Below are 72089 nucleotides of genomic sequence, written 5' to 3'. Positions count from 1 at the left end.
TCTTACCCTTTACATCTTCATGGCATTATCCATTAAGGTGATGTTACGCTCACCTCACCTCAACAAACTTGAGAATATTCATTAAAAATATCCTCATCCTTGTTCTCCTGTCTCAATACTATCTTTTCCTCTGACATGGGATCTAACAATATTCCCAAGCCTCCCTGATTTCTCCATCCCAACAAGTTATCTCCTCTTTTGACAATATGTATCTTCCCCACAGTCTCCCTCATCACTGACATTTCAAAAAAATCTGATGGTTCCTCTTCTGCTCACCCCACTGGTATTTCATCAAGACTTTAATATACATTTGATCCTTTCATATATCAAATTATGCAATGCAGCATAAAAAGTATCCCTATAGTTAACATATAAAAATCAAAAAGCTTCTTCCACTGTTTAAAAGTTAACAGTTGATCACCTTTCTCAGAAAGAAACTGTGGGGGCTGCGGCATGCTGGCTATAGCCATTGCAAATGGAGACAAAATGTGGCAAAGGACAGGTTACACAATATCCTGAATTTTGCTTGGTCTAAACAAAACTGAGATACATTCCACACAAATTCCAACAACAGTTCACATATGCAATGCTCAAAAATATCACTGTGTGCCTCAGCGGTATGAAATTCACTTTTCCCACGTGAATTCAAACACTTGTACACATACGCAGTGAGAAGTGCACCGAGTTCCTCATACACCATGAGCAGTGCACATCAGCAGTGCGAAACACAATAGATCTTTCGTGCAGGATGACTTAACAGCACAATTTGCAGTTCACACAGCTGTGTAGTACTCTGCTGTAACAGTTACACTCTGCTGTGTGCGTAAACGCTATTGACATTTTCTTAATGCCTCAAACTTTAGAATAACTGCTGCACAGTGTGCACATAACTGCACTGTGGGCCCATTCAAAATGGCCGCCTTCACGTAGACACTGATGTGTCATAAACTGCTACCATTTTCTGACATCAAATGCAGACTTGCACAACAACGTAAAACAACACTGCGAGTCTGGTGATGACGCCATGAAGAACTCGGCATGAGCTGGCAACAGGTATCACGTTTCTCTTACTCATACTCACAGTTATCCCTGACAAAGTGTTTTCCCCGAAATGCACTGCTTTTTGGATATGATTAAATAAACAAGAAGAGATCTGCATAAATCAAATCTTGATCTCACAAATGTGGAGCAACATTTTGTTTGAATCATAAACATTGATTGGTCGCATTGTTAATAAAACAATTGTAGCATTGGAAATGTCTATTTTGCTAATTGTCGATGTCAAGACTCCACACCCACAATTTTGGTCAAGTGTGCTGTGGTCCTCCAGTGAGATGACAATCCTTTTCTGTGAAATGAGGAGTAAGGCAAGGCAGTGTTCTTGTCTCAACCCTCTTTTCACTTTATAGTAATGATTTGATTTCCTTTTGGAATTATTGTAATAGGGCAGCTCCCCGGTTTGCCAACACCAAGATCCCTCACTAATGTTGGAGGATGATACCCTCTTGTTATCAAAAATGCATATGTGGTTAAAAAATAAATTATGTTATTTTGAGAGTTTATGTAATCAGAGGGGACTAGAAATAAACCTAGACAGACACAATTTATGATTTTAAATCCAGGCCACCTTGCTAGACCGAATCCTAAACGTATTGGTGTCCCTTTAGACCGTGTGCATGTTTTTTATTATTTTCGACTTACCTTTACGGAAGATTTAGATTAGCGATGCCCTATAGAAAAATGTAGGTTACAATTTATGCAACACATTAGAGTGCTACTAAAAGCCCAGCAATGCTCTCAATTCCATCCAATTACTCCCACAATCCAAATTTATAAATTGCAGGCTCTAGGAGCTGCCCTTTCTGAGGCTAAGCTTTGGGGGTTTAAGGATCTGTTAAAACTGTTAGTCACTGAGAACCGCTTCTTACACCAGTTACTGGGGCTCCCTGATAGCACACTTAGGCTTGACCTGGGCCTTAAACCAATCACAGAGGGGACGGGGATAAGGCCTATTCTGACAAACGTGGGCCACACCTGAGTTACATTTACATCAAGAGGGCCTTAAAGGAGTCTTAGAAATCTCTGGTTCACGAAGTATTCACCTGGGTGAATACATTAAAGACACTCTAGTAAAGGAGGGAAGTGGTGACCTGTGGACTGAGCTGAAGGTTGCTCCTGTAACTGACAAACGTTTGCTAGAAAGGAAGTTTTGACACTAGAAGCGGGGCCAAATATTGACATTTTTCTAATATGGCACTCTAACTACTTCTTTTCTACAGATGAAGGGTGTTTATAACATTTTAGAGGAAGTCAAACCATCCCTAGCTCGAAAACTGTATTCACAATTTAGATGCAGCACATTACAGATTGCTTCCCTTACTGACAAAAAGCCTACCAACATAGGTTTAGTTGGGTGTCCCATTTGTGGAGCGGAGAAGGAGACAGATGAGCATCTCTTATTTTTTGGCTAGGCATACTTAAAGATCAGGAAAAAGTGGATAATCCCTGCTATTAGCTGTCGGGGAACACCAAGTTGCCCCATGTATTTCAAAAACTGGCACCAGACAAGTTTTAGTCTTTGCCTTATCACACTTTCTGATAGCTGTGTGGAGGACCAGACTGAGGGCGTGCCCAGAAATGGTTGCTTTGATATCTTAGCTGTTTAGGTGTTATTGAAGTGTATCCCATTTCTGTTTTGTGAAGGAGAGGATTCAGGTGTATTTATCTGATAACAGAATTTTATTCCTTTTTAGTAACTGAAATTGTAACCATATTTTAAAGGTATTTTAACTGTTGGTATTTAATATTGATGATTTTACCTCAGTTATGTGTATTTTATTTTTCTTGCTTGTATGTTTATGGCATATTGTTGAAATAAAGTATTGAAATAAATGTCAAGCCTTCGTTAAATGGTGTATAGTGCAGCCTATAAGCTGTAAAGTTCTGCACTTTGGGTATGGTTCTCCATTAGGTAACCAGCTATTCGCTAAAATATACCTTTTGCCAGGCCTAAAACACTTATAAAATACCCCTACGTTAGACCCTAAACATCCCATAGGACAGTCTGCAGTGTTTTTAAAATGTTGAACATTTGCTATTAGGTTTTACATATTCTGACAGTAAAGTACCTCCTAAAGTTGTTTTTCACTACTATGAGATCTATCTCTCACATTGGATAACATTGGGTCAACTTATTAAATTTAAGAAGTGATGACTGTTGCTTGGCAAAAGTTAGAAATGTCATGTTTGGCCTCTAAAGATCCGTAATTCAAAATCCTATTTTATTCTAAGGTTGAAATTTAAGTCACAATTCTGAAAATGATACTTTTAGGAAGTTGGCATTTTTTTGTCCTAGCCATTTAGTACCCGCACCCTGTGTCCTGGGTCACATGATTGGGAATAGCTGGCAGTTGGACTTTGTGTATTCCTCCCAGACAGCGAGACAAAGGGGGAATAGCAGTAGCATATTGTCAGGATGGGGTAGTAGGAGCGCTCAGAAGGCCTCCCCTGTAGTTCAGCGGACTGCCCTGCCCTAATCAGAGGACTGCCTTACTGCTTGAACCCTACCTTTAGCCATTAAAGGACTGCCCTTCTGGTTGAAATCTGCCTTGCTGCTTGAACCTAGGTCTACTCCAGTGAATCCTAAGGCTAGTGGCTGACCTCCTATTCTGAGCTACAAGGACACAAAAAACTCCAACAACAAGATACCTGGGCCCTATCCTCCAAGTGGTGCCACCCAGCCCAGGACCTTTTAAAGTGGTTCTAAAGGTGCATCAACAGCCTAAAACAAAAACCTATCACTTTGAAAATGTTCAGCCAAAATGTGTCCTGAGAACCAAGAGAAAAGTGGGACCTACCTGCTCACCGATCCTCCTAAGGTGCATTGCTAGTCGCCCTGACTTCATGGTAGCTCCTGCTACATTCCTCTCTACAGCAGCAAATCCTGTTCAGCGGCTTCTCTTCAGAAGGGTATCTAGCCTTGTTGAACCCTTGTTATTCATTGCCTGCAGCATCATCCCACTGGAGATTTTTGACTTCCCAAAAAGGAACAAAGCAAGAAAGTACAAATGTAGAAACCTTCACCATGGTTTCATTCAGGGGTTCCCCAATGACGACGCCTCCTCCTTGTACACCACCAGCTGCAGCCTGGTCTCACTGAACTTTATCTTCTAAAAAAAACTTTCTCCAAATTTCCTCTAAATCGGAAGGTAAGCAGAGATTGGGCCCAATCCACCTCATGTATCCAAATCATTCTTTATCACATTTGGCCACAACTTTCAACTTTGTCTTGGTCTCGCACTGCTCTATGCCTGCGGATAACGCTTTGATCTTTTAGGTGCTCTATTCCACAAAAACTTAAAAAAATCATAACTTTGGTTTACTGATTGAATCTTTGTCATTTTGGTATCAAATGATTTATTAAATCATACTCTAGTAAGCTACCAGAGTGGTGCGCACAGGTTAATTTAGTGCTTTTGTGATTCACCCTGATAGGGATTGCATTTGTTGCTTGAGAAGGGTTTTTGCCCCCTTCAACTAAAAACCTAATTTCTAACAGAATTTTTTTTCCTTGCAAATAGACTTTGGTTGAACCTTGCTGGTTGACACTCCTGAAGTGAGTCTTGGCCCCTAACTGTCCCCAAGGCCCTAATAGTTTTATAGGAGTCCCAGAGGAACTTCACCAAAAATTCAACTTCTCTGGAACGTCGGTGGGAGCTACCTGCAAAGGTGTCTGATTTTAGGATTAAGATTAAGTCAGAAGGTGAAAATCTAGACTGGGACGGGGCAAAAAAGAGTCTAACTGATGAAAGAGCAGGCATAACATGTGAATTTTCTTGCTCAAAGTTTTTCCCATTAAAATCAATACCTTCAGAAGGGCTTAATCCAATGACTTTCAAAATACAGGAGGGCCTGATAAAGCCAGCAATCTTGCCCCGATGCAGGATTTAGACACACAAGTGTATTACAATGTTCCTGCTGGGCTGATCGGCGGGATCATTGTTAACAGTGCTACCATATTGGTCTTGATTCCTTTGAGGGAACCAAAGCCAATATCGTAGCACACCAGCACCATCAGAATGTGCACTGTATGCAAAGCATTCTGATGGTGCTGGGCTGAGGACCCCAGCAGTAGATTTCTGACAGCCTTTCCATGGTGGGGTCCCCTTCATAGAAATGCTGGCGGAAAGCTGAGTTGTAATCAGCGAGGTGGTGCTAAGATCAACACTGCTTTGTCTGTGTACAGCTCAGTCTGCTGTCTGCCCATTGGAAACCATGTTCCTGGTGGGGACAGAGGTCCCCTTTGACGTGGAGGATGCATTGCCTAGAGTGCCGCGGTCTAACAATCAACACAAGTGTGGGGGTCCTCAGACTGCCACAATCGTAATGAGGCCCTAAATCAGAATATAAAGTCTTTAAATTGGATGACCTTCTTGGATTAGCCAACCTTCACTTCCTCATGGTCAGCCTGAAATCACAGTTATGTCCTAGGTGTTAGGGTTTGTGCACAGCAAAGAGCAGGTCCCCTCTCACTGCACTAGTGGGTTCTGTAATAGCTCCCTTTTAAACTTACTATTGAAAGCCTTTCTTGTTATCTCACCTTCCCCCCTAGGCTTCTGTGTATGTTGTTTAATGTGCTGTTTTGTTTACACATTGGGCCTTGCTTTTACCAAGGCTTCTTTAAAACACTCCTCTCTAGGCCATGTGTTAATTTAACTCATTTGCATAATAACTGAAACTCTGCACACCTTTCAAGAACATGTGCAGCATGTGAGGACCACACCCAGCTCTTCAAACCACACCCAGCTCTGCACACCTTTAAAGAACATGTGCAGCATGTGAGGACCACACCCAGCCCTGTCTATAAAAGGCAGCCCCCGAGCCTCACCCGGTGCTTGTGCTCGTCTACCTCCCGCTTACCTGAGGACAGATCCCTCGGCGCTGGCACTCCTGCTCTCTACAGACTTTCATTGGCTTCAATGGGCGCAGCTGCTGGCTCTTCCTTCTTCCGGTTTCCGGTTCCTCCTTGCCTCAGCCTCTCTCCTACAAGCAACCTGCAAAAGAGAAAGAACACAAGGTTAGACTGATCAGTATCTCTTGCCAGCAACAAGTAAGTGCAAAACTTTTATTACCTGAAAGAACTTTGACCACAATTTCTGGATTCGTGTATAGACAATTTGAAACAAGATACCTTCCACGAACATTGTGATTCAAACTCTTTGTTACAAGAATACTTTGCGGAACTTTGCGAAGCAAACATACTTTTTTTTATGGAACTTTTAAGAATCGAACCGTGGAAACCATTAACAGCAAGGCAAACAGTAAATCAAGGACTTGCACAAATTACATGCTGTATTTTGACGTAAAAGTACAGTATTTGTTTTATAAAAGATTCTGGAAATATGGGAAAAGTGAGTCTGCTATTGGGAATTTAGGCTTTAGTTATATTAAGATGAATGTTTGATATTGGTAATTCTGATAACGGTATTTGTTTAATGTTTTAGAAGCTTTAGAGTAATAGAAAGCACATCCCAGAGCAGTAACACATTCCAAACCTGGAAACTAGAGACCAGGATCCAAGAGGTACTTTTAGAAGAACATTTTTAATAAATAAAGGGATAGTCAGGAACCCAGTTAGGAATAGGTTGTACGTATCTGTTCTTTGTTTATGTTTCATTAGGCACTAGTTTCTACAGAAGTCAGAGAGGGCCGCAGATTTGTGCAGCACTTCAACAGTGGAAACGCAAGAACGGTGTTGTCTCTTTATTTTATTTTATCCACTTCCCCCCTTCCCTTGAGCTTCTGTTCTTAGTGCACTGTTTTTAAAACTAGTGTGCTGGAACAAGCAGTTTCAGGGTGGGGTCGGATTATCTTCAACCTCCATCAGAACTGAACAAGGACTCAGGTGAGCTGGGCTTTGACAGAAGCACAAGCCTTAAAAAAATAAAAAATAAAAATTTCAGTTCTGGTGGACGATGAATATCGGGAAAGAAATAGAGGGCATTGACGTCACGGATATGGCGCAGGCCCTAAATGAGGACTTGGCTCCTAATGAATCAGTGTCTGGCATCTTGCAACATATGCAAGAGAAAATAGAGAGATTAAAGATGGAGAATACCTCTTTAAAACAGGATTTAAGCAGGTATAAATTTAGGGTATCTCAGTGGAACACAGCTTTTACGCCTTTGTTTAAAACCTCCTCAGAGACAGGGGCGCCATCAAAACATACAACTTTGCCTCCCCCAGTTGAGGTCACTGTTAATGTTCCTAATGCTGTGCCCTTAGCAGCACCTGAACGTTTTCATGGAGATAGTAACAAATTCCATGTTTTTATCAATCAATGTCAATTACACTTCGTTTGTAAGCCACAACAGTTCCCTACTGATGCTATGAAAGTGGCATTCGTCTTGTCTTATTTGGGTGGCACAGCAGCCAATTGGTCAATTCCTTTCGTGGAGAGAGATGATCCCATCCTCCATAATTGGAATCAATTTAAACGTACCATGACCAGCCTTTTTGCAAAACACACTTTCATGCAGGCAAGTGATAATGAGCTTTTAAATCTTAAACAAGGTAACAAGGATTTATTGACCTATCTCACTAGTTTTAATCGTTTACTCACCGAGACACAGTGGCCAGAAGAAAAGCGTGTCTCCCTTTTCTATAAAGGTTTGAGAGATGAGTTAAAAGACGCGCTGGCTCATATCGTTGATTTGCCAGAAGACTATTCGGACTTTGTAGATTTAGTTGTGAAATTAGAACATAGACTAGGAGAAAGAAAGGGAGATAAATACAAACTGGAATCACGGTTAACTTTTATTAGACACGAGAAGAAAGACCCAGATAATAAACTCCCTGAACCTGAGCCTATGCAAATAGGGACACTCAGAGGTCCACTCACATCCGAGGAAAAAGAAAGAAGGAGAAAACTTCAATTATGTTTATATTGTGGAAGGGCAGGTCACTTTGCCAGAGAATGTCCAGTAAAGCCTAAAAATCCACGAAAGGGTGCTGTTTCCTCCACCTCCTTAACTGAATCGGGAAACGATTAAGCTCGACAAGGAGAGAGGTTACTTGTTCGAGAAAACATCTTAATCAAACCTCTAATGCTGCAGCCTTCATGGTACCGCACATACCTAGACATTTCATAATTCAGGTTGTTTTAATTGTTACTACCCAAGTGAGGCATTCTCTCCCTGTCCTACTGGACTCAGGCGCGACAGGAAATTTTGTGGATAATAAGTTAGCTGAAAACTTAGGACTTCCTATGTGCCTAAAGCCTTGTCCAGAAGCAGTATGTGCAGTGGATGGGTCAGAATTGACCTCTGGATTAATCACAAAACAAACAAGTCCACTTGTTATGGTCTGTCAGAACGGGCACACAGAGGTGATTAGCTTTGATCTGATAGATACTCCTAATTGTGGTTTGATTCTCGGGGTACCCTGGTTAACAACTCATAACCCAAAAATTGATTGGGTGAATAGAACTGTTACTTTGGATTCCTCTTTCTGTAGAACCAATTGCTTTCAAGAAACAGGTACAGAACAGAGCACAGTATTACACTGTGCTAGTGTTACACAAGATGAACTAAGTCTCCCTCCTGAATATTCTGACTTTAAAGACGTCTTTGATCCAGTAAAGGCTAGTGTGCTGCCCCCACATAGGTCTTATGACTGTCGTATAGATCTTATCCCAGGGGCCCCTTTACCTAATAACAGAGTATATGCTTTGACTGACGAAGAAACCAAATACTTAAGAACCTACCTAGATGACCTACTACAGTCTGGGTTCATCCGTCATTCCACATCTCCGGTGTCATCTCCACTCTTTTTTATCCCGAAGCCGGATAAATCCCTGCGCGCGTGTATCGATTATAGAGGACTAAATAAGGCTACAATAAAGAATAAATATCCTCTTCCTCTAATACCGGAGTTGTTGGATCAATTAAGACATTCTACTGTATATACTAAACTAGATCTGCGGGGAGCTTACCACCTGGTCCGAGTAAAAGAGGGGGATGAGTGGAAGACAGCTTTCAAGACAAAGTTTGGTTTATTTGAGTACACAGTAATGCCCTTTGGGTTATGTAATGCCCCTGCGGCCTTTCAGTTCTTTATAAATGAGGTCCTACACGAATTCCTGGACGTTTGTGTCATAGTATACATAGACGACATCCTCATTTACTCTAAGAACTCAAAGGAACATACCCAACATGTTCGTGCAGTATTATCAAAGTTAAAAGAAAATCATCTTTTTGCTAAGTTAGAAAAGTGTACTTTTAATGTCAGCAAGGTAGACTTTTTAGGATACTGCCTGTCACCTCAAGGAATAACTATGGATGTAAAGAAAATCAGTGCTATTGCTGATTGGCCAGAACCATCCTCTGTAAAAGATATTCAGAAATTTCTGGGTTTCGCCAATTTTTATAGGAGGTTTATTGCACATTTTGCAGACATTGCGGCCCCAATAACTACCTTGTTGCGAAATGGGCAACGATTTCTTTGGACTGATGAGGCGGCACACGCCTTTCAACTCCTAAAACAAAAGTTCACTTCAGCCCCAATTCTGAAACATCCTGATCCTGACTTGCCTTTTTTTGTTGAAGCGGATGCTTCACAAGTAGCTTTAGGAGGAGTTCTTTCTCAACGAGATGCAGTAGATGGCCAGTTACATCCTATAGCCTTCTATTCCTAAATGTTATTACCAGCTGAACAAAATTACACTGTGGCTGAAAGGGAACTACTAGCTATCAATGTAGCCTTTTCAGAATGGAGGCACCATTTAATGGGAGCCAAGTACCCAGTTACAATCTTTTCTGACCATAGGAACCTACAGTTTTTTGGATCACTTAAAGCACTAACACCACGTCAGATGCGCTGGTTAAATTTTTTTAGCACATTTGACTTTGTAATAACCTATAGACCAGGTGCACAACAAATTCAATCTGATGTGTTATCTAGATACGGACATACCTCAGACATGAAACAAGATAAAATAGGAGAACCCATTATTCCTCCCCAAAAGTTTTTGGCACCAGTACAACAGAAGGATTTCATCACAGATCTATATAATGCACACATGCAAATAGCACCTCAGGATTGGTTAAAGGATTCCCATAACACAATACAACGAGGTTTATTGTATCACGACAACATGCTGTTAGTGCCCACCTCTGAATTACAAACACAGGTGATAATTTGGCATCACGCCTCACCGTTGGCAGGTCATCCTGGTTGGGTAAAAACCCTGGAAAATGTGCAAAAACACTTTTGGTGGGACACTATAAGAAAGGACATTAAGCAATTTGTCACTACCTGTCCAATTTGTGCAAGACATAAATCTTCTCATAAGGCCCCTGACGGCTTGTTAATACCAATGCCAACACCCAAACAACCTTGGCACACTGTGAGCGTAGACTTTATTGTAGGTTTACCACCTGTAAAATCTTTCACAACAGTGTTGGTTATAGTGGATTTTTTATCTAAAATGGAACATTTTGTACCATTACGGAAATTACCCACGGCGGCAGAATCTGCAGATATTTTTATAAGGGAAATTTTGCGTTTACATGGTTTGCCAAGCAAAGTGGTGTCAGACCGAGGGAGCCAGTTCAACTCTAAATTTTGGAAAAAATTATGTAAAAAACTGAAAATAGATGTGGCATTATCCACTGCTTTCCACCCAGAGACAGATGGACAGACTGAACGACTGAACCAAACCTTACTTCAAACGCTACGTTGTTTATTGGCTGATTATTCTAGTGAATGGTTGGAAGCTCTCCCTGTAGCGGAGTTTGTTTATAATAATACTGAGCATTCAGCTCTACTGTGCTCACCATTCTATTTCTTGCAGGGGTATCATCCAAGAGCTATACCCATTTTGTTAGAAGATTCTCTGTTACCTACAGTAACGGATAGACTAACGAGGTTAGGTGACATACAAGACAAAGCCAGGAAAATGTATTAAAGTACAAGGAAAGCATGAAAAGACAAGCAGACAAACACAGATCTGAGGCCCCAATGTATAAAATCGGTGACAAGGTATGGCTCTCCACAAATAACCTAAACATAGAGGGATCCCGAAAGCTGCAACCACGTTTCATTGGACCCTTTAGTATAACTGCCATAGTAAACCCGGTAACAGTAAAATTAGATTTACCAAAAGAATATCCAGTACATACTACATTCCATGTGTCCTTGCTTAAGCCGTACAATCCAAAAACCCGACCTGAACCACCACCTCCACCCATACCAATTAAGGGAAATCTAGAATATGAAGTGAAAAGCATAAAAGACTCAAAAAGAATTAGTGGACGTCTGTTTTATTTAGTAGAATGGAAAGGATATGATGAATCTGAGAATTCATGGGAACCAGCATCATATGTACATGCCCCACAGCTGATTAGACGGTTTTATTTAAAAAATCCAGGAAAACCCCGTCCTGTAGGAGGGCCTTTGAGGGGGGCAACTGTTAGGGTTTGTGCACAGCAAAGAGCAGGTCCCCTCTCACTGCACTAGTGGGTTCTGTAATAGCTCCCTTTTAAACTTACTATTGAAAGCCTTTCTTGTTATCTCACCTTCCCCCCTAGGCTTCTGTGTATGTTGTTTAATGTGCTGTTTTGTTTACACATTGGGCCTTGCTTTTACCAAGGCTTCTTTAAAACACTCCTCTCTAGGCCATGTGTTAATTTAACTCATTTGCATAATAACTGAAACTCTGCACACCTTTCAAGAACATGTGCAGCATGAGAGGACCACACCCAGCTCTTCAAACCACACCCAGCTCTGCACACCTTTCAAGAACATGTGCAGCATGTGAGGACCACACCCAGCCCTGTCTATAAAAGGCAGCCCCCGAGCCTCACCCAGTGCTTGTGCTCGTCTACCTCCCGCTTACCTGAGGACAGATCCCTCGGCGCTGGCACTCCTGCTCTCTACAGACTTTCATTGGCTTCAATGGGCGCAGCTGCTGGCTCTTCCTTCTTCCGGTTTCCGGTTCCTCCTTGCCTCAGCCTCTCTCCTACAAGCAACCTGCAAAAGAGAAAGAACACAAGGTTAGACTGATCAGTATCTCATGCCAGCAACAAGTAAGTGCAAAACTTTTATTACCTGAAAGAACTTTGACCAAAATTTCTGGATTCGTGTATAGACAATTTGAAACAAGATACCTTCCACGAACATTGTGATTCAAACTCTTTGTTACAAGAATACTTTGCGGAACTTTGCGAAGCAAACATACTTTTTTTTATGGAACTTTTAAGAATCGAACCGTGGAAACCATTAACAGCAAGGCAAACAGTAAATCAAGGACTTGCACAAATTACATGCTGTATTTTGACGTAAAAGTACAGTATTTGTTTTATAAAAGATTCTGGAAATATGAGAAAAGTGAGTCTGCTATTGGGAATTTAGGCTTTAGTTATATTAAGATGAATGTTTGATATTGGTAATTCTGATAACGGTATTTGTTTAATGTTTTAGAAGCTTTAGAGTAATAGAAAGCACATCCCAGAGCAGTAACACATTCCAAACCTGGAAACTAGAGACCAGGATCCAAGAGGTACTTTTAGAAGATTTTTTTTTATAAATAAAGGGATAGTCAGGAACCCAGTTAGGAATAGGTTGTACTTATCTGTTCTTTGTTTATGTTTCATTAGGCACTAGTTTCTACAGAAGTCAGAGAGGGCCGCAGATTTGTGCAGCACTTCAACAGTGGAAACGCAAGAACGGTGTTGTCTCTTTATTTTATTTTATCCACTTCCCCCCTTCCCTTGAGCTTCTGTTCTTAGTGCACTGTTTTAAAAACTAGTGTGCTGGAACAAGCAGTTTCAGGGTGGGGTCGGATTGTCTTCAACCTCCATCAGAACTGAACAAGGACTCAGGTGAGCTGGGCTTTGACACTAGGTTAACCATGGACAGTAACTTCTGATTGATTTTCTATTTTTTCTTGTTCCTTTTTTGCCATAATTATTTTTTTAAATCCCATTTCCAATTTCCCTTAATGAATTTAAGTCATTTTGGTGTAATTTTTCTTATTAAGTTTGTTGTGGGTTTTTACTACACCTTGGACTCAAGATGTCATTCTTTTGGTACTGCTAAATTCATTTTTCCCTAAGTTAAGCCTGTCTGCTCTGTGTCTTAATTATCAGGGATTGAGCCCAGGTTTTTATTTATTAAACTTACCTGTTGAACCTGACAGGATCTTGGATCTAATACTGGAAATGACTTACATTCTACCCATCTAATAAACCATGTTCTTACACTGTTCCAAGTCCCAAGTAAGCATGAGTTTATGATCAACTCATGGTAAAAGCCAAAATGTGTTGATGACCAAAACATTTGTATAAGCTGACCAATCAAAAAAGCTGAAGAATGCAGCTAGGCAATGACAAATGTCACACTCTCTGTACTAATATCTAATTCTCTTTACCAGGCATTTCAGAATATCGAATAGACAATCTAATCTAATCAGGCAAAAGGCATATTTAACCAATTCACTGTAAAAGAACACACCCAAAATAATTTACTAGGAATTGGAACAACTGAACACTGTGACATGTTCAAAGAAAAAGGTTAGTCAATTACAAACAAAAGAGAAAAGCAATGGATATTACGTTAAACCATGTTAATATTATCCACTGAATAGAAAAAAACTATTTAATAGTCATTATACAACAATTGAAGGATTTAAAACATTAGAAAGAGAGAGAGAAAGGAAAGAAAGAAAGAAATGAAAGGGATAAAGAGATATTAAGATAGAATAACATAATAGCATTAATATCAAATACTATGGCCCTCATTGTGAGTCTGCCGGTCTGAAGACCACCAGACTCACAGTGGCGGTCCCACCGCTGACGGGCTGGAAGTGTGGACTGCCAAATTATGGGTGTGACAGTTTGGCCTGTGCCAAACCTCCACTTTACCATCCTTACCACCAGGACGGTCGGACCAGCGGGCCAGATAAGCATCTCTGACCCGGCGGTCCACCAAAGACCACCGGCGGTATTGAGTCCCCTTTACGCCAGGGATTTTGTGATGGTAGCAGCGCCACAAACTCCCTGGTGGAAAAGCTAACGGCGACAGGAATTTGCATTCCTGTCACCGGTAGACGACTAACCCAGCACCCATCAACCCAAGAGACCCCTTCCCTTACAACATTCCCACCCCGAACTCCCATTAACCCCATGCCCCCGCTCCCAGTAGTGACCCCCCACCCTCCCTATACACGCAAGCACCCACAAGCACACCCTGACACTCACTCACTCACACTCACAACACCCTTACACTCACACGCACACACACCACACACCCAAATCCATACACACATACACACACAACACCCCCTCACACACGCACTCACTACATTCATCCACATTGACTCGCATACACACTCCATCCCCACCCCCTCCTTTCCTCAACACACATACACTCACAACCCCCACCCCTGTTTACATGCATGCACACATGCACCCCAACCCAGCATTCACATTCACTCACGAATCGCCATCACCACATTTACAAATAGACACACACGCATGCACGCACAAACATTCCCCACCCGCCTTCCCTTGGAGAGGGCACCTACCTCGACTGACGAGGTGCTACTCCCTGAGGGGATAAGACTCAGCACTTCCACCGCTGGCAGCGCCCAGCCATCAGGACACCGCCAGAGCATATTACAGGTTGTTTTGGTGGGGCGGGCCTGTGGTGGCACTCCCTCTGCCTCATTGACCACCTGCGCAACTGCTGGTGACTTTCCACCTAAAGAACAGAGGAAAGCTGCCAGCAGTCATAATATGCCAGTCTGCAGACCACAAGTACTGCCGGTCTAGTGGCAGCTTTGGCTTTGGTGGTCTTGGAAAAATACAGCCAAAGTCATAATGAGGGCCTAAATCTTAAAGAAACATTTACTTATCATATATTGCACATGTTGACCATGAACAATGTAATGCACATTTAGAAATACAAAAGTTAAAGCTATATACAGGGAACATTCACTTGGGGGATGTTAACTTCTTCTATTGACAGATGATGTGTAATGGAGGATTGAGCAGACAAGCCTATAAAAATCATAACTCGTAGTCATATAGTACCTCTTTGTATGGCTAAAGTCACAAGATGAATTTAAGCTGTGTTTGCATGATGGCTATAACCATCTATCATACCACCATGTCTGAAATGAAATCACAGAAATGTCTTTCCAATTCTTGGTTATTTGTTGAAAGGCAACTGTCAGTAATAGTTCAATGATATCAACAATATAGCCAGAATACTTTCAGTCCTTGTGTGTGCTACCTAACAATACTTTCTGGAAAGAAAAAGGAACACTTGTGTGAAAGATATCATCAATTTGTTTCCATACTTTATGCCAGAATTGATTGGTAAGAGTACAGGAGAATGTCTTGTGATGTAGATCAGCTGATGGCTTTTTGCAAGACCAACAATCAGAGGTAATGGTGACATTTGTTTGATTTAATGAAAAAGGTGTGATAAGAAAAAATCAGTGCTTGGATATGGTTTCCTACTGTAGGCGACTCACATATTTTGATCCAAATGTAATTATATAATGGAAGTGACCAAGAAACCATAACATTAGTTTCCCACTGTAATTCAATTTGTGTCTTATCTCTTGAAGCACTGAAGCACGTCAATAGCTTTTTAAAGTGTGGAGGCAGTTGAAGACAATAACATAGCATATGAAATTTATACACCAGAAGCCTGTGGCCTATTCATATACAAAAATATCTGTAATGTTTGTGAAACAGTATACTGTAATAGTGTACGTTTATGATCAAAAGAGTCAGGTAATTGAAAATTTGATTGTGCCTGTTGGAATGAGATACATATGTTATTATTAATAAGGTGCTTAACTCATTACAGATCTTTATCTCTCCAGGATTTTCCCAAAAATGGTTCTACCTTTGATCTTGGTGAATTAATTGCAACATAAGGACAATCCCAAAAATGTTTCCAATTCAGTTAGATAAACATCTAAACTAGTACATACTGGTCTATGTATTTTGTATGAATAGGAAGGGAACGGGAAGAAGTATTAGTGCAGCCATGTAAAATTTTTTTTATTGATTTAAGACAAAAAGCAATCTGATATAAACAGAACTTGGGAATGTTAACCTCACCTAATTCTTTAGGAAGCTGTGACTTAGTAAGAGACATATGAGGTATTTTATTGTGCCATAGGAATTTTGATAAAATAATATATGTTGTTTTAAATGATCAACATGGAATCTGTACAGGAATATTAGCTAAAGTAAAAAGAATAATAAGGGCAAGCACCATGTTAATTGAATTTAATGTGCCTCACTATGATAGAAAAAAGGCATTAAAGATGAATGTTGTGTAAATATTGAATTGAGATTAACGGCAATGTGTCCTTTATGGTATTTATAAACAATAATCCCAGGATTTGGGTTTGTGGACGTTCCATGAAAAGTTAATGCAATCACATTTGTGATGAGTTTATTGCAAGAAAGCCACATCAGTTCTCACCGCAGCTAAGTGCTATATAACTCCCTGCTGTTTAATAACTGAAGCCAACCTCCTAAATTTCAAGAAGTTATTCACAAAGCCATAAATTCTTGTTTTCAACTTTGATATAAGTATTACAATTTAAGTACAAAAGATAAAGAAAATGCTGTAAATAAATGTCAGTAACTAATCTATATACAATAAAATGAGGAAAGAAAGAAGAAAAGAGAAAAGAAAGTAAGAAAAAAAACAACTATTAAAATTGTTTTGCGAACACCAAAAACATAAGGAAATATTCATAAAATTCCTGGAAAACAGACAAGTAATTGAGAATGGTGAAGTCACATTAGAAAGACAACACACTCGGGCCTCAGGACATAATGGACATCTAAATTGAACTACATGTACAAGCCTCTGTACAGTTCAGTAAGGTAAAGTGCCACCCCTAAATGGAGAGGAAGAAGAGAAATCAATTAATAGTTGAAATGTGAATAACATTAGAAATGAGTAATAACACCATCAAACCCTATGTACATGTAAAGAGAGCAAATAGGAGAACGTCTAGTGACATCCATTGCTTCATCTCTGTAATTGTCAATGAATTTTTGCAGAAGTGCTGGGTCTTGATACATTGTGGTTTTGTTTTTTTAGGTGACCTGTGACATGACTCTCACCTATGCCCTGAGTGTGGTAGATATTACTCGCCAGCCTCATGTCATTACCTTCCCTGTAGTGTCTTTCTGTCTTGAGTACTCCGTGGCTTCTCACTCCCCGAAGGCCTGAACTATTGGCTCTTCAGTTCTATTGCTATGCAAGTCAAGGGAAGTTAGCACCAGCAGATATTATAAGCCCTTTTAGAATAGTCATGTTTCCTCTGTAAACCATTGGCTTGTACCATCATGCAGTTAGGTTCATTGTACTTGTTCTTGCCAATTACTGTTTGCACTTGATGCCTGTTGAGCCATGTTTGTTTCTTTGTAACATGTGATTTTCCCCAGGTTCCTTTGGAAGCCTCCACATGAGACATGTGCCCTTCTGGAATACTTTTGGCTTCCTGCATAAATAGCTCCTCTGAACTTGCCTTGGGGATTGGCCTCGTACCTGTTTTTGGACCTGCACCAGCTCCTGTCAAGTCCTGTGCAAGCAGCTTCCCTGCACATACCTCTTGAGTTGTCTAGATCTTCCTGTGTTGTTGTTCATTGCAAGCTTCATCCCTGCAGTCTTCTCTCGAGTTGCCTGTATCTTCATCGCTTCAGTCCTTTGAAGCCTCGTCACTGCACCCATCTTCCTGATTCATCCGGAACCTTTCCAGCACTCTAGTCTTCCAAGTCTCTTCCAATGACACAGAGATCCTGACTTCTGCAATGCCGCTAGTGTCTCCCTCCATGAGCTATGATTCTGCCTCTTCTCGAACTTCTTGCAATGACCCGCCAGCTTCCCTCGAACTCCAGCTCAAGTACTAATCCATGCTAAGTACTTGCTCCCAGGTTAGTGCACACTAATCCTTAGTAGTATTTGCAGGCCTGTTGTTACCTCCTCGCTCACCCTGGCTTGGAGCCCTCCCTCCAAGTCCTGGCTTCTGGACTGTGTTGCCCATGGACTAGAGACTGTCTCCTGTACCAAATTCATACCTCCAACTTTTGTATTGAAAGTAATCATGTTTTCTGGCACACCTTGGGAGTGCACCCAACTCCAATCTTGAACCATGTGTAACTGTGTTTTCTAGCATATCTTGGGAGCGCACTTGACTCCAATCTTGTACTGAGTGTACTTGTGATTTCTAGTATATCTTAGGAGTGCACCCCTGTACAGAGTGTAACCGTGGTTTCTAGAATACCTTGGGAGGGTTTACAACTCCAATTTATGTTTAAAGCACAACTTTGAGAGTGTCAGCAACTCGATCCTTGTACCAAAATGTAACCTTGTTTCATCTATTGCCTAGTTTCCGAGTTTGGCCAATGTACAGAGTACAACCATGGGATTGTCCATAACTTCAACCTCGCGCCCAGAGAAATCTGATTTCATGTATATCCTCATTTCTGAGTTTAGCCCATGTATTGAATACAACCTTGAGAGTCCAGTAACTCCAAACTTGTGCCATGTATAGTCTTGTTCTGAGTTAACTTAATCCAAGTGTAATCCATTTTTTAGAGTAACCAGGTCATTAACGTACCTTGAGAGTTTGTGTAAATTCGAACCTATGTGCCTAGAGCAAACTGGTTTCCTATTTCCTTGTGAGACTGTCCAGTTTTAATCTATGTACTGGGTGCCATTGTCGGAGTGTCATGAACTCCAACCTATGTTCTGAATTTACCCGTTGAGTGCCGTAAACTCTCCCCAGTATGTTCAGTTCTTCTTCAAGAGTTGCAGAAGATTCAGTTTGAGTATTTGGTTGATCTGCTCTTATGTTACAAAATTAAGAAATCTGTAAGTGTGAAATGCTGATGTACCGTGTTGTAACCTGTGTAGATTATTTGATGCATTGATGGTATTTGGCTCTTCTTGTTATTTCCAGTCTATTGTGTTCCATAATAACCAGAAGTGCAGTCTCGTAAACATCCACCTTCTTCTAAACCAGAAGGTCCCAAAAGTGAAAATCCTGTTCAAGCAGAGTAGCACCGTCTCTGTCCAGAACAGTACATCAAGCATGCATTAATTATTTTCTCCCTTCCCCCTTTGGAAGCAGGCCTGGAAATAGGAATACTGTCCCTGGTTCCAGAGTCTTCCCGATTGGGGCTGGGTGTCCAGGGTCAGCTCCAGAGTTGTCCTTCCAGTTTAGAACTAGGTGAGTGTGTGACAGAAGGCCAAGCCTCGCACATTTTCATTCATTATCGCTTGGGCAACATGGATGTCCAGATGTATTTTTTGAATCTGGGACAAATCCCATTCACATTTATCTTGAAAGCCTTAGACCTTATTTCAGAATCTTAGTGGCTGTGCAGTTTGTAGTCCATTTTGGCAATTTGAGAAAACAAATAAATGCTCTCACAAATGGATGTGTTAATCCTGCCTCTTTCTCAGTTATCTGGTCAAAGCGATTTCCTAATTGTACTGACTTGACTTTACTGAACTTTAGAAACCTAAAAAAGATGATGCCACGTATCCTGTATGTGCATACCATAGTTCAGCCCACTGATATTGATTTGCTAATTCAGAATAGTAAGAACCTTCTTACTTATATTATTGTTGTTGATAAACGAGTTATGGAATGTTAGTGTTTTGAAGAAAAAATAAGTCTTCCTCTTGTTAGAGAATTGAGTAATGAATCAGACTTATTTGACATGCCTTACAACGCCACTGTCAGACTGTTATCATTATATTGACTCAGATGTTGGGTTAAATCAAAAGGTATTGGAAGGCAGAAAGAAAACTACACTGTGTTTTCATTTTGATGAAGTGGAGCATTCTACCTCAGAGTGTCCTGCCAAAGCAAAGAAAATTCAGATGGTTAGTGCCTTGACTTTGGACGTGGTACCTAGCAGACTTGAATGCCCAGCTGAGGAAGAGACTAGTCAGAGAGACACTAAGTTTAACCTGGAACTCTCTTATATGACTAATACCTCACATAATATCACATAACCGATATTGCTACCAGTTACCTTGATCATTTCTCCTCAACAGAAACTGACATTATCTATGCTTATGGATTCTGGGGCCATGGGGAATTTCCTAGATTTAAACCTAGCCCATTCAGTGTATGTCCTCATGGCCATTAAAAGTGAGCCAGAACAGGGTAGAACAGTTTATGACTCGGACGTCTCTTCTGAGTTGATTGTATCCCAAAGTACTCCAGTGTTGTTGATATGTGAGGAAGGGCACACAGAGCATTTGACACTTGATCTCATTAATGTACCTACCTTTGGTGCTATATTAGGGATTCCTTGGTTCCAATTGCACAATATTATTATTGACTGGTCTTTAGACCTTTTCACTTTTGAATCATATTATTGTCAAAATGTATTGCTGTGATAACACACTGAGAGGTATGTCTTTATTGGCAAATTTTACTTTTACACTTGACTCCTTGACTCTGAACCCAGAAAGTAACCCTAACATTCCAGACCACAGTGATAAGCAATCAAGTACACCTCTACCTCACCATAAGGAATCTGATCGCTGAATAGATTCTGCATCAGGCACAACACCATTCTCTAATCGACTTCTGCTTCTTTAGGGCCTCAGACAGAACCTATTTTATCCGCTGAGGGTATTACCCTGAATAAAAAAGACACTTAGAACTGGCTAAGCCTTATCTTACAGAGGCTACTGAAACGCAGATACCTGTTGGAAGGGTTCCTACATCACATAGTAATACCACTGAACATATGCCTCCATTGTGACTGGCATTAAAGAGGGTATTGCCAGCAGAACAAAGTACTTTTAATCAAGATACTCAGGATCCTTGAACACAACACACTCTGAACACAATGAAAGTCTCAGAGGCCACAGATTCTGTTTGGGTGGTGTGAGGAGGAACGAAAGTAAGTTTCCTTGGTAACTGAAAAGATTAGTTTGTACAACCACAATTCCTTTACTATGGCACCGCCCTATCTGCTCCTAAGGAAGAATTATAACTAGAAGCCTTAAGTAAGTGTACAGACATTTCAATAGTCGAACTTCAAAAGATCCAAGAGATCTTAACACATTGTCAATTGTTTTTTTAATGGTCCATGCTGTTCAGAAATGTGCATGATTGTGCTCAGACTGCCGTAGCATAGTTACAGGACAGAACTCTCTTCGTCCCGCTAAGTGAGTTAAGTGTCCTGTTCACAACTCCTTATCCTTGACATGCCATCAGTATGGAGCTTCTTAATGACCTTCCTAACTCCAATGGCAATACTATCATTTTGGTGGTGATAGACCTTTGATCCAAGATGGCACATTTTATTGTTCTTAAAGAAATACCTTTTGCTAGGTCCTTTGCTGTGTTGTTTGCTCAATATATTATGCAATTACATGGGCTGCCTTTGATCATTGTGTCTAAAAGGGGTCTGCCGTTCATTTCAAGATTCTGGTGCAGTCTTTGCGTATCTTTGGGCTTTGAGGTCTGTCCCCCATATGGTAATGGACAGACACGATGGGTAAATCAGCTTCTGGAGCATGCATCACGATGTCTTGTGAGTATTGCTCAAGATTGTTGGGAGTACTTATTGCTGTTCGCTGAGTTTGCTTATAATAACACACCACAGTCGGTGTCAGGGTTTTTTCCTTCAGTTGTGTACCTGGCAAACATCCATGTGAGATACCTGAAAACTTTGTAACACACCTTGAAAACGTACCTGCAATACAAGACAGGAGGTATCACAACATTTACAACAGGTTTAGATGAACTTTGAGAAAAAGTCTAATTAAACCCTTCAGCAACCCCCAGAGTACAAAAAGAGGAGACCAGGTTTGGCTTGTTTCAAGAAACCTAAACTTGCATGGTCCTTGCAAAATGCAAACTTGTTTCTTGGGACCCTCTCAGATTGAAAAGGTAATTAATTCTCGGACAGTTCAGCTTCGACTACTCGGTGAATTGCCTGTTCACCCTAAATTCCATGTTCCCCTTCTCAAACCATATAATTTCCAACATCAACCCATTTCTCCTCAGCTACCTGTAGTCCTGAAGGAACACTCAGAATTTAAGATCTGTAGTATTTTAGATTCACCACGTATTAGGGGTAGCTTATTTTAATTAATTGTATTGAAAACTATATGTTCAAGGAGAGATTCTTGAGAACCAGCTTGTGCCATTCATGCCACTGGCCTGGCTCGCTCATTTCATGCATGCTACCCTGACAAACAATGCCTAGTGGGTAGTTTTTTGTGGGGGAGCTGTCAAGACACAATCTTGTGCTCTTTGTGTGGTGGGTATTACTCACCAGCCTCATGTCATTCCTTTCCCTGTGGCACCTTGCTGTCTCAAGTACTCCATGGCTTTCCCCTCCCCACAAGACTGAACTATTGACCCTTCAGTACCATTGTCAGTTTCATTGCAATGCAAGTTTAGGTGAGTTAGCAATTGCAGATACCACATGCCTTTTTGGGACACTCATGTTTCCACTGTGAAAACCAATGGGTTGTACCGCCATGCATTTGGGTTCCGCTATGCTTGTTCTTGCCAATTATTGTTTGCACTTGCTGCCTGTTAAGCCTTAATCATTTGTATGTAACATGATTTTCCCCAGGTTCCTTTGGAAGCCTATGCGTGTTACACAATCCCTTCTGGACACTCCTGGCTTCCTGTATAAATGACCCCTTCGAACTTGCCTCTGAGTTTGGCCTCGTATCTGCATCTGGACCCACACCAGCTACTGTCAAGACCTTCGCAAGCAGCTTCCACACACTCACCTCTTGATTTGCCTGTTTTTTCCTGTGTTCTTGTATATTACAAGCTTCATCCCAGCACTCTTCTCCAGAGTGGCCTGGGCCTTCATCGCTTCAGTCATGTGAAACCTTGTCATTGCACCTATCTTTCTGATTCATCCGGAAACCTTCCAGTGCTCTGGTCTTCGAAGTCTGTTCTAGTGACTCTGAGATCCTGATTTCTGCACCCCTCTAGTGTCTCCCTCCATATGCTGTCATTCTGCCTCGAATCGAACCTTTGAACGACCTGCCTGCTTCCTTCAAACTCCATCCCAAGTACTAATCCATGCTAAGTACTTGCCCCGAGGTCAGTTCGCACTAATCCTTATTAGTATTTGCAGCCTGACTCTAGACCCTCTCTCCAAGTCTTGGCTTCTGGACTGTGTTGGTTTTAGACTAGAGAGTGTCTCCTTCATCTACTTCATACCTCCAGTGTTTGTACTGAAAGGCATTGTGTTTTCTGGCAAACCTTGGGAGTGAACCAGACTTCAATCTTCTACTGAGTGTAACCATGTTTTCCAGCATATCTTGGGAGTGCACCCAACTCCAACATTGTACCGAGTGTAACTGTGTTTTCCAGCATAACTTGGGAGTGTTTATAACTCAAATCCATGTTTCAATCATGACCTTGAGAGTGTCAGTAACTCCAAGCTTGTGCCAAGAAGCAATAGTGTTTCATGTATTGCCTTGTTTCCGTCTGTAACCAGTATAAAGAGTACAACAGTGGGATTGTCTGTGACTGCAATCTTGGTTAATTTGTAGTCTCATGTTTGAGTTTAGCCCATGTACTAATTACATCCTTGAGATTGTCAGTAACTCCAACATTGTACCACCTATAGTCTTGTTCCAAGTTTACCTAAACCGAGTGTGATCCATTTCCGAGAGTAACCAGGTCCTGAACATACCTTGAGAGTTTGTGTAACTTCCAAGCTATGTGCCTCCAGGAACCTAGTTTTCTACTTCCATGTGAGTCTACACAATTCCAATCTATGTCCTGAGTGCCATTTTGGGAGTGCTATTAACTCCAACCTATGTTCTAAGTTTACCCGTGGAGTGCCTTAAACTCTAGCCAGTACTTCACGTTCTTCTTCAAGAGTTCCAGAAGATTCCACTTGAGTATCTGGTTGATCTGCTCTCATGTTCTGATTATTAAGGAATCTACAAGTCTGAAATATTAAAGCATTGTATTGTACCTTGTGTAGAGAATTTGATGCATTGATGGTAATTGCCTCTTTCACAATTACCAGATTGCAAGTTCATAAACATCTACCTTCTTCTAAACTAGAACGTCGCAGAAGTGGCGATCCTGTTAAGCACAATAGCGCCATTGCTGAGCAGATCCAGTACCGCAAGTGTGCCTTTCTTAATTTGTCCCTTCCAATCCCAGTCCCAGGCCTGTAACTAGGAGTACTGATGGAACCAGATGAGTGTGTGACACCATTATATAAACAAGGATGAAATAGTTCAAAATTCCATTGAAAGATCTAAAAGCAGGGCTCATCTCCAAGAACGTCTTACACCTATCAAAAGTAGCTTTAGCCAGACCTGGTACAAATAAATAGGTTAGATCCAAGCCAAGAAACACAACCACGTACCACAACTGACCATTAACAAGTCAGTATTTTCCAGAAAGAGAATTATGACACCTCTGGGATTAAGAGAGGAAGCCACAAGTTTAGGAGTATAACCAAGATTATTTGATCTTTGGGTATTCAAAGAAGTAGTTTCTGTCATGACAAGGACTTTAGAAACAAAAAATGGAAAAAATGACATTGGATCTGATGCTTCCAAACTTTCTGCCAACCACTAAATGTGAAGAGTATTCGATCTGCTTCTATTTTCCAAATCTTCAGCCTGCTCTTTAATTGACAAACCTTAGATTGCAGGAGATCAGGTTGTTGATGAGCATAATATGGACTTCCAATTTTATACTCTACAACTGTGAACCTATTATCTAGTGCAGACCAATTATAATCCAATAATTGCAGGGGTTGATTAGTTTCTTCTTTAAATAGTTTGAGAGCACGTATTTCCTTCAAAACACTTTCCATGGTGATAGGAGAAGGGAATTTGACTGGAGAATGAGGGTCTTTTTACCTCTTTTGCATGAAGAAAGATTTGAGGTGCCTTTCACTTTAGAAGTAGATTTGGAAGAATCTGTTTCCAGAAAACGAGCCACCAGTGGGTCAGATGTTGACAAACTCTACAGAAGACAATCAGAACTTTCCATGACAGTAAGTAATGCTGAAAATGGATTAAGGTCTGTGTAGGAAAGTACCATCTTGCCTGGCATGTTACCCCCATATTTCACTGTATATATGTTGTTTTAGTCTATGTGTCACTGGGACCCTGCCAGGCAGGGCCCCAGTGCTCATAAGTATGTGCCCTGTATGTGTTCCCTGTGTGATGCCTAACTGTCTCACTGAGGCTCTGCTAACCAGAACCTCAGTGGTTATGCTCTCTCTGCTTTCCAAATTTGTCACTAACAGGCTAGTGACTAAATTTACCAATTCACATTGGCATACTGGTACACCCATATAATTCCCTAGTATATGGTACTGAGGTACCCAGGGTATTGGGGTTCCAGGAGATCCCTATGGGCTGCAGCTTTTCTTTTGCCACCCATAGGGAGCTCTGACAATTCTTACACAGGCCTGCCAGTGCAGCCTGAGTAAATAATGTCCACGTTATTTCACAGCCATTTACCACTGCACTTAAGTAACTTATAAGTCACCTATATGTCTAACCTTCTCCTGGTGAAGGTTGGGTGCAAAGTTACTTAGTGTGTGGGCACCCTGGCACTAGCCAAGGTGCCCCCACATTGTTCAGGACAAATTCCCCGGACTTTGTGAGTGGGGGGACACCATTACACACGTGCACTGTACATAGGTCACTACCGATGTACAGCGTCACAATGGTAACTCCGAACATGGCCATGTAACATGTCTAAGATCATGGAATTGTCACCCCAATGCCATTCTGGCATTGGGGTGTCAATTCCATTATCCCCCGGGTCTCAAGCACAGAACCCGGGTACTGCCAAACTGCCTTTCTGGGGTCTCCACTGCAGCTGCTGCCAACCCCTCAGACAGGTTTCTGCCCTCCTGGGGTCCAGGCAGCCCTGGCCCAGGAAGGCAGAACAAAGGACTTCCTCTGAGAGAGGGTGTAACACCCTCTCTCTTTGGAAATAGGTGTGAAGGCCGAGGAGGAGTAGCCTCCCCTAGCCTCTGGAAATGCTTTGATGGGCACAGATGGTGCCCATCTCTGAATAAGCCAGTCTACACCGGTTCAGGGATCCCCCAGCCCTGCTCTGGCACGAAAATGGACAAAGGAAAGGGGAGTGACCACTCCCCTGACCTGCACCTCCCAGGGGAGGTGCCCAGAGCTCCTCCAGTGTGTCCCAGACCTCTGCCATCTTGGAAACAGTGGTGTTTGTGGCACACTGGACTGCTCTGAGTGGCCAGTGCCAGCAGGTGACGTCAGAGGCTCCTTCTGATAGGCTCTTACCTCTCTTGGTAGCCAATCCTCCTTCCTAGGTAGCCAAACTTCCTTTTCTGGCTATTTAGGGTCTCTGCTTTGGGGATCTCATCAGATAATGAATGCAAGAGCTCACCAGAGTTCCTCTGCATCTCCCTCTTCACCTTCTGCCAAAGGATCGACTGCTGACTGCTCAGGACGCCTGAAAAACCGCAACAAAGTAGCAAGGCGACTACTATCAACCTTGTATTGCTTCATCCTGCCGGCTTTCTTGACTGTTTCCAGGTGGTGCATGCTCTGGGGGTAGCCTGCCTCCTTTCTGCACCAGGAGCTCGGAAGAAATCTCCCGTGGGTCGACGGAATCTTCCCCCTGCAACCGTAGGCAACAAAAGACTGCATCACCGGTCCTCTGGGTCCCCTCTCAGCACGACAAGCATGGTCCCTGGAACTCAGCAACTCTGTCCCAGTGACTCCCACAGTTCAGTGACTCTTCAGTCCAAGTTTGGTGGAGGTAAGTCCTTGCCTCCCCACGCTAAACTGCATTGCTGGGTACCGCGTGATTTGCAGCTGCTCCAGCTCCTGTGCACTCTTCCAGTCTTTCCTTTGTGCACAGCCAAGCCTGGGTCCCCAAACACTCTAACCTGCAGTGCACAACCTTCTGAGTTGTCCTCCGGCGTCGTGGGACTCCCTTTTGTGACTTTGGGTGGACTCCGGTTCACTTTTCTTCTAAGTGCCTGTTCAGGTACTTCTGCGGGTGCTGCCTGCTTCTGCGAGGGCTCCCTCACTTGCTGAGCGCCCCCTCTGTCTCCTCATCCAAGTGGCAATATCCTGGTCCCTCCTGGGCCACAGCAGCATCCAAAAACCCTAACTGCAACCCGTGCAGCTAGCAAGGCTTGTTTGTGGTCTTTCTGTGTGGGAACACCTCTGCAAGCTTCTTCATGAAGTGGGACATCTATCCTCCAAAGGGGAAGTTCCTAGTCCTCTTCGTTCTTGCAGAACACTAAGCTTCTTCCAACAGGTGGCAGCTTCCTTGCACCCTCAGCTGGCATTTCTTGGGCTCCTGCCCACTCTCGACACTGTCGCGACTCTTGTCTTACAGGTACTCAGGTCCGGAAATCCACTGTTGTTGCATTGCTGGTGTTTGTTCTCCTTGCAGAATCCCCCTATCACGACTTCTGTGCTCTCTGGGGGTAGTAGGTGCACTTTACACCTACCTTTCAGGGTCTTGGGGTGGGCTATTTTTCTAACCCTCACTGTTTTCTTACAGACCCAGGGCCCTCTACAAGCTCACATAGGTTTGGGGTCCATTTGTGGTTCGCATTCCACTTTTGGAGTATATGGTTTGTGTTGCCCCTATACCTATGTGCTCCTATTGCAATCTACTGTAACTTTACATTGCTTTCATTACTTCCTTTTGCTATTACCTGCATAATGTTGGTTTGTGTACATATATCTTGTGTATATTTCTAATCCTCATACTGAGGGTACTCACTGAGATACGTTTGGCATATTTTCATAAACATAAAGTACCTTTATTTTTAGTATATCTGTGTATTGTGTTTTCTTATGATATTGTGCATATGACACCAGTGGTATAGTAGGAGCTTTACATGTCTCCTAGTTCAGCCTAAGCTGCTTTGCCATAGCTACCTTCTATCAGCCTAAGCTGCTAGAAACACCTCTTCTACACTAATAACTGGACCTGGCACAGGGTGTAAGTACCTCTGGTACCCACTACAAGCCAGGCCAGCCTCCTACAGTCTGAGATTGTAGAAATGGTGGAAGAAGGTGTAATGTGAGGACCATTACATTTCTAATTTTCTCCATAAAAAAGATCAGCAAGGTCTATGGAACAAGGAAATTAGCATCGAGGAACCAGCTTAAGTAAAAAATATGCAAAGGATTGTTACCCAAAGTGAGCTCAGAATATTAAATTTTGAGAGGCAGATGATAACAACAATAATTTGCAACATTTGAGTTTAGAAAACATATTAAAATAGAGAGAAATATGCAGCAAATGGTTGATAGTCTGCATGCACTGTAAATATCTGTTGAAAGAAGCAGGTTACTTTATCCTATAATATTCTTTCCAGAGTATATGTCACCATTAATTGAAATTCTATTTGTGATCGGGAGGTTCAGAAACAAAACGCAACTCATTCAGTCAGGGCACCCGCCAACAGAATGAGAAAAAGAACAGCGCCTCCATGGTACAATGCAGAGACCTTCTAAAGCTATAGGGGAACACTTCCCCTGACATTATCTCCTCTTGACAGAGTGTCATAGAGGAGAAAGATGTACTTCAGGCCGACCGCTTTCTACGTCAGCTCCAAGGCCATCTTCCACGGCATTAGGCCACACCCCCTCTTTCACACAGTTACCTGAGGCATCTTTAATTTGTCACACTCATTGTCAAAAAGGCAGTGAGAGGCATCATAGGTACGCTGAAACACATTTGGCACACAAAATATCCTTTTAATGCACACCATGGAAAAGGTCATTCGTTTGACATGAGTAAATCTTGTGATAGCATTAAGTGTGGATATCCCCTTCTCAACAACTTTCACAAATGTCCACTGTATTTACTAGCTGAACTTGGTCTCAACATACATGCTTCAAGTCTTTTTAGGGTCCTAAGTTGGCTCTTATACAACCATAGAATGGTACCTGATGTTAGCATTGTTAGCACATGGATATATTCACTTTGTACGCTGTGTCAATTCCTGCTCCCAATGTAATTCTCATTGACTGATGTTTTTCAATAGGCTTTCAGGACACCTTGCCTCATTAGTTCTGGTACTTATTGTTTGATCACTCAGTTTGTTCCCATTACCCCTTTTGCTTGGGAGACTGGGCACTAGGGGAGGAGTACTATCACCCTAGTGCTCCTACTTATCACTTCAGCTTTTTAACATCTATATTGAAAACTTGATTACCTTGACTGAGCCCACGTCTTCCACTTTCACCTGTAACTATATGGCACCAAGCTCACTGTTTGCTATACTGTGATCATAGTTGCCACAATTTTAGAAATCTGCACTGTTTGGCAGAGCCTCTAACTTAACTGGGACAATCAATCAATGTTTTGGGGGATGGGGGCCACTGAATGAGGATACCTGACACCTGTCAAGTTGGTAACTGGACAGGAGCTATATGGGACTCTCAATTGTGCATGCTCCCTCAAATTTCTGTGCTTATCACACTGTATTTCCTACAAATTTAGTACATGAAAAAAACCTATCATGCCTTACCCAATCTCAAAAAACATAACTGTTTCAGGCTTTCTTGGGTGGTAGTTTGATAATTGCAGTTGTTTGTATTGTGCTCGCTTGTTAGAAATGAGGTTTCTGGTTAGCTAGGGTATGCACCTAAGCCACGCTGAACCTACCCACTGTAGTCAGGGTGAGGGAGTTACAAAGCCAAGATAACCCCTGCACGCCCCCTTTGTAGCTTGGCACAAGCACTCAGGCCTATGCCAGAGGCAATGTGTAAAGCGATTGCACAGCACACATAACACACGTGACATACTATCCCCACCACAAAGGCAACACAACACCAAGGTATATAAAAATAGACTGTATTGTACACAACATCATTAGACCAAACACAACATGTCAGTAATACACTGCTACCCAAGCAGTTGTCAGACCATTAAACAGTACCAATAAAAAACACATAGATTACTGATTATTCTGTAACATAAGCAGTAATCAGGAAAACATTACTGAAATAATTCACGTCATAACAACATCATACATGCCTACAAAAGGAACATTAAAAAACATATGGCAAGCCATGAAAACCATGTCAGCATAAATGCCCATACCAGGAACATTAGCAAACACATGGCAAGTCACAAAAAGAAAACATATCACCCTAGCTGCACAGATCTTTGGTACGTGTAGTCTATCTGCAGGGCCTTGCGTTCCTGCACTTATCATTCCAGGGGAGATGATATGTCCCTCACCCGGCTTCACTTAGAAGCTCCTGCACTCTGTTCGATAGGATGGTGGGGGCACAGACCAGCTCTTAGTGGGACAGGCCTCCGTCCGTCCCGCAGAATAATGCCCCCACAATTACAGCCCCCCCCGGAACCTAAAATTGCCTTGGCACGGGGTGGGAGACAGGAGAACCCGCACCCGGAAGGGGAGGCGGTCCCACTCCTCACACGGGGGCCGCCTTTCAATACAAACCTCCTGGTTCTGGTGACACGGCCACCGAGCCTGTGAGCCCCATAGATAGGCTCCTGCGCTACTGGCAGGCCGGATGTACCTCTTTTGCTGTCGGGGAGCAGGAGACAAGTGAACGGCTCCTCCAGGGAGGGAGGGCCTCCCGAGGCCTACTCTCCTCCACTGGGGGGGAAGGGAGGTGAGCACCGCAAGCTCTCCTGAGCCTAGCGCCTCACTCCACAGCATGCCCGTAACTGATCCAGGTGCACGAGTTTCTCTGGGTCGCGTCGGTGATTTCAGCCCGAAAAATTGCTGTTGGTAGGTGCCCCGGGGGCACTCTCCTCAGTGCCTGTTGCCCCACGGGTACCACGAGGAGCATACTCGCTCCCGGCTTCAATTTGTCGTGCCCCAGGGGCACAAAATCCAGCACGTATTGGATGCGCTCGGCATAGAGGAATGCCCGGATCATGGCGGTGACTTTCTCCAGCGGCAACCAGCAATGCACTCACACGGCGCAATGTTTATAAAAAGAAAGCTCTTCTCCAGGTGCCATGTTCATAAGAAGAAAGCGCTTCTCAAGGCGCTATGAAGAAATCAAGCACAGCACTCCTCATGTGCTGAAAGCATACAGTTGCAGGGGGTAGGGGCCACAGCACCCAGCCCCTGGGGACACAAAGTGGAGCACAGAGCAGTGGGGCCCAGCAACAGGCCAGCACAAGCGGGATGCAGTCAGTGGCAGTTCCTCCTAATGATCCAGCAGGTCACAGGTCAGCACAGCAGCAGCAGTCCAAGGAAGTTCCTGGTGAGTCCCTCCAGCAGAATTCTGAGTCCAGTTCCAGTTTCAGTTTTGCACAGTGTTAACAAGGAGGGGGAGAGGAGGTTCCAACCAGTTGCAACTGGTTCCAGGAGTGCCCCCTCTCTCTTCCAGCACAGACTTCAGACATCAGTTGGGGGTAAAAAAGCCCCTTATGTGAGGCCAGGGCACACCCATTACAAATGCAAGTGTGTCCCGCCTCCCTTTCTCTCAGCCCAGGAAGACCATTCAAAATTGTAGATGTATCTCTGTGACACCTCCACACTCCCTGTGTACAGGCGTTCTGCAAAGTATGCACAAAGCCCACTGTCACTCTGCCCCAGACGTGGTTTGGAGTCAAGCTGCAACACACCAGAGTCATAAGCACAGAGAAATGCTCACTTTCGAAAAGTGCCATTTCTATTATGATAATAAAAAAATCCACCTACACCAGTAAGCAGCATGTCTCACTACCATTACAACCATACCAAACATGCCTATGCTACCCCTCAGAAATCAGAAAATATTTCCTAGACATAGGGCAGGGCATTTCCAATGCAATCCTATGAGAAGGCATCACTCACAGCAGTGACAAACCAAATAGGCTGTTTGTCACTACCAGGGCAGGCCACACAACCAGGCACAATTCCTGTCTTTTACATACATAGCACCCTGCTGAGAGGGATGGCTAGGACCTACCTTAGGGGTGAGTTACATGTAGTAAAACAGGAGTTCTGGGCCCTGGCAAGTAAATTTAGATGCTAGGTCCCTGTGGCAGTAAACTGTGCATGCAGGCCCTGTTCTAGCAGGCCTGAGACAGGTTTAAAAGGCTATTTCAGTGGGTGGCGCAAGCAGTGCTGCAGGCCCACTAGTAGCATTTAACTAATTGGCCTTGAGCATAGGGATACCACTGTACAAGGGACTTACAGGTGAATTAAATGTGCCAATTAGGTATAAGCCAATCATACCCACTTTAGTAGGGAGAGCACCTGCACTTTAGCACCGATCAGCAGTGATAAAGTGCTCAGAGTCCCAGAGCTAACAGCAAGAGGTCCGAAAAAAATAGAAGGAAGGAGGCGAAAAGTTTGGGGATGACATTGCAAAAAGGGTCCTAGCTCCTTCTTAATATGTCAGTAGGAAAAAATGCCTCTATTCACCGGGCAAGGATGACAGTGAATGACATGGGCTGACCCATTGCTTTACGCCATTTGCTGTAATTGAAGCATCAATATTTTAATGATTGAACAGACCAATAAATGAAGAGACCTGATCCAAAGCCCCTCTTTGTATGAATGTATATATCTTTGTGATTTAATGTATCTTTACATGAAGCTGGGCAAACAGCTAAAACGATGTCCACGCTATACCTAACGATGTATTCGAACAAAACTGTCATGTTTATGCTTCTAACATGTGATAGCTCTTTACAAGTGATAATATATCCCAACGTGTCACCAATGATAAACAGTAAATCAAGCCAATAACATGGTTCATACTCGAGATAAGGTCCACGTGGATGATAATGGTGGGCAAGACCATCCTTGTTTCCTTAAATCAATTCTTTGTGAATCTCCCTGTGATTTATCATTACATTTTCACTTTGATGTATACACTAAGCTTCAGTGGCATCAATGCTTGTGCTATCATCAGTAGCAAAGTCATGTGGCATCACTTACTGGGATTCAGAGTCACAGGTCATATGGTGCACTTCCGCTGATGCCATTGAAGTTAAATCATGTGTATTGTTACTTCTGCTACCTTTGGCATTTGTAATCTCAGGGGTAGTTGCACTGAGTGATTACATAAGAAATATTCCTGTGTTATTTTCTTCCTTTGGTCCCATAACATTTTAGAGTGTAGCCAGGATAGTGAGATGAAAACTGTCCTTTTAAGTTCTTGCTATGAACAGCTTTAGATGCCTGCTGCATGAAATCTTATCTTCAATACATTACAAATATGAGTGAAAAAGTATGTAGAGCGAGTGTGTTTTGTGTCAGCCGTCTTCAGCCTTTGGCATTCATGTGCTTGTGATGGTTTGCATTTGCTTGGATTGGGCAAATCATCAAAGCCATGGCATGTTTGGGATGGTTACATTGTCCCATTTGTGTTCCCATTAGTGCTGGTGATGAGATGAAGGAGTATGTCCCTACTTGACACAAACACATTTTAAAAGCTAATTTATGGCTTTGTTGTTTTCTGTTTAGATGTCTAAGAACACATTAAAAAGACACAATCCTATTTACTTATCAACCTGGGGCATTCATTTGTTTTACTTTGCTGTGATGATAACCTTGTTGGGTTTGCAGTTTCTTTATGTTTAGGAGGTGCAGATACATAGGCTTTTTTTAAAATGCAACACAATACTGGGCGTTTTTTAATTATCTTCAATGCAATATGTTGCCAGTTACAATGCATACTTCTTCGGGAGTTCATAACAATTGTTTGAGTGTACAGTTTAAATCTGCAAATGAAATCTAATCAGCAAAGGGGCATTGGGACATATGGATCGTGTTTGCGTGTACTGCTGTTTAAGGCGTGCACTTTGTGACAGTTATTCTCCAATAAACAACGCTTTTCCGAGCATTTTCAACGTGTAGTAGAATCAGGGGCTAGATTGCAGTCTGTTTGTTTCCTTATGACGTGTTTGACGATGATAGATATCAGTGTTCACCTTAATCGAAAGGGAACCAGCTTGCTTTGTAACCCGCTGCTGATGTAAGGGTGGTGGCCATGATGGTGAAGGAAGGTTGTTTTTGTTTCATAATGAGTTGGATGAAGCTGAAAAAGTGCAACACGGCTTTAGCTGAAGCAGATGCGGTTTAGTTGGGGGTATCAAATCAAATCAAATCAAATCATTAACATTTATAAAGCGCGCTACTCACCCGTGCGGGTCTCAAGGCGCTAGGGGGAAGGGGGAGTTACTTCTGCTCGAAAAGCCAGGTCTTGAGGAGTCTCGGAATGCGGAGTGGTCCTGGGTGGTCCTGAGGCTGGTGGGGAACACTTGTATGGGGAACTTTGTGGCATTACTGATGTCTGTCAGGAGAATGGCTACAAAGCTGGTGAGAGTATTTGCTTGATTACTCTTCCAACCAGTCAATTTGTCCACCGTAATCATAGGGTATGATGGGAAGTGGCTCTTCATACTGCACTAAAAATGGATTTTGTTTCTCATATCACCCAGTGTGCCTTCAAATGAAGCTTAGCGGTTCCCCGTTCAACAGAAGCAGTTGCTATAAAATTAGTCTCAGTGAGGCAAAAGAGAACGTAGTGAAGCAGTGCACTTTTAAATCCTGATTCGGTATTACCCTTTCAGAGCAATACATCAAAATATACTATGTGATTGGTTGCGATTGAAAATCTGTTTTCGTATAGACTTATGTTTGTAATTATGCCAGTATAAATCAATGATCCAGGATACTGGTTTGCAGTTGTGCGTCTTTGGGAGGGTTTTGAATTTCCTCGTCTTGTGACCTTTTGTAACCTCTGTGGTATAGGTCTCTAACCTGGCCTTTCTCCACGATTCTTCCTTATGGTTTGGATATAGTTCCTTCTTTGGAAATGCAACCTTGTGTTTTTTCTGGCTTGAAAGAACTGAGCAGACTTTCCCTAATTATGTTCTGCTATTTTGAGCTTTGCGTGAAATGCTTGTGGTTTTCCATTTTGAAAATGTGAGTGGCTTTTGATTCTGTGATAACGTGTCTCTATTTAAGTGATAGATGTATACTTGGTAATGCCCACCTGATGTTTTTCCTCGGAAACAGTTAATTTGATACTCTGGGCAAGATGTCAATGTATGTTCGACAATCTCTCAAACTTTTCTTGCACTCCTACTGATATCATCGTCATAACGTATTTTACCTGGCTAACACGCTCAGAATTAACCTGTACGGAAAATGACGCGTTAAGCAGTATGGGACAATACACGGTTCTGTATAAAGGTGATGGTGTACACAAATTATAACACACATACATACACACACCCCGACCACAACATCACAAAAGGTACCATTATAAATCACAAAACATAGTAGCAATTGCATTTGATAATAGAATGGCAAAATGTAGTAAGACAACAAACTTGAATAATTCATCCACTTTAGAGATTTGTGTGTGACCGACGGCCACTTGTTTGAAACCCAGCGGGCCCATCTTCTCTTTTTTCCTTCTAAGGTTGATACAAATGAACACCATTGATATAGTCCATAATTTACACCTAGTAAACAGTAAAGAATATATACTACAAAAGTATATTTCCTGTTATGATTGTAAGAGCTTTCACTGCCAGGGCACTTCTGTACCAATTGTAGGATGTTTTTTTCAGCATGTTCAACGCCATATATAAGCACAATTCCTGCATCATTAGGCATCACTTTAATATGGACAACAGTGACAAAGTACAGTGATTTGTAATGATTTTACCTGAGAAGCTCAGCTTCCTTGGTCACCGAGAAAAGCATAATGTAACAGTTACATACTTGTACGCTTGATTTCCCCTCTGAAATACTTTACGACTGTAGTCTAACTGGCAATGCCTAAAACACCATGAAATCTGTGGCATATTAATCATTCTCCACACACCACTTGTGAACTGATTGTTGTCCTTCCAGTTTTTGGGGCATCCTGCAAAGCGAGCAGACAATTAGTGCACGTGGAAGCTTTTGGAGTCCTTTTCAACCTGGAGTAGGTGGTGGGGTTGCACTTGTAGAAGATAAAGGCACTACAGCATTATTCTATTAATTTAGGTTGTAGTATTGAAGCTCCCTCAACCAACTCGAAAATTCCTGTTGTGGTGACCACTAAAAGAACAGAAAGAACAACGTAAAATGAAAGCTTCAGTACTATTCTATAATACATTACCGTGTGTTCAAAGTGGCTTATTGGAAAAATGAAGAACAATGGTGTCCCTGTTGTGCCCAAACTCCGGACCAGCCACACATTTATTGAAAAGCAACCTGTCGCTAAGGCATGTAAGGATACGTAAAATACTTCTACAAGAGTACCATTTAACATACTCTAAAATGCCTTTGTGTATATGCTTGAACGCTTAAAATCAGAAACTGTTCTCAGAATGTATTACTCTTCTATAATCTCCTCCAATGAATGGAAACACCTGCACCCATTTTCCTGACTTAAAAATGTCCTCTATAAGCACGCCAAAAATAATAAAGAGAACCGTATTGCATTCAAGAAACACGTTGTTAGAAATTGGGTTTCTAATTGGCAGAGATTTGCACCCTGTCAAAGTAGGGACCACAATCCTATTCAGGGTAAGTCAGATACACAACCTAAATTAACCTGTGCTCACCCTCGGGTAACTTGGCATAGAGCAGTCTGGCTTCACTCAAGAGGCAATGTGTAAAGTATTTGTGCAACACTTGACTTACAGTAACACAGTGAAAATGCCACAAAAATACTCCACACCTGTTTAGAAAAATAGAGAACATTTTTATGAGTAAAACAAGACCAGAACAACAAAAATCCAAAAAGTAGAACATGAGATGTGAATTTGTGAACAATAAACTGCAATGGAGTGCCTGAAAATCAATAGCGCTTAAAGGTTACTTGAGGTCTTGCTGGGTCGGGGTAAATCTAAAGCTCAGACCGACCGCAATGGAGGGCAGACTGGCTACCGGACCCATGCAAGGCCAGCTGAAAATGTACGTTGGGTGGAGGGTTGTGTCAACAGCAAGGAGGATATGCGAAGGGGATGCATGTGTTATGAACTGCACAGTCAGGGAATGCATTGTCGAGCTGCACCGCCATCGATGCAATGTTTTTTGGGTGCATCGTTAAACCCTTTGCAATGAAGGTGCTGCATCATCGTCGAGCTGCATAGCCAGTGATGCGAAGGTGATGCGTCGGGGGTGGTGGTGATGAATCGATCCTGAGCTACGCAATCAGCAATGCGAAGTCCTCATCCTCAGCAGCAGCGGTGATGCATCAGTGTCGCGGAGAGATGCAGCAGTTCTTATCAGCCCAACAGCACCGAAGATTTGATTTTTATAGATAATCAGCTGCCAAAAACACTTTCAAAGCCCAGGACTGGATTGGCACCTCTCGGCAGGACTCACTGTTGGCAAAATCCAGCAGCTGAAGCAGGGTTGAAGGAAGTCTTTGATAGCCTTGAGACTTGAAAACAGGAGGCAAACCAGCAAGCCCTTGGATTCACTGAGGTTATTGGAGGATGTAAAGAGGCAACTCTAGTCCATCCTTCTCACTCCCAGGCAAGAGGCAGCAGGCCCACACAGCAAAGCAGTTCAGCAGAGTGGCAGTCCGTTTTGGTAGCATATCAGTCCTTCTTCCTGACAGAATGTCCTCAGATCCAGTAATGTACTGATTTAGTGGGGTTTTGGGTCAAGTACTTATACTCAGCTGGGCGGCCTGTGAAGTGGGGGAGGCTTCAAAGAGAGGCCTTTGAAGTGCACAAGTTCTCTTCCCTTACTTCCATTGCTCCAGACACTACAGGGAGTTAAATAGCTCTCTGTGTGGGGACAGTCACAGCCATATTCAGGTGCAAGTGTCAGGATGTCAGTCCCAATCTAGCGCAGAAAGTTCCATCAGCCTGGTGATGTGCCATCAGGATGTGAGTGTCACACCCCAGCTCCTTTTGTGTGTGACTGCCTAAAGGGAATGCACAAAGCCCAGCTGTCACCCATTCCAGACATGTATTCAGAGACATATAAAGGCACATAATGGTTAAAGTGAAAAAGCCAACATTCTAAAAGTGGAATTTTCAGACTTACAATTGAAAGTCTTACTTCATCATAAGTTGTGATGTTAAATTGTAAGTCATGACTTCAGAAACTCCAAAGTTCCACATTTTCCCAATTGCAAATTACACTTAAAAATTGTATTAAGGTAATCCTAATGTTAATTTATGGGCCTTGCAGTAGTGAACATGAATTTAATAGTTTTTCACTACCAGGACATGTTAAACATAAAAGTACATGTCCAGCTTTTTAAATACACTACACCCTGCCCTTGGGCTAGCTAGGGCCTACCATTGGGGTGGCCACCATGTACTAAAAATGGAGGTTTGGGCCTGGCAAGTGGGTGCACTTGCCAGGTCAAAATGGCAGTTTACAACTGCACACACGGACTCTGCAGTGGCTGGGCTGAGACATATTTAGAGTTCTTCTGTAATGGGTGGCACAATCAGTGTGCAGAAACATATAGGACATTTTACTAGGGACTTAAAAGTAAATTAAATATGCAAATTGGGGATGAGTCTGTGTCACCTGAGAGTACAGAGCATCTGCACGTTAGCACTGGTTAGCAGTAGTAAAGTGTCCAGAATCCTAAAGCCAGCAAAAATGAAGTCAGCAAAACAGGAGGTCAGAAGGCAAAAAGTCAGGGGAAACTACTCCAAGGATGTCAGGTCTAACAAATGCAACACAAAAGGTATTTCTGTCAGACCTCTGTCAGAGGGCAGTAGCAAGAGTGCAAAAAGCAGCATTTCAGCTCCTAGTCAGTGATCTACACGAGCATGCCCACTAATTCCCAAATACCAAACTGAGAATGTGACAGTCATAATTAGGTGCTCGTCCTATATTTCTACAACTATTCACAACTTTTCTTCAGCAGTTCTAGAGGTATGCGGAAAGAGAGAACTAAGGAACTGATAACGCGTTCCTTTATGATAATTTATTACACATCAGGACTCGTTTTAGGCCAATGAATCTTTTGACCCAGTTGAGAGACACCTTAGGACAAGATAGCTAATCAATATATCAATCAATACGTCAATAATGTCATCAATATTTATCACGACAATACACTTCACTTTAGTCAAGGTCATTAATCATTTCCAGATTCTACCATGAACTTGCAGCCATGAATAACCACACCAGTTTAGTAGAATTGTATACATTTTATTCCCTATTAATTACAATCTAAAAGCAGATGCGTTAATCTCAACACCAAGAAACATAATAGCATAGTCACAATATGGCAACTTTGGTAAGATTTCATTAAAGCGAGAATCACAAACATCCGAACATAACACAGCATGAATATAGATCTATTTAGCAGAGTGTCAATAAAGCATCAGTTCAACAAAGCATAGTCTCGGTCGTTTGTCTATTTGCGTCAGTTTTGGTGAACACCTGTCCTAACCACCGATTGGCATTCGCATGTTGGGATTAATGCAAAACAATTTAGAACACTAATTTGGAAAACATCTAACTAAGGTCTCTGTCAAAAGTAAGTAGTTGGTTCCTAGAAAGGAAAAGCAAACAGACAAATCACAATTGCATTGTCATAATTACCCTCCAAGGTTTAGGTCAGCACACAGGTTCAGTCTTCGTCTTCAGGACATCAGTCAAATCGCCATCAGTCAGAACTCAGCTCCGGGACAAAAAGGGCACTTCCCTCATAAGGAGGTAAAGTGTAAAAGGACAATCTAAGGGTGAGGATGGTTTTAAGTAAACCAACAATTCACCAAACAGAGTGACAAAGTTTCTGGATAAAATCAATAGCATTCCCTACCTAATTCCCCCTGACTCCTTGTGACATGGGTTTTTATCCCTTTTCCATTGTACATTCCCCCAAAATTCTATTGGACATATGTTTTACCCCACTATCTTTAACCTATCAGAAAATACATTAGGTCACTTTAACTCTTCACCCCATATCATTTTACAAGTCTTTGATTGGTCGTCTTCAGAGGTGGCACGTCCGGTATGATTTCATCTTTCTGTAATTCTTTGCACATCTTTTGGTCAGCAGCTCCATTGTCTTGACCAGTTTGAATGACCTTGTACATTACATTAATCTACACTGTTTCATTTTGTTTTTAACATTTATTCTGCAAACACGAAAAGGCTATGAGAATGGATCTAACATGGTTACATTCGTCTTCTAACTTGAATGAAAAAGATCATGCAGGGTCATGTCCTTTTATGAGTCAGCAGACTGCAAAATAGAAAAATACATTTAATATGAGAGCCAAGCAGCTAAGTTTCGGCTCATGCTAACTTAAGGCCTATGAGGATTTCAGCACAGATTCAATAATGCAGTCATTAGTATAAACTTATTTAAACGTAATATAAACATTTTAGTCATCATTATTAGTCTACGTATACATTGGCGGCCACTCCCCGTGGTCAAATTTCAGGTGTACATTTTAAGCAAAATTATTATTATAGTTTCTATGCAGCATTATCACACATTAATTCATAAACATTTCATGTTAATATAGATTATATAAGCTACGCTCTCTCAGTCCCTCCTCTGATGATGTTCATCATCACACAAACCTTTCCCTTTGACCTTTCACTTTAATTTTTCACTTTACGCATAATGCACATTTCAACATCTTGTCCCTTGTGTGAACTCTCCCAAATTTCATTAAACATTTTCTCTCTTTCATTGTCTTCATTCTTTTTACTCCTCTTTGTCCAATTTCTTTTAATTTTGTCATTGATTTTGCATGCTCCCCTTAAACCTAATAGACAGGCCAGAACAATTAATAAACCCCCTAATATTTTTGCAAGTACCCCATTCCAAATATTGCTAAACCAGCTCCCTACTTTGGCAATTCCTTTTCCTAATTTCTCCCACACTCTGGGTTCTTTCAAATCTTTCAAATCTGCACTATCTTTAGTTAGGGTAGTAAGCATACTTCTAATCTTTTTACCATTGTCAGCTATACATGAGCAACAATGACGCTCGTTGATCATCTTGCAGACTCCGCCGCTCTTTGCTAAAAGAATGTCTAAAGCAAACCGATTTTGAAGAGTCATAGCTCTTTCCGCAGCAAGTTCAGTATCCATCAGGAGTATAGCCCCTGTAAAATTTGTCAGCATGTTATCCACAATAGTAGACAACTTTTGAATTTTTATGGAGTTTAGGATAACCCCTACTGAAGGAATTATTGCTCCAAATATGTCACCAATGACAGCAGCCGCTGTCTCTCGTTTTTGTCTAGCATGTTGCAATTCAGACGTTTTAGGTATTTGCTTTAAGTCATCAATCTGGTAAATCTTTGGGAAAACTATTCCCAATAACATGTCCCATACCATCCCTTAGGGAGACGGTAATAAGCATTAAGTCCACAGATATAATAGATTCCAGGGATCGCTGGATCCTGTCCATTTAACATGAATGTCCATTTACTCTGAAACAAAAACACATGCCTGCATTCACTCGTTCCCACAAATAAAGTGTCATGTTCAGATTTCGGCCTATATATACAAAGCCTTCCTACATGTAATGCATCTATAGCTAGTTTGCCTTGCGTCTTTATTGCGGTGTAAGCATAATCATTTGCATATGTGCGTTTCTCTATCCCCATTTCTAATCGCTCTTTTAAAGCTTTGCTTCTATCATCAGTGTGATCTAAGAAGCTTTTCTCTACAGGTGTCAATAAGCAAATCAGATTATTGCGGGGTGCATAAGCTGTCCCGAATGTAAGCGTTGGTTCAAAGAAATCTGTAACTAATATTATACTATGCTCCTTAGCTAACTTATTCAGAAACTCAATCACTGGCACAAAGGAAAACACCACATCCAGATTTGAATACAAATATTGCACATGCTCCTGATTTTAGAATCTTGTTAATAGCAAGCTACAACTTATCCGGTATCTAAAAGGAAGACTATGATAGGTGACCCCTTCTTGCACTGATGAAGGAATCTTTGTGCACACATAACAGTTTTTCGCATCCATGGTCTCAACGTACTCATTCAGCAAGCAATAGAAAACATTAGTGGAAAGTTCCCCTTTTGAGTTAGTTCCCTCATGCAAGTGTTTTGCATCCTGCTCAAACTTTTCCCACGGTGTTAGTATTGTAGTCTCAGGTTTTGAAGCATTGTTAGTCACTTTCTTATCCAACCACGGCATTCCCACAATCACACCTACAATTATTATTGCACACACAATACTTATTATAAGACTCAACCAACCACACACTTTACCCTTTTTGTTACTACCTCTATTATAAGCCATATCTGTAAAGAATCAAATAGCAGAGCAATAATCAATTTGAGGATGATACAAAACTCTTTTTTTTCTTTTCTTGAAGCAAAAGTCTCTTTCTCTCTTCGCATATTTACAGCGTTTCACTCACTCCAGGACCCTTTTGTCAAATCAGGTTAGCAGCTTGTCATAATCGGTTTTTCAAAGTCAATTCAGGTTATTAGTGTCACATCCGGTAACTTATAAGTCTCTTTCTCAGCTTCTTCAGTTTTCAAATTCAAATTTTTGTTTTAACAAAGTCTCTTTCTTTAATTGATTTCAAGTACCGTAGTAATGGCCTGGCACTTCTCGATCAAAACAGAACGCTAGGAATTCTTGTTGCCATTCAGATGTTGTTGCATACGCCACCTCAGGACCTGCGTTACTTCTATTTGCGGTTCTTTTCCTTTTCAGTCTGCATTCGCTTTGCAATTCTCCTTCACTTAGATCCTCTATTCGGGATGTATCAGTTTTTTCTGTTATTGTTTCACCTGGTACGATCTTTTCATTCGCAGCCTGCTTCTCTGGCCAATTATCTTTCTTATTCGTCTTTTTCCTGCTTGACCTTTCAGGACGCTGAACAGCACCCTCTTCCTGTGCTATGGTGTTTTCTCTTGATGGACCTGCAACTGGCTCAGGGGATGCCGGTGTACTTTGATCTCTCTCTACTATTTCCCCTTCTTCTTCTTCTTCTGGATCTGTAACTGGTTCAAGCTCTAACCTGTATTCGTCTGCTTCGGGGAGAACCTCTCCTTGATTTAGTTCTTCTGCTGCCTCTACTGAGATAGGCACATTGTCACCTCTCTCGTACTCGTTTACTGTTTGAGGGACTAAGCTGTTCTCAGTAGGCTGTCCTGCAGTCTCAGTTCCCTCTTGGCTATTTTCAGGCCCTGAGACTTCCCCCTCTGGAAATGTTGAGTCGGAAACTTCAAGTTCCTCATCAGTTGGACAAGTTACCTTCTTTGTGTGACTGGCATGTATCCAGTTTGGAACGCCTGCACATTTCACAGCAGTGGTTGTTGTCAATATTACTTGATATGGCCCCTTCCAGCTCAGCTCTAAACACGACTTTCTCACGTGCTTCTTGACAATCACCCAGTCACCGGCTTGAAGGGTGTGACCTGGATCACTGATCGGTGGCAATGTGCTGGCTTCCACCTGGTGAGAAAAAGAGCGAACCACATCAGCCAAGCCTTTGCAGTAGTCCAACACCATATCGTTCGTGATATTCACAAGAGCATTTGCAGGTACTGCGGGCAGCCTCATAGCTCTACCCATAAGGATCTCGTGGGGTGATAGTCCTGTCTTCTTATCAAGGGTGTTCCTCATCGACATCAGCACTAAGGGCAATGCATCTGGCCATTTCATATTGGTAGCTGCGCACATCTTCGCCATTCTCGACTTCAAGGTACCATTCATTTGTTCTACTAGTCCTGATGCTTCAGGGCGGTAGCTACAATGCAGCTTCTGTTCAATGTCTAATGCGGCACACAAGAGCTTAATCACCTCATTGTCAAAGTGTCTGCCCCTATCTGATTCTATAGAGACTGGAAACCCGAACCTGGGTATTAGTTCTCTAAGCAGCAGCTTTGCAACTGTGAGGCTATCATTTCTACGTGTGGGGTAAGCTTCAATCCAATGACTGAAAACAAACACAATCACCAACACGTATTTCAATCCTCCACAAACAGGCATCTTGATGAAATCCATTTGCATCTTGGTAAATGGACCGCCAGCTCTCCCTATGTGGCTCAACGTTACCACAGTCCCTTTTCCGGCATTCATCTGTTGACAGATGATGCACCTGTGACAAGTAACCTCTGCGGCATGTCTGAATTTTGGGTTAAACCAGTCAATCTTAAATGACCTGATCATTGCATCTCTCCCAAGATGTGCCTGTCCATGGTAAAGCCTCGCAAATTGTGACAGAAGACTGTTTGGCAAAACCAGTTTCCCCTCCTCTGAGACCCATAAGTCGTCAGCTATTTGTACACATTGCATTCTCTGCCAGGAGCGTTTTTCCTCTTTGCTAGCACGACCCTGTAGTGTTTTTAGCTCATCTAGTGTATCAACCACCCTTAATGCAAGGTTCAAACATGTGTCATTTTCGGTTTGCGGTAACGATTCCCACTGATCCTTGAACGATATACAGTTCAATGCGCAAAATCTTGCGACTTGATCTGCATAGCCGTTTCCCAACTTCTTGTGACTTCACATGAGCATTGCATTTCACCACGGCAATTTCAAGAGGTAAATGAATCGCATTTAACAAATCCTTAATTTGTTCACCATTTTTCACAGGAGAGCCAGAAGAGGTCATGAAACCTCTCTGTGACCACAATTGGCCAAAATCATGTACAATTCCAAATCCGTATCTGCTGTCAGTATAGATAGTGCCTTTCAGATTTTCAGCTGCGTGGCATGCCTTAGTAATGGCAATTAATTCTGCCACTTGTGCGGAATACACTCACTCGAGCCAGGAAGCTTCAATGATACCAGCTATGGTACATACAGCGTAACCGGCTCTCAGCATTCCGACTGAGTCTCTCAAACAGGATCCATCAACAAACATAATGCAGTCATTTTCTTTTAACTGCGTATCTTGAATATCAGGTCAGGGCTTGGTACACAGTTCTGTTACCTCAAGACAATCATGCTCCACTTCCTCTTCATTATTAATCCCGGCACTCTCAACAGGAAGTAGATTTGCCGGGTTTAATACAGTACATCGCTTCAGTGAAACATTAGGCGACCCCAAAATGATAGTCTCATATCTGGTAAGACGGGCATTTGTCATGTGCTGAGTTTTGGTTCGAGTCAACAAAATTTAAACTGAATGTGGAACCATTACTGTCAAGGGATGTCCCATCACTATGCCTTCACACTGCGTGAGGCTTTGACCAACTGCTGCAACTGCGCGCAAACAACCCGGTAAGGCTACTGCGATGGGGTCCAAGGTAGCTGAAAAATATGCTACAGGGCGATTTGCACCTCCATGGACCTGTGTTAAGTCAGACAAAGAACAAGCATCACGTTCATGAAAAAACAGTAGAAAAGGTTTTGTGTAATCAGGCATACCCAAAGCTGGTGCCCTGCACATGCACTCTCTCAATTCCATGAATGACTCAAGCTCTTCTTTTGATAAGGTTATGGTGTACGGTTCATCCTTAATCTCTTTACCTGCCAGTTTTATCAATGGTTTTGAGATAATTGAAAAGTTGGGTATCCACTGGCGACAGTAACCCACCATTCCCAAAAACATCCTGACATCTCTCTTTGTTGTCAGGGGGTTCATTTGCAAAATAGCTGTCACCCTTTCCTTTGATATTCTCCTGGACCCTCTCTCAATCAAGTGTCCTAAGTACTTTACTTCTTTCTGATAGTTCTGCAGTTTCTTTGATGATACTTTACGTCCGTTTTTTCCTAAGTGATTCAATAAGGCAATTGTGTCATACCTACAGTCATCTTTTGTCCTGGACGCAATCAGTGAGTCTTCAATGTACTGTACTAGAGTTGAGTTGAAAGGCGGTACTAAGAATTCTAAGTCCTTTTTCAATATCTGATTGACTCAGAAAACCATTGAGGAATTCTGCACCAACTTTACACCTTGTCCAGGAATTTGAAACTGAATAGAAACTGGCTGTCCTCATGAAGAGGTATTGAAAAGAAAGCTTGTGACAAGTCTACAACAGTAAACCATTCAGCATCACACGGAACCTGAAACATGATCACTGCTGGATTTGGCACTATGGGGCAACATTTTACCACAATCTTGTTTATTTTTCTCAATTTGAACCTTCCCACAAGGCTTTTTCAGACCCATTATCGGTGAATTACATGGGCTGCTCAATACTTCTTTCAGGACTCCTTGTTTTACAAAGTCCGCGATTATTTGTGACACCTGGATAAGAACATCTTGTGCCATGTGATATTGTGGCACCTGGGGAAACACTGCATTTGGTTTTACTTGTACTTTAACTGGTTCCACTCCTTTTATCAATCCCACTTCTTTTCCTGTCAAGTCCCACACTTTCTCTGTCACCGTTCCCTGTAACTCGGCTAGTAAGTCAGTCACTGTAAGCATCGGGAATAATGTTATCAAAGGGTAATCTTAATTCGCGGTTTCTGTCTCTAACTCTGAGAACTGACCATCATCCCCTTCATCGTCACTGTTTGTCTGCACCTCAATTCCATCTTTGGAACAGGTAATCGAGCATTTCGTCTTACACAGTAAGGGCCAGATGTAGGAAGGCAAAAAATTGCGACTCGCAAATTGCGAGTATTTGCGAGTCGCAATTTGCGAGTCGCAAACTGCAATGCAGGTAGAAAGTGCACAGATAATTTGCAACTCGCACACGGAGTCGCACCGCAGATAGCGAGTCCGGTGTTTGCGAGGCCGCTTTTTGCGACCGCGCAAAAAACGGACTCGCAATTTGCGAGTGGGTGTCACAAATTGCGACTGTGCTGAAAATTGAAAGCAGGTGCTGAAGAACACTCTGGAAATCACTTCAGAACACTCAGGAAAACACTTCCTGGCACATGATGATGACATCACAGCCAGGAAGTTTACAAATACACCTGGGAGGAGGGAGGACCACACCCTTTTTAACTGCAGCACAGCTAACAGAGCTCCAGCAACCATGGCTGACACTCCCAGGAAAAGGAAGCTCAAGTTTGCTGAGAAGGAGTTGGAGGTGCTAACAGATAAATGCTGTCAGCACCATGACGAGCTATTTGGCAGGGCAGCCCTCACTGTGCCAGACACAGAAAAAAACGAATTTAGCAGGAGATACAGGACAAGGTAAACTCCCTGGGGGTCAGCCACCGGAGTGTGGAAGAACTTAAGAAGAGGTGGTATGACCTGCGCTCCTGGACCAAGGAGAGGGTGGCAGAGCGGCTCCGGGAGATGAGAGGCACAGGAGGGGGGCCATCTACCATACCACCACCCACACCCCTGGAGGAAAGGGTTGAGGAGACCCTGGAGCCTGAGGCTGTCAGTGGAATGGGAGAACTGGACACCTCAGAGCCAGGACCATCAACCAGTGAGTACCATGTGATATGCATGTACCCCCATCAATGCCATACCCCCACCCACCTTGTACACAGGGGCATGCACAACCAAGATAACTCCATTTCAAAGTAGCAAACACCAGAATGGTGCATTATGGGCAATGTAGTCAAGTAGGCAGTTTATAGGCAATTGTTTATTAGGAAGTTTTTAACAGATAGTAGACACTGACAGTGTGTTCCCTATGTCCCACAGGTCTCCCACAAGACACGCCCACCAGCCCAAGCACCCAGGGGCCAATGGTCAGCCAGCACAGAGAGGAGACAACAGGACCTGCCACCACTTCCACCAGCACCACCAACACTCTGCCCTCTCTGGAAACACCTGTTGAAACAGTGGTGTTGGAGCCTGCACCGGGTACAAGCCAGAGTGCCACGTCAGACATTACAGGGCCTCCTCCGCTGCGCAGGCGACGTAGGATGACAACAGCAGAGCAGCAGGCAGAGTCAGGGCTTGCCTCCACCACACCAACAGAGGCCCAACTGCTACGGGGTCAGTTCCTGCAAAACCAACAGTTAAGGAGGATTAGTGGGGTATTGCAGCGCTTTGAGAGAAACCATGCCATCAGCATGCACCAGGTGCATTCAGAACTGCAGGTCATTGGGAACAACACGGGTGACCTTGCCCTGTCTATGCATGAACTGGTGGCAGGACTGCTAATGCAGAGTGACAGTGCACGGCACAGGGACCGCCAGCTGCTGCAACGCCTGGACAGGATGGCCTCCTCTATTGTTAGGCTGGTAGTTAACACAACTGGGCTGTCTAGGCGAACAGTCAGCCTCCAGGTTGACATGGGCCACTTTGCGGGTGATGTGGCACGGGGACTGGGCAGGATCAACCATGCAATAGACCTAATGGAGGCACGGCAGGTGGCCAGGGGCACAGGCGACACCCCACAAGACAGTGAGGAGAGGTCCACTGTCAGCAGTGTCTCTGCCAGTGACACCAGGGTGCTACGGAGTGGGAGCACAAGGCAGAGCACTGCTGACCCACCTAGTACCAGCCAGGCTGGCCGAGCCCGCCGTAGGGTGTGAGCTCCACACTGTCACTGGGGTAGGGGCACATGATGGCAATGTGTCCCATGCCAGGTGGACTATTGAAGCCCCTGAACTGTTTATTCATGTACATAGTTTGTTTTTTTGCACTTATTAAATCATTTGTTCATTTCACTTCACACATGGACTCTTTGTTCTATTGTTGAGTATGTTAGAAGTTGGCACGTACCTTCCAAAGTATTGGTTTGCAATGTGTTCCCGTCTCAGTCGGCCTTGATTTGCGATGCTCCTATCCCCATGATGGCGATGTGGTTGGTCTTGCTCTTCGTCCTCAGAATCTGGGTCTTCAGGGGTGACAGGTAGCCCACGTCGGGTTGCAATGTTGTGCAGGATAGCGCATGCAACAACTATTTTGAATGCCGTTATTGGTGTATACTGGAGGGCACCTCCACTTCGGTGGAGGCATCTGAACCTTGCTTTCAACAGTCCGAAGGTTTGTTCTATCAGGTTGCTGGTCCGCTTATGTGCACTGTTGTATCGCCTCTCGCAATCATTGCTGGGTGTTAAGTATGGAGTCAGTATCCATGGATGTAGTGCATATGCACTGTCATCCGTTGGGCACAAAATGTACACTGTTAGCAATGCATGGGTGGTTTGCACATCACATTGACCTGTGTGCATGTCTTCAATGTGTATTCAGCTCTACCTAGGAGGTATCCATCTCCAAACTCCCCACGTTCCAGGCGTTGGTGTATCCCACTGTGCCTAAAAATGTAAGAGTCATGAGTACTGCCTGGAAACTTAGCAACCATGTCAGTGATGACACAATGGGCGTCACATACCACCTGAATATTGAGTGAGTGGGTACACTTCCTATTGCGGAACAGATATTCCAGGTTTGCAGGAGGGCATATTTGTATATGTGTCCCGTCTAAACACCCTATGACATGGGGGAAGTTGGCAATCCGGTAAAAGTCCAACTTGGTGCTGTTGATTTCTGCCTCATTCCTGGGTAGGTATATGTATCGGGACATGTGTGTGAGTAAGGCATCTAAGAATGCCCTGAAGAACCTTGATAGTGCACTTTGGGATACCCCACCTGCCACTGCAATGACCCCCTGATAGCTACCTGAGGCTAAGAGGTGCAGTGAGCACAGCACTTGTACATGCGTAGGGATGGCGCAGCCGTGCACAGTCTGGTGTTCTAGCTGTGGTTTGAGTATATCTATTAAATCTAGTATAGCTGCGCTGCTAAGTCTATATTTGTCATAGATTTCCTCCTCAGTTTGCTGGAAGAGTGTCTGCCTTGTTCTGTAAATCTTCTCCTGTCTCTGGCTCCTCCTCCTCCTCTGCTGGGCGGCGTGGGCTCTCCTCCTCACTGCTATCAGGTATATCTCCGCCATCTTGAGTAACCCAGATGCCTTCTGGGTCTCCTTTTATACTTTGGTAATGGTTACCACCTGCTCTGAGTTAGTGGTAAATTGGAAGTGAAAAATGGGTTTTTTGCGACTAGTCGTAATTTGCAAGTTGCTATTGCATATGGTTTGCGACTCGCAAATTGCGAATTCCTATTTGGGGGTCGCAAAATTTGCGAGTCGGTACCAGCTGGCAACGCATTTTGCGAGTCGGAAATGGGATTTTTGCATCCCATTTCCGATTTTGCGGGGTCACAAATAGCGAATCGGGCCATTTGCGACTCGCAAAAGTTTGCTACATCTGGCCCTAAGTCTCTTCCCAGTAGGGACACAGGACTCGAATCGCAGACTACAAATTTATGTAGTCCCTGGAAGTTGCCAATCTCAATTTGCACTGGATCTGTAATTGGATTTGTCAAGTACCGTTTTGCTACTCCGACCACTCTTATGGTACACACCGAAAGTGGCAATTTCGGAACCTCTGCACTTCTGACCGTGGAGCGTGTAGCTCCAGTATCAACCAAGAATGAAACTTTGTGACCCATTACCTTTCCCTCTACATAGGGTCCCCTCTGATCTACCTCTAGGGATGCTGCAAGCCTGCAGTCTTCACTGTCTGAACTGTCATCCGACCATTCCTCATTCATTCCATCTTCCCCATGCAATGGGAATTGCTGTACTGTATTATTTTGGCTCATCACTTGACCTGTGACCTGCTGAGGAAGCATCACCTGTTGCTGTCCCATTGGAGCCATTGGTAGTTGCATTTGCTGTCTAGGTACCATGGGAACCTGCTGTTGTACTTGCTGTGTTTGTGCTGGTTGAACACGCAGCATTTGCATTTGCTGCATGGGCTGTAACCCTTGCCCATGTTATTTTGAAAGATCGGGTTTTGATTTCTCAATTTTGGACCTCTCATATTTTGCAATGTACCGACATTAGTGCTTTGTTGAACGACACCATCCTGCACCACATTTGGGCATTCCTGCTTCCAATGCCCCACGCCCCTGCACGCGTGACATGGTGACATCTTTTTCATCCCTTGCACATCATTTTGAACCACCACAGTATTCAAATTTGGACCGCGATTCACAAAACCTCGACCTCAACCTCTCGGTTGTGCCTGAAACACACCATTTCCTTGCGGTTGCTGCTGTATCATCTGTTGAATTCCATTTCCCTGCATTCCTGCCTCTGCGGCCCTTATCTGCATCACCATCACTTTCTCCTTCAACTTTTTCTGTTTCAGCTCAATCTCATCACTACAGTATTTCGCATACTGCAACACCTCATCAATCGGCTTCGCTTGCCAACAGATCAAATGATTCTTAATCATCTGGCTAACCTCTGGTCTCAGCCCTTCAACAAATCTGAACACGAGATGGTTCATGTCTTTCGGCTCAATGGTCTCAGTACCACTGTAATGTTTGAATGCCTTCAACAACCTCTCATATTAAGCATGTGTTGATTCCTTAACCTCCTGTGAGGTCAGGTCGATTTTCTGCCAATCAGACACTTTCTGCTTCAAAAACTCAATCACCTTGTGATAAAACTTCATCACCTCCTCAGAGGGTGCTCCAGTCACCTTATCCCTTGCCGGCTCCTGTGTCGACCAGTCTACCCCTCTTTTGCACTCAAGCCATAGGTCGGGCGGAACAATGATCTCAAACAAGGTATTCAAGTCTTCCCAGAGACACTTCGCAAGCTTCACAAACCTATCTCTTTGTTGATACCATTCTATCGGCTTCTCCCTTAACCTGGGATAATCATTTGTGAAGGATAAGATGTCTCCCCTGGACCACTGTACATGAATTAGAACCCCACCAGCTGTTTCTCCAATTGTTAGCATCTTTACTGATTCCGTATCTGGTGAAGTTTTAGCTTTACTCGATCCCGGACTGTCACTTTTCTCCTTATCTCTCTTCTTTGCCCATCTGCCTTCCCACTTTTCTAAAGCTCCCCAGATTGGCGCACTATGCAGTATTTCCTTTAAATGCGCTTTAATTCCGGAAGACCTCATATGCTCGAAGTCTTTTGAATCAAAGTCTAACCTGTAACTTCTTTTCAAATGTTTAGTATTCTCAATATCAATATTGTATTTGTCTGCCAGGTTCGCTAATTTCTGATGTACCTTGCCTACTTCTTTAGTAACCTTAGGGCACAGATATCTCAATTCTGCTTCTGTGTATGATTCTAATCTGTTTACCCCCATTGTTCCATCCACTAGTTCAGCCGCTTCCATGCCCAGTCTCACAAAGTTCAGGTAATCATCTTTCCCCCGACCTTTCCGGTTCTACTGCAGTTACTGCAGTCTTTTGTGAAGCATAGGTTTCTCTAACCATTCATTCAACTGTTGTACCATAAAACCTTGCAGTGAAATGTTCCCTGCATGCATCATTGGTGACTGTGAAGCATTTGTACTTATTGTTTGTGGGGTTAGCACACCTAGGCCTGCCTGTCTCATTGCCTCCAATGGTGTTTCATCTGGGCTAAGGTCTAATAAGGACCTCGATTTTTCAACCGCTTGTTGTCCCGGGGCTATTAACTGGGGAGTTCCTATGGACCCTCCTCTTATTGCATCTTGGGTCATTACTCCCTGATCACATACACCAGGCTTACCTTGTGCATACAATGGCACCGACGGACCAACAGTAATTGGCAATGATATTGCAGCTGGTGTCTGACCTGGTCCCAAACCTCGTGGAGCAGCGACTCCAAAGGTCTGATCCAGTGAATCCGGGGCAGGTATTAATGGAAGTCCTGCTGCTGGATTATATCCCGGTATCAGTTGTGGCTGCGGCTGGGGCAGCAATTGCGGAGTTGACTCAATCTGCACTAACCTCGATTTTGTATATATCGGGTCACGCGGCACTATCAGGTTTGTAGTAGTCTCTAGTACTGGGACGTCTGGATAGATTCTCTGTATCTACAGTGGAGGTTGCAACTGTAGCTGCATGTCTGGTGCCGTGGGTACACTGACACCATTCTGTATCGAACCCGTATCACTAGTCTGTACTGTATCAGTAACTCCCTTCTCCTGCGTCTGGTTCCCAGGATCTGCACTAGTGCTCAGGACATTGTCGCTTACCGCATAATGTGGCGGGCGATCATGTAATATCTGATTTAAAAATTCTTTGTTATCTGAATCATCTTCTTCTTCCCAAGATCTCTTAGTTTCTTAAGGCTTACTAGAGTCTTTGTCTCTTTTGCATGTGGCTTTCTTCCCCTGTGCCTCATCTCCCTGTGTTATTGCTGGGAACAATTTTAATCCATCAACTATTCCCCGTCTCTACATTTTGCTCTCATTATCCCATCTAGCTTCCGCTAATGTCTTTTCTGCCCTTTTTATTCTTCTTTGGAATTTTTCTTGTCTCTGTTCAATAGCAATTAAATCCCAAATTGCTAAAGCCTCATATTGACCTGGCCTCGGAGGTGGCTTCTGTACGCTTAACATCCACCTTAAATTCTCTAGAACTCTCTTATTGAACGTCCCGTGTTCTGGGAACGCCAAACATCCCTCTTTTTCTGTCAATTTGCACCACTGTTTCATCCATAAACAAGGCGCGACACCCTTTTCCTCCATGACAATGTAAGCTGGAGTTCCCTCAGGCGGTGTAGGCTCCCCTTCACTCGCCATAATGTATGTGTCTCCTTTCAGAGCACCCTTGAAAGCTTTGACAAAGTTCATCTTTACATCTTTCTTTTTGTTTATATTTAATCAAAAAGTGACTTTAATTCCCAGGACACTCTTCACCCACCTTTCTCAACCTATTGCCTCTCACGGACGGCAGCCAATCAGTGCGCGACCCCTCTCGACAACTGACCTATCTCAGCGCGGCACCACTGACATCACATTCACACACTGCAGCTGACAAAGTCTTGCGGCTCATCCGCCCCTCACTGGATTCACACCAAACTAATGCAATAATTACTGCGAACACCTTAACAACAACAACAAAACAAATTTGCCGGGTGAGTACAGGAAGTGTAACACATTCGCTTCAGAACTTTACAGAGATTTCACTTGAAGCCTCGGCCGCTACTCTCTCCTTCTCAGTTCCCGCACCCGCAAGCAGAATTCGACCCGCAAATCCTACTCTCAACTTGTCAATGGTTTGTTCTAGTGCACTTTAGAACTTGCCAAATCTCCATCGAGGGTTTCAAACATCCAATTTTTGACTCAAACTCAATTTGTCAACCACGCCCGATTGACCTATTTAAACTGCACAAATTACAACATAAACCCAACCTCCTACACTTGTCAATATACTCCGGAGTCTTAGACCACGACGGGTCCGTACATGAACAACCAACCACGTGGATAATTTTGAGCACAAAGCGCCACACTCATATGAAGTACGCCGACTTCCCTACTCTCATATTGCAGAGTACGCCCACTCCTACTAAAACAACATTTACCTGGCCTAGATACACAAAAACCTCACAAATCACCTGCAAGATGCATAAGCTGAGCAAGCGCAAATTCTACACCACACATGCTATGGCACCAAGAACATTCCCAACTCACTTAGGCAGTCTCCGAGATCCCGGGAAAGTCATGGTGAATTTAGAAACGCATCATACCTCCAATTTGCATTATCTCAGAAAAACAGTCTAAACAATAATTCTCCATCCTAGGCCTCCAAAGGGCCAAACCGTCACTCTGCTACCAGAACTGATAACGCGTCCCTTTATGATAATTTATTACACATCAGGACTCGTTTTAGGCCAATGAATCTTTTGACCCAGTTGAGAGACACCTTAGGACGAGATATCTAATCAATATATCAATCAATACGTCAATAATGTCATCAATATTTATCACGACAATACACTTCACTTTAGTCCAGGTCATTAATCAATTCCAGATTCTACCATGAACTTGCAGCCATGAATAACCACACCAGTTTAGTAGAATTTTATAAGTTTTATTCCCTATTAATTACAATCTAAAAGCAGATGCGTTAATCTCAACACCAAGAAAAATAATAGCATAGTCACGATATGGCAACTTTGGTAAGATTTCATTAAAGCGAGAATCACAAACATCAGAACATAACATGGCGTGAACATTGATCCATTTAGCAGAATGTCAATAAAGCGTCAGTTCCACAAAGCATAGTCTCGGTCGTTTGTCTATTTGCGTCAGTTTTGGTGAACACCTGTCCTAACCACCGATTAGCATTCGCATGTTGGGCTTCATGCAAAACAATTTAGAACACTAATTTGGAAAACATCTAACCAAGGTCTCTGTCAAAAGTAAGCAGTTGGTACTTAGAAAGGAAAAGCAAACAGACAAATCATAATTGCATTGTCATAATTACCCTCCAAGGTTTAGGTCAGCACACAGGTTCAGTCTTCGTCTTCAGGACATCAGTCAAATCGCCATCCGTCAGAACTCAGCTCCGGGACAAAAAGGGCACTTCCCTCATAAGGAGGTAAAGTGTAAAAGGACAATCTAAGGGCGAGGATGGTTTTAAGTAAACCAACAACTCACCAAACAGAGTGACAAAGTTTCTGGGTAAAATCAATAGCATTCCCTACCTAATTCCTCCTGACTCCTTGTGACATGGGTTGTTATCCCTTTTCCATTGTACATTCCCCCAAAATTCTATTGGACATTTGTTTTACCCCACTATCTTTAACCTATCAGAAAATACATTAGGTCACCTTAACTCTTCACCCCATATTATTTTACAAGTCTTTGATTGGTACCCATAATTGACGTCTTCAGAGGTGGCACGTCCGGTATGATTTCATCTTTCTGTAATTCTTTGCACATCTTTTGGTCAGCAGCTCCATAGTCTTCACTGGTTTGAATGACCTTGTACATTACATTAATCTACACTGTTTCATTTTGTTTTTAACATTTATTCTGCAAACAAGAAAAGGCTATGAGAACGGATCTAACATGGTTACCTTCGTCTTCTAACTTGAAGGAAAAAGAACATGCAGGGTCATGTCCTTTTATGAGTCAGCACACTGCAAAATAGAAAAATACATTTAACATGAGAGCCAAGCAGCTAAGCTTCGGCTCATGCTAACTTAAGGCCTATGAGGATTTCAGCACAGATTCAATAACGCAGTCATTAGTATAAACTTATTTAAACGTAATATAAATATTTTAGTCATCATTATTATTCTACGTATACATTGACGGCCACTCCCCATGGTCACATTTCAGGTGCACGTTTTAAGCAAAATTATTATTATAGTTTCTATGCAGCATTATCACACATTAATTCATAAACATTTCATGTTAATATAGATTATATAAGCTACGATCTCTCACAGCAATAGACTAAATCGGTTTATGCTGTGACTAGTGTTTATGAAAGACAGAATGTATGGAAATGCCTCTTTTTGCATGTTCACCCCCTCATTGATAGACTGATGCTGCTGGTTTTTCAACTCTAAGTGCACTGCAGCCTGCTAACCGAACATCAGTGCCAGTGTTCTGACCCTATACCACCTACATGTTGAATTGGCTAAGTTCAATTGGCAAGGACTGACATTTAAGTCACTAGCATATGGTACCCAGGGTATGTAAGGCAGAGTGTCGACTCAGGGCTGCAGCACTGTTTGTGCCACTGTGTGTGTGACAAATTATGAAGTGGCTCTCAGACTGCCACTGCAAAACTGGAAGGATAGTGTTTACACTGCCAGCTTGACATTCAAAGCAATGGTAAGGCCACCCTTTCCCTTAACAATACATGTAAGTCCCCCCTAATAATGGCCTGTAGAGCCCTATGGCGGGGTGCTGTGTATTGTTAAGTAGACCATATAACTTACGTATGTCTTAACAACAACACTTGTAAATTGTCATTTTGCTGTTAGTAGCCCCATTGGCTAACACAGGGTTACCGGTTGGCACCCCAACCTGACTAACTTCTGAATGGGACTACTTAACTGTGTCACGTAAGGTACCAAAAGGAATAATGGCATTAAACTCAACCTGATGCCCACGTCGAATTTAATACCACAATTAAAGTAAGCAACTGTTAAAAAGTTTTCACTATTTACTCCAGCCAGCCCAACAGTCTTACAAAGGCCCAGGCACAAAGACAGCTTACTGCCTGCCTGGGGAGACATATGAATGACTCCCAGGCTCAAGAACAAAGGCAGTCGCCTCAGAGTGAAGTGTTACCTCCTCTCCAAGGATGGCCATTCAGGGTGTTAGCCCGAAACGTAAACTTCAAAGGGGAAGCCACCTTTGTGAGTGAAGTAACAATAGCACCTCTGACCAGGATGCCTTTTGTTCCTGCATACAAAGTGAAGACAGGGATGGAAAACTCACCCCAAACTCTATTTTCCATGGGCCTTTAGCCTTCTGGTAGCCACACCTCTAGGGTGTGCTACCAAGCTCCTGGTGACCAAAGAAAGGTTGTGCTGTCTTGAAAGCATAAGAATGTTGCAATCCTGGATAACCAGGTACTACACATCACAGGTGGGTTGGGACCCAGTAGCTCATTGGCTGGTGACCACGTGGTCCACTCAGGGTACTTTTTCTAGGATAAATATGGCTCCCCTGGCACCAGCCCCTCAGATCACATTGGATTTGGTGAGAGGACCAAAGAAGGACTGCCTAGTTGCCCTTGGCATTGCACAAAGTGAGGCTACACTGTTTAAAGGTGTACACCTGTTGTACTTTGAACTAGTGAAGATTGGACTATGTCTGCAGCTCCTGGCTCACAAAAAAATTGATTCCTAGCCCCAGATCAAAGCAGAGCCTCCAACGATCAGTTAGCTGATCTCCTGGAACCAGCTCCAGGGACAGAAGAACTGAAGAAGCCCAAACCGACAAGTTGGTAGACAGCACAGAAGGTTTGCCACAACCAGTCTCTGGGCACCTAAAAGTACAAATCCAAGATAGACGAAAGTTACTCTGAGTCTGTCTGACCTGGGAGTGCTTGAAAATCATGCTAGGAGACACTAATTGTTGCTCATGCTCACCAAGTTAACATTGGTGAACTGCCCAGAAGAAAAAACTCAGATCATCACTCAGCCTGACGCTTTTCAACATCTACATGGCTCTGCTAGCCAACATCACCGAACAGCACAGGCTAAACATGGTCTCCTACACCGACAAGACCCAACTGATCCTCCCCTTATCCAAAGACCCTGTGAAAGCCAAGAAAAGTTTCCACAATGGGATGAGAGCAGTCGCCTCCTGGCGGGAATCCAGCTGCTCAAACTCAACTCGGACAAGATGGAGATCCTTGTAATCAGCTCCACCCCTTCTGCCTGGACCAACACTTGGTGGCCCACCCCGCTTAGAAACGCCTGCACCCCCACTGACCACGCACGCAATCTAAGCATCAAGCTGGACTACTCACCACTCATTACCCGCCAAGTCAATGCCATCTCTTAATCATGCTTCCACACACTCCAAATTCTTCAAAAGATCTTTCAGTGGATCCCTTTCAACACAAGGAAGGTTGTCACTAGCAAATTGGACTACGGCCACTCACTCTATACTGGCATCACCAAAAAACTGCAATCAAGACTACAAAGAATCCAGAATGCAGCAGCCAGACTCATCCTGGACATCGTTCGACCCAGCCACATCTCTTCCTACCTCAGATACCTACATTGGATCCCAGTTATCCAGTGAATTACATACAAACTCCTGCTCCACATCTACAAGGCACTACACAACACAAGACCGGCATACCTCAACCACTGCCTCACCTTCTACGTACCCAACAGACAACTCCGTTCATCCCAGCTTGCCATTGCAGCTGTTCTCAAGTTCCTGAAAAGCACAAGAGGAGGAAGATCCTTCTCCCACTTAGCAGTCAGGAAATGGAACACGCTACTTCTCAAACTGAGGCAGACAGCATCACTCAAGCAGTCCAGGAAGGACCTCAAGACCTGGCTCTGCCACGGTCTGCACATCTCTTACTGCTGTAGGCTGCAGTACTCAGAAGGATACCTGATTTCTTACTGGTTCTGGATTGGCCAAGATAAGGGCGACCCCGTCCAGTAGCCACGGTGCTGCTGACTAATAAACACAGAGGCAGACGGTACCCTCCAGAAGGAGTCCCAGAGGAAAAATCCAAGTTATGGCAAAAAAAACTCCACGACAGAAACTCCTGACAAAGAGGGAAAAACAAAGGAAAAAAGGCAAAAATAGAAGTCAAATCTGCAGAAAAAAATAGAGAGAAGCGAGTAGGGAAAACTGGAGACAGGAGCAAGGATCACCACCAAGACAGAAGTGTTTGCAAAGCAAAGAAAGAGTGAACTGCAGTGCTTATATTCCATCAGACAGGAAGTGAAAAACAGGAAGAACTCACAACATCATCTTGGATAGGGAAAAAGCCACATAGAAATGAACAGGAAAAGAAGCCAAGTAGAAAAGGAAAGAAACAATGCATACTGGGAAAGACAACCACAGACAGAACAAGACAATATGGCCACCCAAGAAGAAAGAAGTCACAAAGAACGAAGAAAAAGAAGAAAAGAAAAGGACTCAAGTGAAGGTAAGTGGAAAAAGGAAAATCAGGGAGACTACCAAGGGCCGCGGCATGACCTGGAGCCTGAAATTAGACTCCCGGGCCACACCTCAGCAGAAAACTCCAGGCAAGGAGCAAAAAACGGGCCACAGTGTGTTCTGCGTCCCTAGACGTGGACCGTCGGCCTGACCGTGACCCACAAAAGGGACGCCGTGGTGGTCCGTTGGGTTTCAGCAGGTCCCCTCCCCGAAGCCCCAGGCTTGTCCAGGAAACGAAAGAAAAAAATGCAAATCAAAAACAGTCACTGATGGGATAACCTTTCCAGTGGATCAAGAATTGTAGATGGCTCTGGAACATGCAGGAATCACAGATCTCTTGAACTTCATATTCAGGACAGCCATTCACAGAAAGAGGGTGAGGACATTGGAATTGCTTATGATAAGGATGGGCCAAAAGGCTTGAGTTGTGAGACATGAAAGACTGGGTGGACCTTCCAAGTCTGAGGTAAACAAAGTCAAATAGAAACTGGATTTAATAAGTGGAATATCCGAAAAGATCCATAATAGCGGGGTTTGAATTTGTTCTGAGATAGCCAAAAAGGCAAAATTGTGGAAGAAAGCCATACTTTGTCTCCAGGCTGGTAAGATGGTGTAGCTCGTCATCAGCCATCAGCCACTCTTTTCATATATTGTTTTGAAACCAAAAGAGTGGTTCAAATCATGTCCTGTATATGGCGGGACGCTGGGCAAATGAGGTGACCACAGGAACTGTAGTTAGTTCATGAGGTATAGTAGGAAAGGTCTTGGGATGGAAACCAGGTGTTGATCCTGTTGCACTATGAACAGTGTTGTTATAGGAAAACTCAGCTAAAGAAAGAAAGTCCGACAAGTTGCTTTGTGTAGCATTCCTGTAACAGCATAAATACTGTTGGAGTTCCTGATTTAGGCGTTCAGTCTGACTGTTAGTCTGGGGATGAAATCCCAATGAAAGGGCAAAATCTATGTGTAATGAGGTACAAAAAGCCTTCCAAAAACGTGACACATATTGGGGTCCCCAATCTGAAATGATTACTTGTGAAAGACCATGTAGACTGAATATATCTTTCATGAGTATTTGGCTAATTTCTTTAGCATTAGGCAATTTCTTTAAAGCTGTGAAATGTGCCATCTTGGTAAATAAGTCAACGGTTACTATAATGACATAATTCCCCAAAGAAGATGGTGAAGAACATAAGAAATCTGTAGACAGTGTGTGCCATAGCGCAAATGGAACAGGCAAAGGCATCAATAATCCTGCTGGCTTGGTCTGGGGTGTATTGGTTTGAACACATATAGGGCATGGTATGACATAGGATTTGGCATCGGTTTTAAGTGTAGGCCACCAAAAGGAACTTAGGAGCAATTCCTACATCTTCCTGATTCCGCGATGTCCTGCAACAGGGGAATCATTACACATCCGTAAAGCCTCGGTCTGAACTTTCTTGGTCGGTAGAAAAAAAGAGTTTTGATGAAAATATTCCTGGGTCTTTTGTACTTGAGGCCTCAGATTATTCCATTCTTCAAGTGAAAGATATTGGTATTCTGCTTTTACACAATCAAAAAAAGACTTGGCAACTCCAATGATTCGACTTGATTCTATTATATTCCAAGAGGAGGTGCTAGCACTTTCTGGATCGCGACGAGATGAGGCATCAGCCACTAGATTCTGGTATCCAGGGATTTTTGCTTCGAACGGTTCCTTAGTACCCATTAGAAAATGCCTCTTTTCCTTACAGGCAGTCTTGAGAGCAAGTATTTCCCGTTCTAACACAGAATAATTGCACTCGGCCTCTGTCAGTGTGTGGGATACATAAAAGACAGGATATTCCAAGCCAGTGTCTTCTTGTTTCTGGAGTAGTGCAGGTCCTATAGCTCTCTTGGATGCATCTCTAACCACTATGAATTTCTTGGTGGTATTCTGATGCCGTAAGATAGGAGCTTGGGTAAAGGCACATTTCAGATTTTGAAAGGCTGTCTCTGCGCTTTCTGTCCAAACAAATCCCTTCTTTAGGTTTTCTCCTTTGACGGTCTGGGTGATAAAACTTTGTTGGAGGGCAAAGTCTTGTATGCATTGCCGACAGAATTTGGAGATACCTACGAAGCATTGGGTTTCCAAAATCTGAAGGACATGCTCAGTATGTTGTTCAGGAATGCAAGAGTATACTAAAATATCATCCAGATATATTATAACACTTTGATTCAATAAATCAGAAAATACAGAGTCCATTAACCGTTGGCATATGGAGGGAGCGTTTGTTAAACTCAGAGGCATAACTCGGTATTTATAATAGCCCAATGGAGTACGAAAAGCTGTTTTCCATTCATCTCCTTCCTTGAAACTTAAAAGATGATAGGCACCCCTCAGATCTAATTTCGTAAATCTCTTAGCGCTTTGGACCACTTCAAGTAATTGCCTAATAAGGGGTAGGGGATATCGATCCTTGATGGTTATGTTGTTCAGTCCACGAAAGCCAACACAGGAACGCAGATCTTTTGCTTTCTTTGGAACAAAAAAAAGAGGAGAACCAGCAGGAGATGATGAGGGGGTGATAAAACCATTCTGTAAATTATCACCTAGGTATTCTCTAATTACATTCTTTTCTTGCTCAGACAATGAACACATCCGACCAAACTGAACCACTTCTACCGGAATCAAGGGAATGAAGCGTTCATAAGCCCGATGTGAGGGTAAAATGGGTTTTCTAGGTTTCTGGAATTCATCACAGTAGTCTTTATAACAACTTGGTACTCCCTTGATCATGTTAATTGTGCAACTCGTTTCTTTGGAAGAAAGGATTAGACCCTTAGGGGACCAAATAAGAGTTCGTAAAGTAACAGTTCTGTTCACAAAACGGGGGTGATAACGATAATGTTCTTGTTTCCCAATTGATGTATGGGTTGTGTCGAGTCAGCCAGGGAATACCCAACATCATGGTATCATTAGGAGAAGATATCATATCAGAGGTAATGTATTCCTGATGTTTTCCAAATTGCAGACATAGTGTAGGTGTGGCATCAACCACTGGTCCTGAGGTTAGTGGGGAGCCATCAACTATGTGCACCTGTTCTGACATCTCTTTTGGAATAGGAGGTATTCCTCTTTCTTTGCACCAAGTCTCATCCAAATATATATTGCTTTCTCCACAATCCAATAACGCAAATACTTGTTCTTCTTGATTATGGGGACACTGGAGGATAACAAACAGTATAAACAGAGCTGTGGTATTCTCTCTAAAGGAACATACAGAAGGTGATTAAACTCCTCCCATCCCCTTCCTTCTCACGGGGGACAATGGTTGGCGTTTCCCATATGTCTGGGAGGACGGATAGGACACATCTGGATCAAGTGACCAGCTTTGCCACAATAAAGGCAAAGACCCTTTCGTCGTCTGTCTTCTCTTTCTGTTTCAGATAAAGGACCACAAACTAGATCTATCTGCATAGGTTCTTCTTCTGTAGATTTATTCGTCTCTGGACAGACTTCGTCAGAACAACGGACTGTGGAACTGGTTATCTGGACTGGTAGTGCAATAGAGTCTTCTGCCTTTCATCTTATGTTCCCGGAAATTATACTTTTTGTTTAATGCTTGATCCATCAGTTCTTTTAGGGATTCTAGTTGAGTAGAATACACCAATTCATCTTTTATTTCTTCTTGTAGTCCTTGACGGAAGAGTGCTACAAAAGTGCGTTCCACCCAAGTGGTCTCAGCTACTAACTGTTTAAATCTGGTTATGTATTGCAATACATCCTGATTGCCTTGCTGTATATCGCATAATGCTTCTTCAGCAGCAGCCTCCAGCCCACGTCGTTCAAATATCTGTTTAAAGGTCTTAATAAAGGCAGGATAATTAGACAATATATAATCTTCAGTGGATACCAAGGGGGTTGCCCAAGCTAAAGCGGAGCCAGACAAGGCACTGATCAAATAACCCACCTTGGACTTGTCAGATGAAAGTTGGAAGGGTCAAAAGGCAAAGAAGACTTTCCTTTACTTTATGAGGATCTCCAGAATATCGTGGTGTCAAGGTAGACACAGGAGGTATATTCATGGGCAGAGAAGTCAAGGCTTGCTGTAGTTTAGTGTTTTCAGCACAAAGTTGTTGCAATTTTTGGGCTTCTTGTTGCACAGTAGGAAGCATGGGTTGTGTACTCTCTATGACATCTTCATGTGGTCCCTCCCTTGTTCTGGAGCAACACTGATTCCTTTGGCATTGCAATCTCTCACAGTCTGCAGGTTTCTTACCGCTGTGGGCTGAAGTACTCTGAAGGACACCTTGTTTCTTACTGGTTCTGGATTGGCCAAGATAAGGGCGACCCCTTCCAGTAGCCACGATGCCGCTGACTAGAAAACGCCAAGTCAGACTGTACCCTCCAGAAGGAGTCCCAGAGGAAAAACCCAAGTTATGGGAAAACACCTCTACCACAGGAACTCTTGAAAAAGAGGATAAAACAATGGAAAAAAAAGGCAAAAATAGAAGTCAAATCTGCAGGAAAAAAATAGGAAGAAGCGAGAATCACCACCAACATGGAAGTGTTTGCAATGCAAGGAAAGAGGGAACTGCAGTGCTTATATGCCATCAGACAGGAAGTGACAAACAGGAAGAACACACAACACCATCCTGGATTGGGAAAAGCCACATAGAAATGAATGGGAAGAGAGGCGAAGTAGAAAAGGAAAGAAAGAATGCATGCTGGGAAAGACAACCACAGACAGAAGAAGACAGTATGGCCACCCAAAATGAAAGAAGACATGAAGAAAGAAGAAAAGAAAAGGACCCATGTGAAGGTAAGTGGGAAAAGGGAAATCAGGGAGGCTGCCAAGGGCCATGGTGCAACCTAGAGCCTGAAATTAGATTCCCGGGCAGTACTGTGGCAGAAAACACAAGGCAAGGACCAAAAATGGGCCACAGTGGGTTCTGGGTCCCGAAATACGGACTGCCGGCCGGACCACAGCCCTCAAAAGGCACTTCACGGTGGTCTGTGGCTTCACAGTCTCTCCGATTGAGCAGCACGCCCACAAACAGCACTTTGAGACCCATTGTGTGATTAGCTGTGCTTTAGAAATGACTGATTGATTGATTGTTAACCAAAGCTTGTTTGCGATTTCATTTAAAAGTGAGAATATCTTCTAAAAAGCGTATCCCTGGAATCCTCTGGTGGATTTTGTTCATTAAGGTCTCTAACAATTCATAAAAATATCATCTTTTTTTATAAACTGGTGGTCAATTTGTTTTGTGTTGTGTGATTTTCTTATTTTGTTGTTTGGTGCTGTTAAATGCTTTACACAAAGGGCCAGATGAATGAAGCTCTCGGTTTTCATTTCTCAAATAGCGATTTCTTAAAATACGCTATTTGAGAAATGGAAAATGGGATGCATGAATATTGTGATTTGGTAATAGCGATTTCTTAAGGATCGCAATCGCTATTAGCTAATCACAGTTAGGGAATGGAACTCTATTCATCCCAATAGGCCTGTAGGCCCATAGGTGCGAATGGTTTTGCATTTCCGAATTTGCGAATTCCTGTTAGGAATTCGCAAATTAGGTAATGCAAATCCCAAGGTGCTGGGGGCCTAAGGCCCCCTTTGATGCACCCCAAAAAAATATTTGTGGAGGCATGTGTGCGCTACATGTCATTTTAAAAAATGCATTTTTAATACATTTTAAAAAATTGCACATGCTTACTACCAAACTTCAATTTGTGGTAATTGCATTTCCTTAATGCCAAATTTGCATTTAGGAAATGCATGATTGTAGGAAAGTAGCCTCTTTCTAGCATGGTTACCCCCCACTTTTGGCCTGTTTGTGAGTGTGTGTCAGTGTGTTTTTACTGTATCACTGGGATCCTGCTAGCCAGGACCCCAGTGCTCATAGATAAAAACCTATATGTCAGTGTGTTTTGCCTGTCTCACTGGGATCCTGCTAGGCAGGACTCCAGTGCTCATAGTTTGTGGCCTAATGTGTATGCCTGTGTAGTGCCTAACTGTGTCACTGAGGCTCTGCTAATCAGAACCTCAGTGCTTATTCTCGCTCTGCTTAAAAAAATTGTCACTGTAGGCCAGTGACTACCTTTACCAATTTCAATTGGCGCCTTATAAGTCTCTAGTATATGGTACCTAGGTACCCAAGGCATTGGGGTTCTAGGAGATCCATATGGGCTGCAGCATTTCTTTTGCCACCCATAGGGAGCTCAGACAAACCCTTACACAGGACTGTCACTGCAGCCTGCGTGAAATAGTGCACACACTATTTCACAGCCATTTTCATTGCACTTAAGTAACCTATAAGTCACCTATATGTCTAACCTTCACTTGCTGAAGGTTAGGTGCAAAGTTAGTAAGTGTGAAGGCACCCGTGCACTAGCAAAGGTGCCCTCACATAGTTCAGGGTCATTTCTCTGGACTTTGTGAGTGCGGGGATGCCATTACACGCATGCACTACATTTAGGTCAATACCTGTATGTAGCTTCACAATGGTAACTTGGAATATGGCCATGTAACCTGTCTAAGATCATAGAAGTGTCCCCCCATTCCAAATCTCATATTGGGGAGTCAATCCCATGCATCCTAGGGTCTCCACCATGGACCCCTAGTACTGCCAAACCAGCTCTCTGAGGCTTGCACTGCAGCTACAGCTGCTGCCACCTCACAGACATGGTTCCTCCCTCCTGGGGTCTGGGCATCCCAGTCCCAGGAAGTCAGAACAAAGCATTTCCTCTGAGCGCAGGGTGTTACACCCTCTCCCTTTGGAAATAGGTGCTACAGGCTGGGGAGGGGTAGCCTCCCCCAGCCTCTGGAAATGCTTTGAGGGGAACAGATGGTGACCTCCTTGCATAAGCCAGTCTACATCAGTTCACGGACCCCCAGTTCCTTCTCTGGCGCAAAACTGGACAAAGGAAAGGGGAGTGACCACACCCCTGTCCATCACCACCCCAGGGGTGGTGTCCAGAGCTCCTCCAGTGTGTCCCAGACTTCAGCCATCTTGCTTTGCAAGGTGTGGGGGCACTCTTGAGTGTTCTGAGTGGCCAGTGCCAGCAGGTGATGTCAGAGACCCCTCCTGATAGGTCCTTAGCTGGTAAGGTAGCCAATCCCCCTCTCAGGGCTATTTAGGGTCTCTCCTGTGGGTTCTCTTCAGATTCTGCTTGCAAGCTTCCTTCAGGAATCCTCTGCAACAACTTCAGACTCTTCTGACCTCAGATCAACTACAATCTAAAGTGCTGAGAGCCCCCACTTCCTCCTCACATAGAGTTGAGGCACCCAGGTCTCTCCTGGGTCCATCCAGTGCTATTTTGATAAAAAATTCATTTTTGCCATAGCCGAGGCTTGTTGGCGCCTTCCAACACGAAATCTCATCTGCAACGATCTGCACACTGTGGGACATCTTTTGCATCATGCAGGAACCCGCTGGCATCTGCCTAGGGTGCATTTCTGCAGTCTTCGATTAACCAGGGACTCTTCTACTGCACCCTCTTCTGGGTTGGCAGGGGCTCTGTCCTTCCTGAAATTTCTTTCGACTTCTGGACTTGGTCCCCTTAGTTTGCAGGTCTTCAGGTCCAATAATCCAGCAGCTGTTCTTTGTAGACTTGGCTGGCTGCTGCAAAATCCCAAAAAGGAGGTGTAGTGTGTCCTAAGGAAACTTGAAGGACTTTACTCCTGCTTTTTGGGCTCTGGGGTGGGGTAATTTACGTACCTTTAAGGTATTCTTACTCTCCCAGTGATTCTGCACACATTGCACTTGTCTAGAAGGGAATTTGTGATTCACATTCCACTTTTTAGTATATGGTTTGTGTTGCCCCATGACCTATTTTCTCCCTTTGCATTCTATAGGATTTCCTACTGTTTGCATTGTTCTATGACTATTTACTTGTCTAATTTTAGTGTCTAGTGTATATATTGTGTGTAATACTTACCTCCAGAAGGAGTATTGTCTCTAAGACATTTTTGGTACTGTATCACCCAAATAAATACCTTTATTTTTAGTAACACTGAGTATTGTCTTTACTTGTGTATAAGTACTGTGTAACTAAAAGTGGTATTGCATGAGCTTTGCATGTCTCCTAGTTCAGCCTAAGCTGCTCTGCTATAGCTACCTCTATCAGCCTAAGGGGCTAGAACACTACTACATTCACTAACAAGGGATAACTGGACCTGGTGTAAGGTGTAAGTACCCAAGGTACCCACTACAAACCAGGCCAGCCTCCTACAATGGTACATGGCCACTGGTAATCGCAAATAAGTATCCCCTATTTGTGATTACCTGTTTAAGGAATCGCAATTTGCGATTCCCTAAATGGAGTCACAATTTCAGGTAATCGCTATTTTGGTGATTCCTTGAAACAGCACTGTAAATGCCTTTCATACATTCTGAAAGGCATTTTTGTATTCGCAAACGCTGGAATTTTGTGATTCGCACCGTTTGCAAATGCAAAAGGTTTTGATACATCTGGCCCTAAGTTCCTTTGCCAAGCCTTACTGCTTGCAGTCACAGCTACATAGGGTTGAGCTTAAGGTTAAGTAAATTAGTCTGACTGGACCCAATACAGTATTTGAGTGTGACCTGCCTGATAAGGCCCCTCAGCAATATTGTATTGTACATCCAAATCACACACAGAACATAATTTGTCATGCAGAAATCAGTGTAGACATTTCTCCCTCAGAGAATCAGGCAATTTAGCATCCAAATGTAAAGGTGTTTTAATTTTTTTCACAAAAGTACATACATATAGATATGTGACATTTATATAGTACAAACCTAGCTGAAATGCAGAAAAGTGTTGCACAGGGTCAAAAACACAGAAACCATTCACAAGAGATTGGATGACAGCTACTAGCACAAAAGTAAACTGTTACTGCACCATGATGTTGTAAAACAGGAATGTCCTCAGCTCTTTGCTAAATTGGAGCAGGGTTTGGGCAGTGCTGCTGAATATGGAGATGTTGTTCTTTATCCTAGGTGAATAAATTGAGGATAAATTGAGAAAGCCTGTTGCCTTGTTTTTTAAACTTTTTTTCACTTCCTAATCTCCATTTTGAATTCGTGCCTAGTGCCACCAGAGATGGAGAGCTTGTCAACTAGACAGTAATGAAGCCTTTATAGTTGATGGAGTGGGTTTCGAGATTGGTGCAGGCTAGTAAGGGAAGCTAGTGAAGGTTCATTAAGGGGGTTGTGAGGTAGGCACATTTCTTCCAGCCCTACATTGGGAATACTGTGGTATGTAGAAGTCCCTTATGGTGGGGATGTATGAAGTAGCAGAGCATGTCATTGCCACCATCCAGATGCAAGAGTATGAGGGCTTGAAAAGCAGTTCTGGAATTGCCTTCCGAGAGGAATTGTTTTAGTTTCCTTAGTAGAAAGAGCTAATACTAAGCCACTTTGATTTTTTGGTGAAGTGTTCCTTGAGGGTGGGATCAGTGTTTAGTGTGAACCCAAGTAACATGACATTGGGTGAAGGCTTAAATTCAAATCATTCCAGATTCAGGTTGTGGGCTAGGTTTGGTCTAGTTGTTATTGCTGACCAACAGTAATTATGTTTTAGTAGGACTACATTTACGGTAGATGCTGCACATCCCGAACTGGACGAAGTGCAGGTAATGTTTGAGGGATGGGATATGAGCCTTTCAAATATAGTTTTGTATCATCAGCGTTTCCATGAATTTGTATGCTGCTATCCATCAGTAGAGTCTCAAGGGTCTCCATGTAGAAATTGAAGGTGAGAGGGGGCAAGGTAGAACCCTGGGGGACTCTGCAAGTAATCGTAATCTTCAGGAACCTGGAGGTACCCATGTAAATAAACTAGTATCAGTTTGATAAGTAGAACAAGAATCATTAAAGGATCTTTATATTAAATATTATTCAAAATGTCAGGGTGTGCCTAAAGGTGGGGTGGTCAGTGGTGCAGAAGGCAGTAGAGAAGTCTGGTATTATCAGGAGAGGGAGCTTAGCTGTGTAGGCCATTATGTATGGTTTGTATAGTAGGTGTCTCCATGCTGCAGAGTGATCTGAAGGCAGATTCGTAGTCATGCATGAAATGGATGGCATTGATATTATCTTCAAGCTGCTGAATGTTTTATTTTCAATGATATTTCCCATGAAGGGTGGATAAGTGATGAACCAAAATTTGGTGAGTTCATCAAGGTAAATTTCTTCAAGATTCAAAGGATATGACCTATCTTGAGAGCTTCAGGAAAGATGTCTTGAGAGAGAGTGGCATTGATGATGGAGAATAGATGTTTTTACTCCTTCAGAAAACATATGGAGAGATTGTCAAGAAAAGGCTTAGTTTTATGTAGCTGATCACATTGTAGATTTGCCATTAAGAACGCCCACGTGTTGTTATTGAAAGGACGATATGGCAGAAGTTATAATGATTATTGGTCACTATCAACTTAAAGAAAAGAGTGGATTGAACAAGGTGCCTTGACCATGATGCTGTAATGTTGTTTTTTACAGAACCATTGCTACTGTGAGGTCTCAACTATTTGTAATTTTAACAATGTCTGTGGTAACCCACGACAGTGAGCATTCATCCACAGGCACATTATGATGTTTTCAGAAAAAACAATGGATGATGAAATTATGCTTTTGAACATTTGGACGAGAACCCCTGAAACCGTGGTAAGGACTTATAACACACAGTCACATTGTTAAAAAAAATTGACAATAAGTGACTTCCCTGGACCATAGCTTGGCTGTCTGACAACAAAGCCTGAATTTCTTTAGGTTCAACACTGGACACACTGCGGGATGTGCTAGACACAGGTTGGCTTTCTTTTAATGCAATTGTTGTAGCTCATTTGACAAATTTGTATCACCACTGGTGTCAAAATCTGCTTCACTGGACACATGCCTAGAGCTTGAGTCCTTGACATCACCATTATCTGTCCATTGATCATCTTTACTGATCTCTGACTGTGATTTTTCTGTGTCAACCGCCAGCAATATTTCTGGCACTTGTTTAGCTGTGAATCAATTTGCCATTTTTTTTGCATTCTACAAATTATATTTTTAGTTTTCAATATTTGGTATAAGAGTGACAATTTGGCTACCATACAAAAGCCTGATTTATCATGTTTATTTTTTTTTTTAACACAGAAAAAATATTTTCACTCCAAATTAATTCTTGTGTTCTAATGTATAATGTGCATGTGCGTTTGTATTTGTGTGTGTGTGTATGCATATATGCATGTATGTGTGAATACTGACTGGATGTGTGTAGAGATTTCTGGATAAGGGTAGTGTATGGGATGTGCTTAGTGAATTAAGGCAGCATACAAGAGGGTGATGATATTAGTTTTATTTTTATAAATCTTGTGAATGATATTGCTGTGTTGTAGTTCGTTCTTCCTCTCTCTTAGTAGAGTACTGGTATGTACAGGTATGCCTTGCAAAGTATGTGATTGCGTGCATTATTAAGTGAATTGAGCTGTATATGTTTTCTTAAAGGTATGAATGTATTTACTGTGTTTGTATGAGGATGGTCTGTGTCAGTGCGTACTTTTCTTGTAGGAAATTCTGCATCATGTTTCTCACATCTCACACACTGTTACACTCCTAGCCTCAAACAGGAATATAGATTTGTGCCTAGGAGCGTAAGGGTGTGTAAGATGTGAGGAAAGTGACACAGAATTTCTGTCTAAATGGAATGAATATATTTATTGTGTTTGGTTTTTAAGAGTGTCTGTCTGGGTCTGTGCAGTGGTGTGAGGAAAGTACAGGAATGTGAAGGTACACCTGGAAGAGTGTGTGTATGAAAGGGTTGTGTGCTTGTAAAGAAAGTGAGCTCTTTTCCTCCCTAAAATATGGGAAGATATTCTGTGTTTGGGTGCACTTTTCTGGGAAGCTGAGATGAATGAATGTGTGTAGTGGTGTGAGCTAAGAGGCACAAGGGCATTTTGTGTTTGTTATCATGCTCCAGCAATGCTTGTTTCAGAGATGTTAGTATCTGATAAGAAAGTTATCTCATCTATGGAGGGTTGGAGAACACAAGTGTAGCAAAGTATCTGTATGCCTGCAAAATACTGTGTGCAAGATATGTTTTTGCATATTTCCATGTAGGGCGGATCTGTGTAGGGACGACACAATTGTGATGCGTGTGAAATGTAATAGGTAGGTTAGGTGCACTTGTTTCAGTTGTCTGTTAGGGGTTGCTGTCCTTGAAAATATAGTGTGTGTGTGTGTGTATGTGTGTGTGTGTGTGTGTGCGCATGCGGGCCGTGTCTGCAGGCATGTGTAAGTGTTTGTATGTTAACCAGTACAGGTGTGTATATGTATATTTAAAGAGTCAGTCATTTTAGTGCAGCAGTGCTGGAAGGTAAGCTTGAATTTCACACATAAAGTTATTGTTTTTTTCTTACTTTCTTGCCTCCTCTGCTTAAGTGACTCTGGGTTACCAGCGCTTTAAATTGGCCCATACTCACCAGTACTGAGTGCCAGCACTTCTCTGTTTTCTCCTCCTGAGTACCTAAACTTATCATTGAACAAGGGGAGTACTGGTACTCATAGAGGCAGCTGAGCAGGCTCTGATATATTAATATGTGCAGTCCAATTGCATTTAACATCAAGGCTGTGGGAGAGGATCATGTCCATGTGTCATTCTATACTTTATCCATGTGCTGCGATGCCCCTGAAAGCAACCAATGTGCATTATCTCATTTGTGGATAGGGGTGGGGCGGAAAGGATCAGACATGCACTCTCAATCAACCACTTTGGTTCCAATTAGAACCTGCACACTCATTCAAACAGTATTTTTGAAACAGAGGCTTTTACTTGCCATGACTTACGATACATGAAGAATACAAATTATTATTCTGTATAGCCACTATGACAGGCAAGAAACTTTAGAGAGTTTGTGCACCTGCTGCAGAAATTTGCATTTATTCATTTAGTTAG

Source organism: Pleurodeles waltl, chromosome 5 (assembly GCF_031143425.1).
Source record: "Pleurodeles waltl isolate 20211129_DDA chromosome 5, aPleWal1.hap1.20221129, whole genome shotgun sequence".
NCBI lineage: Eukaryota > Metazoa > Chordata > Amphibia > Caudata > Salamandridae > Pleurodeles > Pleurodeles waltl.
Note: the sequence above shows the minus strand (reverse complement) of the source record.